The 61,274-nt window shown below is 45.2% G+C and overlaps 1 protein-coding gene across 1 annotated transcript; it reads left to right on the plus strand.

Moving 5' to 3' along the window:
- The first annotated feature begins 44,242 nt into the window (after positions 1-44,242).
- LOC146202292 (uncharacterized) lies at positions 44,243-59,341 on the plus strand. The gene is made up of 7 exons (XM_084600746.1): positions 44,243-44,355; positions 47,044-47,168; positions 47,844-47,945; positions 48,585-48,797; positions 50,200-50,412; positions 57,642-57,732; positions 59,053-59,341. The coding sequence occupies exons 1-7, from the start codon at positions 44,243-44,245 to the stop codon at positions 59,117-59,119; spliced, it is 924 nt and encodes a 307-aa protein (XP_084456872.1). The 3' UTR covers positions 59,120-59,341.
- The last annotated feature ends 1,933 nt before the right edge of the window (positions 59,342-61,274 follow it).

Consider the following 61,274-nt stretch of genomic DNA (forward strand, 5'->3'; position numbering starts at 1 on the left):
CTGCATTAGACGTGTCCATTACTGACTGCACATTTCGTAAATGCGGAAGTAAATTAGGCAATCCTCAATTACAGTGATGGCTGAAAACATTTGATTGTCAACTGCAAAAAAAAAAAAAAAACATGGAATGGAATGGAATGGAAATCACTACGTAATTTTTCGGGAAAGAGACAGAGAATATAACGAATTGAATTACTGATGATTTGTGGTAAATTATTCACTTTAGGTATTCTTTTCGGCATATTGGTTCCATATAATATTAACCTGAGATTGCCATTAAAGACACGGCTATATGGAAGGGCCAGCTACATTGGGAACTGAGTGTTTTTCTTGTTATAAGTAGGAGACTGGCAGCTCTGAAGGGTAAACGTCTAGAAAGCAGAGGCATGTAGAGACGTGGACGCGTGAGGGTGATATTGGTAGGTTGAGCCTTATGGGAGCCGGCAAGCTGAGCTTTCTGGCCCTTACAGAAGCGGGGTAACACAGTCTTTTGGATCGTAACTGCTGCAGAGCTGTGCGTATAACACGTGGCTGTATTGAAATCTGCGTCGTAAGAAAACTATAAAGTTGCAAACGTGAAGTTTAAATGGCCTCAGACGCTTTACAAAGAACGAGAACGACAGACGTGATCTCCCTTATTTAGGGATGGCGCCACGTTATGTCCTCGAGCCTTCTAAAGAATCCACTTTCCTACTCGATGCGCACATACAAACATTATGTAGAAGCGCGTTAGCTACCGGCGTAGATTATATATATATATTCATTTCTCGGCATACGCACTGAAACAAATTTTACGCTCGCGCTCTTCAGCCTTCTTCTTCCTACTCCGCTCTCTTCGTATCCACAAAATCACCATATCTCGGGAGTTCAGCATTAACAGATGTCGGTAGAATTTTTCTTCATGTGGCCTGTGATTTCTAGCTGTCTGCCGGCAAGCAAACATACTGGCGACACGGTACCCACTTTAACCATCTTTCAATTTCGTGCAAGCGAAGTGGTATGCTCAAAAGGGAACTGTCACAAAAGAACGTCTGGCCTCACGTGAGGGAAAGATATGAGCAGTCTCAAACGGGAAGAAGCATCGGCAAATTCATCTTGAGACGTCAGTGCCTTACCTTTTCAGGCTTCCACTTTTGATTCCGCGATGGCGCAGATAAGGCTTAAACGTTGCGCCGGGCAGGTCCACCAGGTCGCGAACCGACGAGGACTGAAAGCAGCACGACGGCATGCTGGTCGTCGTGCGGGGATGCCCACGTAGAGGCAAAGTCCTCAGGGACATCCAGGCCGGCAAGGAAGGTGTCCGGCGCAGCAGACACCTGGAACTCGGTGGCGAAATCACGGCGTCGAAATTGAAGCAAAATTCGAACCGGTAGCGCGTGCTTAGAACCAAATTTCCATTACTTCGTTTTCCACTTCCGTGAGCACTCGGTGGCCGCTCATCTTGGCAATCGCCGGGTAAATGCAAATTGAAAAGGAAGCAAGGGTTAACCATGTATGAGAGAAAATATTGCTTATAATTGAATTTGGTTGGAAAGGTTGTACGACTAAAATTCGTAATAACGCTTTTGGCTGTATATCGATATATTACATAATGAGCTAACCTTCAGTTTTTACATACGGAACTGCCACATCTCTCCAATGGGAGAATAGGAGTCAGGCGCCGGATGTTCAGATGGACGAACCGCTAATCCTTTCCTCTCGCGCCTAATATCACCTCAGGACACTAGCAAAGGCCCGGTTTGCCGACCTGACTGAAAAGATTCGGGGACACTTGTTTGATGCGTCAGCGTTAATAGGTTATCTTGCAGATACACTTTCGACCACATTAACTTTGTTTCTCGCTTAATTGCGAGCACTTTTTTTTGCGTTTGTTGTACCTCACATGTGGTACGACCGTATGCACAGGACCACCCGACGTAGATTAAAGCTCATATTTAAACACGCTGTAAGAATGTGGTTGCATGGCCTAAGGTTAACGTGTCTCATTCGGGATCCAATGGTCTCCGAGTGCGGTGGAACATCGAACTCAGCTACGATCGTATTTTCTTGTCTACTGGTTAATTCGTATGTCTTGATTCCTTCGAGTACCTTAAGACGTAAAGAAAGCTGCCCGCTGGAACATAAAGACAAAAAATTACTAGGAACTTTAGCGACTACATTAGTGAAAGGCACAAGCCTGAGAAGTCTCATCTTGTCTAGCGTTCCTGCCATCTGCAATCCCACTAGAACGCGCGCCAAGGAACGCCACGCGACAGCCGCCGCAAAAGCGTGACACATTTTATCCACGACAGTATGAGCCATTAAAGTCTTCTGTCTTAAAAATTCGGAAGGGTGAAATGGGCTAAGCGAGCATATGACCCAAGTGTTTGTTGCAGTTATAGGACGCCTGGGTGGCCTAGAAAGGTGAATTGATGACTAGTGTACGACGACATAGGCAACTGTAATTCTGCAGTGGGCATCCGCTAAACCAAATGATTGCATATAGACCAACACCGATCTGTGACGTAAGCACGATGCGGTGGCGCTTCTATCGCCAGCGTGGTCCGACTGGGGGTGAAAAATAGGCTTAGCGCCCATAGGAATACATGGAAGCGAAATATTCCAAAGCAGTTTTCTAATTTCACGGGTCATCTGTGATGTCGTTATTCGGTACAGAGCAACCATGAACATCCTAGAACAGATCACGAAAGTATCAAAACTCATTAACGAGGCGAAGTATTTTTAAAACACCGCGAAACGTATGCGGGTGCGAATTGGGAGGGCGACCCATAGAAACACATGTAAACACAACTTACCGCAACATTTTGCTCGGTTCAGCAGCGTTGAACCCTTCTCATTTTTTAGTGAACGTCTTTTACGACACCCCGACGTCATGTTGCATGACACACTACATTCTCTTGCAAGTACTGCAAGTCTGACGACTTGCGGACCGCTCACAGCACGATAAACTGACCGCGCACAGTTGCAGACGGCAATGCGCCACCGGCGCTGTCGCTAGCAGACGCTCCGGAGCTGGACGCGGCAGCGGTGGGTATCGCCAGATACGCTGTCGTCTGCTGCAATGCACGAATCTCGTTCGGTTCATATTGTCGTATGGCTTTTGACAACTGCTTTTTAAATGTAATTCTGTCTAGCACGTATCACTGGAGCGACAGTATTATCAAGCTTATTCACCCTAAGCGGCAGCATATCAGACTGTAAGCAAAACTGCGCGATTTGCTACACCCAGCTTGCCTTTTGGCGGTGTCTGGATTCATAACACAGGTTATTCGGGGAGTTTTAAAAGTGGACTGCCTCCGTAATGACGCACCCTACTTTATCACACACTTCTTCAAAGCGCTGGTCAACGTTTAACGACCGGCCACCCCTTCCGATGCTCTGTGAAATGAGAAAAATGTTCCGGTAAGTTGTGTTTACATGTATTTCTACGGGTCGCCCTCCAAACTTGAACCCCCATACGTTTCGCGGTATTTTAAAAATACTTCGCCTTGGTAATGAGGTTTGATACTTTTGTGATCTGTTCTAGGATGTCCATAGTTGCTTTGTAGTGAATAACGACATCACAGGTGCCCTGTGAAATGAGAAAACTGCTTAGAAATATTTCGGTTCCATGTATTCCTATGGGCGCTAACCCTATTTTTGACCCCCAGTCGGCTGCGACGCTACGAGCGCCCCCTTTGTTTGTAAACACGGTGTTGGTCTATACTGTGCGACACCGCGGAACAAGAGTAGCTGCGAGTAGCTGTGTCCAGAGAAAAATTGATCTGGGTGAGTGATTGGATGCTGAGCATTCGGTCATTCGAAACCCCTCAGTGAAGACGACACACAACTTTGGCTACCGTTTCCCGTAGCCAGAACCACCGTGCTGATCCGACCGCTTTAATACAGCAATAGCCTAGCCCTTTACTTCATCTTTCGTTTTCCGATCTCTTTATAACAGCCATGACTTCTCCTCTTAAACTTTTCTTTTTTGTTCATGCGGCGAGCGTTAACCTTGCGTGGCTAATTACCGTCGGGTATGCCATATTTGATTATAATTATGGCGTATAGCTGATAGGGTTCTTTCAATATTCCTGTTCCGTCACTATGTTCGGCAGCATGGCGGGCGGCTCTCCCGTGGGAAAGCAGCATACTTATCTATTGTGGCTTCCTGTTCGAAACCAAATGACTAAGCTAATAAAATGTCGACGGAAGCAGCATCCAAATTCTTCCGGTTTCGGATGTCATGCATTTAATGCGTCCTGATTAGGTCTAAGGCCGCCTTTAAAAGCTGCGCCTATCATTTGTCTGTAATATACAAGGCTTGTGTGACTGCATTTATTACCGAGTGAAATTCTCAAAACTATGCCTTCATGCAAACTTTTGAAGGAGCCTGTGCCGGACGCCATTGTTGCGCGCAGTGTTTGCCGTCCCCTTTCACGTGAAGGCGGCAAGAACTTTCTGACGTCATAGATTTCACGGTTCGTTTCTCCGTTTTAGAGTGACACACTTTAGGAGCCTTTCTAAATACTTGGCGAATGGCTTTTCGAAACATATGCTCATCAGCCATTGATGCCGATTAAGGCTTCTGAGTCAGCCTTCACGATCTATAACAAAAGGCGTTTTATGTATAGATGTTTTATAAACGAGGACGCAGTTTCTATCTTTTCCTGAAATGTAGGTAGAGGTAAAATGCTTGGGTCTAGAAAATGTTACAGTCGAACAGATATGGCAGTAATTGAATTATACTAATTAAATTATTTTGATTTATTTACCTTTCGCAGTAATTTGTAATGTACTGAATTACTTTGCGGTAGTAATTTCGTAGCAAAATAATTAATTCCTTTCGAAATTATCTTTACTAAAATACAACACTACTCTTTAAATATATAACATGGTAGAGTTGTTCAAAAGCAGAAATGACGTGCGAGAAGACCGGTAAGAGGAGAGATTATTGAGTAAGAACGCTTCGTCTCAGACCTCCGGTGTCCTGCGCAGCTGCGTCATTTTCTGCGGCTATCTTGTAGATAGTTGCAAGTTGCACCCATTCCTCAAGCAGCAGTATGTAAGACGTCAAGGGGCCGCCGAAGGGACACATCAGACAAGGCCGCCAGAGTTCGAAACTGTTGGTGACGAGCAGTGGAACTCTTGTTTTTCGGCTAGGGCTCAGTATTGGATGGTTGCACACGTAATCACGGGTCCAGGCAGGAGTAGGGTTGGGGTAGACAGGCATTTTACCTTTTATTTATCCCCTCAGAATATAACAAAAAAAAATGTAAAGAACGACAGAGGGAGCCCGGACCAGCAAAGCTTTGCCAGGCTTAATTCAATTTGAGATATAAAAAAGGAGCTAAACGCCCAAAATAAAAAATAGTAATATAGATGAAAAATAAAGCATAGATGTAAAATTTATATATATATATATATATATATATATATATATATATATATATATATATATATATATATATATATATATATATATATATATATATATATATATATATATATATATATATATATATATATATATATATATATATATATATATATATATATATATATATATATATATATATATATATACAATACCTTCAAGAAACAAAAGTAAACAAAAAACACAACTACCTATTTGCAACAATTAGATCTATGAAATGGAAAAAAGAAAAAGAAACAAACAAAAACGAGACAAGAAAAACACAAAAAGATAAAGAGGTCCAGGAAAGAATGACGCACTGAAGAAATCGTCCGTGAGTATAGCCAGAAACTGCAAAAGAAGAGAGAATAGAAACACCAAAATTGTGCATTAAGGATTAGTCAATACACAAAAAATATAACTTTAAATCGAATATGCTAAGCACACTACAGCCTTGAACAAAAAATCTATAAAGCGGTTTCCAGATTCTGCAATGAAATGAAAAAAAAAAATAGCATTAAAAATGTCACGCATACAAAATAAATGGAGATACAAATACACACAGAACTTCACGCATGAAATCCTTGGCAGCTTGAGAAGACGTCCATTACTATGATATTATAGAATAACAATATTCCGTCCGAATCGACTGGGAGAAAGCTGTACATTACGTACACACAAAAAAAAGTGACTGAAATGGGAAAATATAAAATACCCGTCGACGGAAAATAATTACGGTAACATGAAAAGGGAAAATGCGGATAAATGTATACATAAAAAATGGCCACAAAAGAGGTGAACAGAGAAGGGTAATATAGTAATAACACTGGTAAATACCAAATGACAGATTTAAAAAGAAAAGAAAACAGAAAGGCTCAGGGTGTGAGCATTACTGAGCGCAATCTGCCGAGGTATATTTTTAGGACCACGGAAGCAATAAATAACGTAACTTTTTCGGGGCTTCTAGGCGCCACCAGTTGTTAAATGTCAGAAGCCGGTGCCACTTAGACCATCGTGTGCGAGACGACTTGAACAAAAAAGTTACTTTATACACTCGCTCGACTCATTTGATAGATCAATGAAAATCCCACGCTGTCCCCATTCGCCACCTAATTTCCATAACCCATTTCTTTTTCCATTTTCCCATTCCCTTTTTCCCATCCCAGTCCGTTACTTCCCAGAGGAGACTAGGGGAGTCTCCCCGGGCCCGCTCTCTCGGCCGTGGGTCGCTGTTAGTATTCCCCCTTTTATTTTATTAATTTTCGTTGGAAAAATATCTTTTCCAGATGGACACTTTCATTTATGCCACCAATCAGCCATCTTTCTCTACCCGCGATACATTAGTGGTCTTGGGGGAGTCTGAATTTGGACTCCAATCTAGTCTATGTCCATGGCCCACATGCAAGTACAGAGGCACAGGCAGACATTTTACGAGAACATTTTTCTGCAATTTAAAGTTCATTGCATTGCATCAAATATTCTTCGTGTAATATAAAGACAAAATGTGAAGAACAAGATGTGTAGGACAAAGTTCCGCCAGTCATCGTCACTCGTCAGGCTGAACAACCAAGGCTTTTTAGAGTTATGACTATGAGAAAAAAAAAAAAAAACGCTCTTCTGGGAGAAAATACCTTTATGCAGATGAAAACCTGACGCGAAATAGAAAAAAGAAAAGATCTTGCGCAATCTAGAAGCCTTGCAGGCCTCAAGGGGTGCACATTTTTCACGAGGCGGATTGCTATAATTTTAAAGGTTCAGTGTGCTTGTGTGAGTGAAGTTAAGACTCAAAATTTCTTACCGAAGGAGACTTAAAGGCAACTTTTTATTCATGTGCTGAATGCAAAAATAAAAACGCGCAGAATACAGACGCTGAAGATGGACTGAGTCAGGACATTTATATACGGCACACAAGCATACGAAACAGAAGAAATAACTATGATCAATTATGTGTTCATTTTCAGGTAGGGTGGTTACCGCTGTCATTTTAGCGCAACCAAAAATGTTTACTTTGGCATGGACGCTCATCAAAAGTCAGTGTTATGTCAAGAAAAATGAAGACGATGAGGAATGTTCGTTTTTTTTTTTTTTAAGGCATGCGGGTATCTTCTAGGATTAGTGCAAAGTTTGATCAAGCGTACTATTCTTCGCTTACTGTTAATGAAGAGAAGTCATGTACATTATATGTGACATTTACAGACCGCCAGGCAAGAAACTTAGCACATTTTAACGCCAGAGCGTTAGCATCCCCATACCTAAACAAATTATCCCTCGGCGTCGTCGGCTACGTCGACGGTCTCAACTTTCACAGCCTCAGAGAATTTCGATCATGCCTCTGAGATGTGGCATGGAAGAGCCCACTTCTCCATCCGCAAGACTATGATGACCATATTCGGTTCCAAATTTTCCCCCGAAAGAAATGCTGACGACTAGAGGCGCCCAACGTGACGTATGCCACCTAAGAGAAAAGAACGGCTACCAAACAATAAATGTTTCAAAAGCGAACATAATGTGCCTGTCAATTCGTTACATAGACGATAACATAATCGTCTAGCATGTTGTAGACATTAAGTAATGCTCTCATGTGAACACTGCACGAATTTCAATGATCGTCAGTGGAAGTTTAGTACAAATTGATTCGTTAGTTTAGCGGCATATGGATGAAAAGCATCTTGTACAGGTTGGTGAATTGAATATGGACACTCTTCAAGAACCGAGAGAAGCAGTAGATGTTTATTGCGATTAGCGGAGCCCGTAGTAATTACAGCCTTCATCAAGTGTAAGGGACCTGCGGGTCCAGCGGATCGCGGGAAGTCGGGGAAATATGCGGCTATGAGCCCAGCGCCTCTTGGCAGTTGTAGCTTGAATGGACGCTGGCGGCGCGTAGACAGAAAGGCACCACGAGGCGCCGGGCAGAGCACGCAAAGCCATTTAGGGTGACCAGCGTTACTAGCCGAATGACAGTCACTCAGCCCCGAAGAGGGAGACATAGACGGCATTGTGCACACCGGCTTCTGCGCGCCCTTCGACTGCGCAGTCGCAGGTGAGACGCCCATTCACGCAAGCGCCTGATGGAGTCTGGTGGCGAGCACCTAACAAAAGCGGTGCACTCGGGGCGACAGGCGAGCCGTGGCAGGACCGCTCTTTTCTTTTAGAGCGCAGCTCTTAGGCGCCCGTTCCTGCGTTTCGCGTCATCGTCCGCGTCATCGTCGGCGTCGTCGTCGTCGTCGTCGTCGGCGTCGGACTCGTAACCAGCTCCGCTCCCCTTTCAGCCCCCTTTCTGCCTCCTTAGCGGCGACCGCGCGTGTTATCTGACTGCTGCGCGCGCTCCTGCACCCCCGTTTGCCCCGTTTGCTAAAACCCCAGTACGTTAGGCGATAATTACACGTGACGTATTCAAACACCTATGGGTTACTTGTTTTAATTTTCGTGCTTCACACAATACCTCGCGGGAAAGATGCTTGAAAGCATGCCGTGAACACGTTATCGGGACGAGTGCGAGTTTATCGACACTTTATTTCAGTCCTTGCGTTGGAACAACTCTATATGCGGTGTGAAAAAAAAAAAAAAAAGAGGGGTTATATGCCTCACTTCGTGTTCCAGCCAACACCAAGCCCGTTTCACAGCAAGCCTTGATGTTATTTATCCAGCTAGGAACCTTCTAACAGCTCTTACAAGTTGTCTTCCAGCTCAGGGACAGCCAACTCGGGAGGAATCTCGAGGAAGTCTGGTGTACTGCGCTGTGGCCCAGATGTTTCCAGTTCTGGCCATGATGGCACCCCATCTGGCTCGTCCTCCAAGGCAGGTGCGAGTTGGCGGAGGAGTATGTCCTCTTCTGGCGTGTCATCAGCAACGACCAGGCTCTCATCTTGGAACAGGTCACACTCATCATCTGAGCGGTCGAAGTTAGGATGAATGACTTCAATGGAGATGTTACCGGGTCCTTCACTGCTTTCTGCGACCCCGTCGGGCGGGGCGTCAGCTGGTGCAAGGTCCCATGGCTGCGGCAGGCTGGTTACGATGCTCATTTCTGCACCGAGAAGCTCGGTGTCGACACCAGAGTTGTTCACCCTGGCAGATTCCCCGTAGTCAACGTTGATGTCACAGCGCACGCCGGCAGAAATGGCATTCGTGATGTTGGATAGTGGCTTCCGTCTAGATTCGCCGAGGTCTGACTCGACATCATTGCCTGATGTCGACGTCCTCTCTGCTTGAGTGATACTATGGTTGCTCGGTTCTGGTGAGCTCACTGTGACGGCACCCTTGGAAGAATCATCGTCCATGATGACCGATAGGACTCGCCCGAAAGTGCTCTGACAGGAAGAAGATGCGCGCGAATTCAAAGCGCGAGATCAAGTACTCGGCCGGGGCTACTTTAAATGATTGATTTTAGGATTTTAGTACCTCGCGGTGATTTTCGTGGTGTATTTAGAGCGCGTGATAGGTTTTTAAAAACAAAAATTCATACGTTATAGCCCATCTTCATGATGCAGATTTCAAAATAATTTCTAATCAACATTTCTCAAAGTTACGCATAGACCTAAAGCAATTGTCAAGTCTTGGTGTCAGCTCTGCGTGACGATGAAGAAGAAAGCACGCATTCCTTGGTTAGGTGGCATCTATTCCACCGAAGGAGAAATTAACGCGCTATGAATACATACAAAAGAAACCTACACTGCGCGAAGTTGTTCAGCGCACGCCGTGCTGTGCTGGTTTTTCCTTGTATACAGAGGATAAGATCTGGACGCATCGCGCGAACGACCACAGCCCGACGCTGCTATGCCGGAAGACGAAAGAGATGAGAAAGCATGCAAAAGCAAGGGCTTCGTCAGCTAGGCTGTTCTGGTTAGAGCGAAGCAACCGTTGACCACCATCGACTTTTATGTGTCAGAGCCTCAAGAAGATGCGACCAATAGTTTTTTACCTCCTGCATAAAGATAGTGATATCCGAAAAGAGAACACATTTACGATAAGCAGTCAGGCTGAAAAACGAGTTGATGTCAGTTACTACAACAACACCAAAATAAATAGCGATGTCCCTTAATACCGTCGCATATATTTATTAAAGAGGAAAAATGATATCGGGACTCTGCACACGACCTAACGTCGCACTTGGAAACACGCGTTTACACCAATCTAAAACCACCCAACACACGCCTTATAGAGCGCTAAACCAACGCCGTCAGACCTCTGCTATATAACTATTTTCGCGAGGGTTGCTCGGCACGAAACATTACAGGCAAGCGGACGATGCTCGTCACATAAGCATGATGGGTACGCATGCTCGTTACCTCTCCGGATTTCTGCTCTGCTCCGCAACGGCAGTTGGAGGCAACTCGTTCTGCTCCTTGTGACGTAAACGAGCCCCCCCCCCCCCTTCTTTTTCCCTCTCCTTCAGCCCTTTTTAACCATGCTTTCAGCATCGTCTTTCGTTTCTTCGAGAATAACGCGCAGCCCGCAACGCGTTTCAGAGCTCCGAACTTAAAGACCATCTGCCACAGGCGCTCTATCAAGACAAATAGGCTTTTTTCCTCTTACACATGCACTGTACCCGCATAATCACTGTACATATGCTACCCCCTCCCCCCCCCCCCCCCCCCCCCGCTCTCGTCCGCAGCGGCGTGCAACGGCGGTGAGCTGGTTGAAATAGTTAAATGTCCAGCGTTCCCCCTTTCCTCCCATCATCATTTGTAATCGCATTCACTCCGGGCAGTCGAAGGTCGCACGATACTTTATAAAATGTGCCGGCTGTATGTGATACTACAGCTCGGTTCTTCTCAAGTGTACGAAGTCGGTCGATTATTGAATATGAATGAACCTTAGCAGTTTCACTTTAATGGAATATTTCATTAGTATTTTGTCACTTGGAAAGAGAAAGAAATTTACACTGCATATAAGTTAAAACTAAGAGCTATAGGTATTCGTATGCCAGAGGGCAGAGGGTGGCTTACACCACATCAGCCGTTGAGGAAAGAGAGGTGACAGAAATGATGCGAGGAAAAGAAATATCACCAAGATTGATATTGTACCTGCAGAACACAAAGCGATAGAAAAGTAAAGTAATTACATTCTATTATTTCAAGAGTGTTGCCAGTAGCACATATTTAAAGTCTTGTTTACTGCACGTTATAGGTTACAAGTTACAAAACAGGAATGGAAGCCAAATATACATAAATTTTGAACTAATTCTCGGAAAGAGCTTTCGAATATATATATATTTTTCGCATCTAGTACAGCTTCACCATAACAACCAATATATCCACAGGGCGTACTTCGGCACACTTAGTTCTTTGTTATTTTTTTTTTTTTTTGTTCTAAAACATTTCGGTCTTCTATAGCATTCTTGACTACTCGTTGTAAGCGAGGATAAATTTTCTAAGAAAAATGTTGCAACACATCGTAAGCTAAGCACCGTTACATGAATATGTTCATAAACGCGCCGGGCAATAAACCACAGTTGATCCACAATTATTTCAAAATCTTGGAGGTCACTTTATCTGCACCTTAAGAATGAAAAGCGATAGCGCCTTTGTCTTTTTCTCATTTTTTTCTTTTTTGACGTCAGCCAATTGCCAAATAGAAATCACCACCCCGGGTATACTGCACGGCGTACACACCCATTTACTTACATGAATTACCCTGCACAACATAATACGCCACTGCAGTACCCACACATGAATTACGCTACAAGACATGCTACGCAGATGCTGGGCCACTGCATTACTCACACACAAATTACACTACATGACATAGTGCAACACTACAGTAATGATACGCGTATTGCACTACACGATATACTGCGCCACTACAGCGCTCATACATGAATTATACTACAAGGCGTACTACGCAACTACTCTAGTTATGTACACATACCGCTACACAGCACACACCAGAACGCATTCCCTATCCCTACCCTTTAACAATCTTGCATCAGCAGCCAGTGACTGGATATACCGCCACGGGCGTCTGCTTTTGTGACCACATTCGTTCGAGATTCACTGCCAGATTCGAAGGAAAACGTGCGGAAGCTTCCGGTGGGAAGCGCTGGATCATGATTTCAAACATCATCGCTGTCAAGGAATTTAAGAATAAAGAGAAGCAGGAATATTAACTGAATTCTGATTCTCGCAAAGCTTTTAGTTGGGAACTCTCCAAAAAAGGGAATTAAATGAATTGCCCCTGTACGTTGGCGAACGAGTACTCTCCGTGAGGTCTTACAGGGGGTCGAGGAAAAGCCAAGACGAGTTCCGAGGAGCAAAAAAAAAAAGTTGTAATATTTAAGTGCTCCGCAATGAATTACAACTGGGGCATTCTGGGCCTCGGTCGGCAGCAGAGAGTTGAGTACGAGGCCCAATCATCTATGCTAAGGAGCCTCTGCGCCTTTGAGTGGAGCAAGCGGCATGCAACACCACCAACCAGGTCAGCCACGCATGGAGCGCGCGTCGCCAACGGGCGCGGAGAGGTTGCAGAAGCTTTATTCTGTTATTACGCCGACGTTTTGACGCGACAGGGTTAAAGTACCCGTTCACCTGGCAATCCGGCGTCGGCGCCGTGAGCGAAATATCACGTACAGCCTTTATCAAAAGTTTACAGCCCAGGAGGTCCACTTCTGAGCGATACTATGTGGCTCGTAATGCGTTTTCAGGTTTCCATGCTTGCTAAAGGCAAGAAGATGTTTCCTCCTACCCTCTCCAATGGCTCGGAATTCTACGACTATTACAGAAGTCATATTATACGGCTTAAAAGCAAACCCTCTGGGCTGTAAACTTTTGATACAGGCTGTACATGACCCTCCCAGGTGGTGGAGTGGCAAGCAACATTGCCGGGAGCAGACTGGTCGTAAGGTTGTGCGACTTCACACGACCACATGACATGGCTGAGTTGGCAGAAGACCCGAATTTGTGCTTCTAAATTCAGATGGGAGGTGAAGAAGAATCCAACCCTGCCTGCCGAATCGAACATGCTATATCATTGGCCACTAAGAAACTTTCTTACGGTGTCGGCTTGGCTATACGGGGCTTCAATATACCTTTGTCGTGAAGTGGTCCACAAAACCTGGTAGCTTACGACGGTATGCAAAGGAGTATTGGAGAGGTAATAAGGGCAAGAATTTGAGAATCAGGAATATACGAGCAGCAAACGCCCATATAGGAGAACGTGAATGCGTAAGAGGAGCCGACAAAAGGAGCCGCTGTACCATCATACCCTTAACAGTGGAGCTATAGATTCAGCCCCCCCCCCCCCCCTTTAATTTTGTAGCGCAAGCTGCGCTATGCTAGTCAGCGGCGCATTTCGGATGAGCTTCGCTAGTCGCTAATGCGCATGCGCCGTAACCATGGCAACTAATTATACTGAGCGACAGAGGAAAAAAAAGAACGGAAGAGAGAAGAAGGGCGAAAAGAAAAAGAAACCGGCAAAAGGATGCGAGAATTCGGAAGACGCCAAGAAGACAGAAGAGAACTAGAATGAAGACGAAAAGAGGGTGAAGAGTGAGGAGGAGACAAAGAAGCCGGTCAAATAGAGAAAGCAGAATCGGAAGACTCCAAGAAGAAGACAGAAGAAAGAAAGAAGAATGAATACGGAAAGAGGGAGAAGAGGGAGAAGAAGAAGCCAGTCAAATAGAGCAATTGGATGCGAAGACGCCAAGAAGGCAGAAAAAAGGAAGAAGAATAAGGACGGAAAGAGGGAGGAAAAGCAGAAGCTGGTCAGAAAGAACAAGCAGATATGGAAGACGCCAAGAAGAAGACAGATGGAGGGATGAAGAATAGGGATGGAAAGAGGCAGAAGAAGAAGAGGGAGAAGAAGACGAAGAAGCCGGTCAACTAAAGAAATCAAATTCGGAAGGCGCCAAGAAGAAGACAGAAGAATGGAAGAAGAATGAAGACGAAAGAGGGAGAAGTGCGAGGAGGGGAAAAAGCCGATCAAATAGAGCAAGCAGATTGGGAAGACGCCAAGATGATGAATACAGAAGAAGGAAAGAAGAATAAAGACGGAAAGAAGGAGGAAAGGAAGAAGAAGCCGGTCAAATATAGTAAGCAAAGTCGGTAGACTCCAAGAAGAGGAAGAAAGAAAAAGGGGAGAAGAACGAAGACGGAAAGAGGGAGAAGGAGAAGAAGCCAGTCAAATATAACAAGATACGGAAGACGCCAAGAAGACAGATGGAGGGATGAAGAATGGAGATGGAAAGAGGCAGAAGAGGAAGAAGAGGGAGGAGAAGACGAAGTCGGTCAACTAGAGAAATCAGATTCGGAAGACGCCAAGAAGAAGGCAGAAGAAGGAATGAAAAATGAAGACGGAAAGAGGGAGAAGAGCGAGGAGGAGAAGAAGCCGGTCAAATAGAGCAAGCAGATTAGGAAGACGCCAAGATTATGAATACAGAAGGGAAGAAGATGACGACAGAAAGATGGAAAATAGGGAGGAAAAGAAGGCGGTCAAATAGAGAAAACCGATTCCAATGACGCCAAGAAGACAGAAGGAGGAAAAAAGAACAAAGACAGGAAAATGGAGGAGAGGAAGGTAAAGAAAAAGCCGGTCAAATAGAGGAAGAAGACTCGGAAGACGCCAATAAGAGGCCCCGAAGCGTGATTCCGTTCTATCAACGGTAGGGTCCGGTCAGTAGCGTCACCTGACGACAAATAACTGAGCGATTGTCAAAACGAATAAGAGCGCATTTAAAGCGCGGCATCCCGGTCGCTTATGTATGAAAAGCTGTATGATGGACAGGCATGCCGTGCCACCAAGATCGTCCACATCTGTGTTTCGGGAGCAGTGTGCTTTGGTGAGGAGTGTATATGCTGCACGCGAAGAACCTCCAAACAGGATGCCGTATCTAGATGCACGTATTTGCCTCCCAGAATTTTGACGTTTTGATGATTGTGATGGTGACGATGATGGCGGGCTCGCATTAAGCAGCCTGGTAACTTTAGACATGGACAAGTTAAAGTATGTGGTGTTTTTCCTTTTTTTCTTACAGAAGTTTTCCTATGCAATAAAAAAAAATTATATGGCACAATGGATTAATGCCACTTATCTCACACCTCGAAACATCTGTTCGAATCCCCTGAGTGGAATTCTTTTTCGGGTACTTTTTTTACAATTAACAACATTCAAATAACTTATTAACGTCGTTCTTGGGGTGTGTTTCCCTTTAGCATTCCATGATATCTTTTATTCCTTATAGCTGCAAAACCAGCCGTGAACAGAGCCAGGAGTTGACGGTGTGGCAGCGGTTACACTATAGAATTACCTTCACCCTAACCATATTCTGCGTTTACTGAGTGTGTGGTCCCTTAAGGTTGCATTCAGAGGCAACTCTCAGCAACAATCCCCGTTTAACTCGCTGAGACAACTAGTCAGGAGAAAGAATTTGCGGGACGCTGCTGTTGGGAGACGTAATTACGCCTCGCCGAATCGCCGATCATACAAGTGGCATGCTGCCAGCTCCATCGGCGACGAGAACGTTCAGGTGGGACTATGTGAACATTCCGTTTTCTAGCTTTCGCTATGCATATCCAGGGTCTACCGAGTTGAGCCGCCATCATTTGTTTTATTTTTTTTTTTTCAAATCACGACATAAACAAGACAATACCAGCATAAATTGCCGACTATCCCTGGAAAGTTATTCCAGGTATTCTAGACGTAAGTATTGCCCCGATCAACCTGACAGATTGTCGACGCTCGATGAATAAACAGAAAAAAAGAGAAACAGTCGCTCAATAAAAACGCTTGCAGAAAAAAAGAAACAGCCCACACGGCTTCATTTTAGAACATTGTCACGCTGTTAGCGACAAATTCAGTGCCATCATGGCGGCAGTATTCATTCTGCCGAATTCACCGGAACAAACTTTCTTTCGTATTCAAAACGTCGGACGCCAGCTTCATGCTCGACGTTGCTGACTTCCGACCGACCAAGCAGCTGTCGAATCCCTGCACGCAACCTTGAGGTGGCCCTCAGTACTATGGGGGGTCTACAAGAACTGCGGTTTCAAAGTCCGCACTATCAACACAAATCTTCATAGAATGAGGACCATCATACAACCGGACCTCAGGAAAACGTTCTATCAGATCGACCAAAGGTATCTTTTCGACCTCCACCGTCATTGGTAACGGCCTGGTAATGGCCTGGTAACGGCCTGGTAATGGCAATGGGCTGATCCAGTGGGATTGTGAATTAAAAACTCGGGCATACTTACCAGTCATTCTGTGTTAGTGGAAACTATTCTCTATTCAATTTTTTGTATAGAGCGCCTTGCCGTTTCATAAAGCTAGCTATAGATGGATTAGTCTGTATATTTAAAGAAGCGCTTCGTCACACACAGAATGACATCTCGTCTACCACTTCTACATTATCAAATATCCCTCACTCAAATATCCTGTACTGTATTCCGCTCTGTCTGTAGCGGATTCCTTCCTTTCCGTTTCTATATACGGCACGTTTAGAAAAAAAAAACTGTGTCCAAGCTGCCGATTTTCACAACAAATACAATTATGTCATAGTTGTCTGTAGATGTTTTTCTAGACGGTTTGGTTTCTCTTACAGGGTTTAACGTTAGAAAATGACGCAGGCTATGAAGGATTCCGTATCAAAGGGCTCCTGATTAATTTCGACCACCCGAGGCTCTTTAACGTGCCCAGATATCGCTCACTAGACAAGCGCGTCATGTTTCGCTTCCATCTAAATGCGGTCGCCGCGGAAGGGATTGAACCCAGGTTTCCTCTGGCTCAGAATAATCATGCCTGCCCTATCCACTGAGCAACCGCGGCGGGCAGGATGCTTGGTTACGATGTCTGCGGCACAACATCGCTAACAATGACAAGAGTAGATATTTGGGCAACTCTGTAAAGATCCACGACGTAAGAGGGAGCGCGAAACTAGGCCGACAGGCAATGGATGTAACACACAAACCAAAAGCGCCAGTGGCATATTTTCTATCCTTTGTACGCCGTCCTGGTTTTGCGCTCTCTCTTATGTCACAACTACATTATTTTAAACGAGCAGGGGAGGGGAGCGGAGGGGGCGTAAAGGCCCAACGAAACATCGATCGGGCAGGAAGATGGAGTTCGACTGCCACTCGGCTGCATTTCCGTTCTATATGCCATGTGGGCGATTATGAATAACAGGCTCGACTTTGAAAAGTACGGTCTAGCAGAAGTGTTCAAACTGAGAATACCATGTGTAAACCACTTTGCACCCTTAAGGATATATTAGTCATTACAACACCCTTATAACACCCATGTTTTTTTGTAAAATGGGTGTTCTTATTTTTTCGCACCCATTTTACCCCCACTCGGAATTTCTGGAGTGTTGAAAAGGTTCATTTAGTAAAATGCACCCCGCCTATCTCCAAAGGTGTCAAAGTGTTTTTGATTTTTTTTTCATTTTTCATCAATAACGAAAACTTCAGGATAAGGGGAGGGATCAGCATGGATTTTGTTTGGAAAATGACGAAGTCTGTTCAAGGAATTGTGAAAGCAGTACAAATGCTCTCACGGAGCTGATATCATGTGCTCTTTACTACACATTCAGGCGCTCATTTTTTTGCAAACGGTTGCAAGAATGAAAAAAAAAATACGGTATGCGGGGTTCAGTGTCCATAATTAGGCTGTATACAACAGCAACACCTAGGGAGCGTCGTGCTAGTGCAGCAATCCGAGATTAACTTGCAATGCACTATATATTGGCGTTATAAACATTACATGTTTTTAATATCCATTCTCGGCAAACTTACGAAATCTGGACACTGCACGACGCCGGTCAGAGTCCATGCATCAGATATAACCTGAAGCCAACATTTTCATTCACCCCGTTACCAGTGTATCGCCGCACGATATGCAGGCTCAGAGTGAGGGTGCCAAACGGAGCGTGCAATGCCGTTGCGGAATTAAAATTTGTCTAGCGCTTCTTTTGCATCCTGACGATAGAGGAGAAAGGTGCATATTACTGCAGGCGCATTGTTAACTATGCGCAGCTCGTAAACATTACTGCATGTTGCTATTTTATTTGGCCACAGATTTAACGCCTCGCCGCCGCCGCCCTCCTGCTGCTGCTGCTGCTGCTGCTGCTGCTGCTGCTGCCGCCGCCGCCGCCGCCGCCGCCGCCGCCCGCCGCCGCCGCCGCCGCCGCCGCCGCCGCCGCCGCCGCCGCCGCCGCCGCCGCCGCCGCCGCCGCCGCCGCCGCCGCCGCCGCCGCCGCCGCCGCCGCCGCCGCCGCCGCCGCCGCCGCCGCCGCCGCCGCCGCCGCCGCCGCCGCCGCTGCCGCTGCCGCTGCCGCTGCCGCTGCCGCTGCCGCTGCCGCTGCTGCTGCTGCTGCTGCTGCTGCTGCTGCTGCTGCTGCTGCTGCTGCTGCTGCTGCTGCTGCTGCTGCTGCTGCTGCTGCTGCTGCTGCTGCTGCTGCTGCTGCTGCTGCTGCTGCTGCTGCTGCTGCTGCTGCTGCTGCTGCTGCTGCTGCTGCTGCTGCTGCTGCTGCTGCTGCTGCTGCTGCTGCTGCTGCTGCTGCTGCTGCTGCTGCTGCTGCTGCTGCTGCTGCTGCTGCTGCTGCTGCTGCTGCTGCTGCTGCTGCTGCTGCTGCTGCTGCTGCTGCTGCTGCTGCTGCTGCTGCTGCTGCTGCTGCTGCTGCTGCTGCTGCTGCTGCTGCTGCTGCTGCTGCTGCTGCTGCTGCTGCTGCTGCTGCTGCTGCTGCTGCTGCTGCTGCTGCTGCTGCTGCTGCTGCTGCTGCTGCTGCTGCTGCTGCTGCTGCTGCTGCTGCTGCTGCTGCTGCTGCTGCTGCTGCTGCTGCTGCTGCTGCTGCTGCTGCTGCTGCTGCTGCTGCTGCTGCTGCTGCTGCTGCTGCTGCTGCTGCTGCTGCTGCTGCTGCTGCTGCTGCTGCTGCTGCTGCTGCTGCTGCTGCTGCTGCTGCTGCTGCTGCTGCTGCTGCTGCTGCTGCTGCTGCTGCTGCTGCTGCTGCTGCTGCTGCTGCTGCTGCTGCTGCTGCTGCTGCTGCTGCTGCTGCTGCTGCTGCTGCTGCTGCTGCTGCTGCTGCTGCTGCTGCTGCTGCTGCTGCTGCTGCTGCTGCTGCTGCTGCTGCTGCTGCTGCTGCTGCTGCTGCTGCTGCTGCTGCTGCTGCTGCTGCTGCTGCTGCTGCTGCTGCTGCTGCTGCTGCTGCTGCTGCTGCTGCTGCTGCTGCTGCTGCTGCTGCTGCTGCTGCTGCTGCTGCTGCTGCTGCTGCTGCTGCTGCTGCTGCTGCTGCTGCTGCTGCTGCTGCTGCTGCTGCTGCTGCTGCTGCTGCTGCTGCTGCTGCTGCTGCTGCTGCTGCTGCTGCTGCTGCTGCTGCTGCTGCTGCTGCTGCTGCTGCTGCTGCTGCTGCTGCTGCTGCTGCTGCTGCTGCTGCTGCTGCTGCTGCTGCTGCTGCTGCTGCTGCTGCTGCTGCTGCTGCTGCTGCTGCTGCTGCTGCTGCTGCTGCTGCTGCTGCTGCTGCTGCTGCTGCTGCTGCTGCTGCTGCTGCTGCTGCTGCTGCTGCTGCTGCTGCTGCTGCTGCTGCTGCTGCTGCTGCTGCTGCTGCTGCTGCTGCTGCTGCTGCTGCTGCTGCTGCTGCTGCTGCTGCTGCTGCTGCTGCTGCTGCTGCTGCTGCTGCTGCTGCTGCTGCTGCTGCTGCTGCTGCTGCTGCTGCTGCTGCTGCTGCTGCTGCTGCTGCTGCTGCTGCTGCTGCTGCTGCTGCTGCTGCTGCTGCTGCTGCTGCTGCTGCTGCTGCTGCTGCTGCTGCTGCTGCTGCTGCTGCTGCTGCTGCTGCTGCTGCTGCTGCTGCTGCTGCTGCTGCTGCTGCTGCTGCTGCTGCTGCTGCTGCTGCTGCTGCTGCTGCTGCTGCTGCTGCTGCTGCTGCTGCTGCTGCTGCTGCTGCTGCTGCTGCTGCTGCTGCTGCTGCTGCTGCTGCTGCTGCTGCTGCTGCTGCTGCTGCTGCTGCTGCTGCTGCTGCTGCTGCTGCTGCTGCTGCTGCTGCTGCTGCTGCTGCTGCTGCTGCTGCTGCTCACATGGAGCGCTGCATGGAACTAGGGCCACTTAAATGCGGTTAAAATTGGGTAGTGTCCGATTGTAGATCTCTGGAAGATTTCCACGTGTCCTATTACGAGCATAACACAAGGCATGCTCTTAAGAGGACACGTGTAAATCTTCCAGAAATCTACAATCGGACGCTATGCAATTTTAACCATATTTAAGCCGCTGTCGTTTCATGCAGCGCTTCATGTTATCAAGGGACCCGTACCAGCCCCGAAATGTAATTTTTCTTTCTTTTTTTTTCAGAAGATTGGGGCGAGTGTATGTTTGTTTCTGCAATGATTAGTCGGCACCTAAAGCAGTTTTAGTGCAGACACACCTTTCTTGAAAAGCAACATGCATTCCAAAAGGTCCTGCTAACTGATATCTGCAGGGGAACAATTCTCAAAAACTTTACCCAAAGGGGGAGAAGGAAAAAGAAACAGAATCTCCCCAGATGGGCGAGAAGGACATAAAAAAAAAGAATATTAACAGGACAGTGAACCACAGTGGCAGGGGTGGTTCACTTTCCTGTTAATATTCTTTTTTTTTATGTCCTTCTCGCCCATCTGGGGAATGCTTTTGAGATTTTTTGTGTGTGTGTGTGTGTGCACGTGTGGCCGAGTGGTTAAGGCGATGGACTAGATAGCCATGCAGGGTGTTTTGCTGGGCTAGCTGATAGTTGTCAACATTATGGTATCGCAAAGCTGGCTGGCAGATGAGAACAAAATCAAAAGCGTGTTTAAACCCTTGCCAGTGATGCCCGCTCTGCCCAGACGAAGACAAGTCCACTTGTTGAAATGTTGGCTCAACCTGCGAACTGAGGCTTCACCCCTCTACTCTTTTCCAGTGCTCTTTCATACAGTGTAGCAATCTTCTTCCTCTCATTCTACATGGACAACTATGGACAATTTGTAGTGGAACTTGTATTCGTTCATCATTGGCACTTCGTTATTTCATAGCAATATGTATAACTATGTATTAAATACCTTATTCATTCTTGGTAGTTGGATTTCAGCCGAGACTTGTTGCAGACCACTTTGAATATTATGTTGATCATCAGTGTTCCTTAAAACCTTGCATTAATTGAATGAAAGGCAAAATGTGTGGAGAAGTTATCATTGCTGTAAATGTGAGCAGACAGAAATGGAGCTTCTCATCGCTTCTTTATTCATGTGTCATTAAATTGGGAATTCTTTAGCACTCTCATAATAAACTTTTACTAATGGATGGCTACGGCTGTTGCAAAAGTTGATTGGCATTGAAATCGTTCTAAAACAAAATGCTAACGCACTATATGCTTACTTTGAGGCCTGTATTTGAAACCAAATATATTGTGAGATATGCAAGGGCCTCAATATGACCAAATTAATTCAGGTTCAATCGTTTACATAAGTCATTCAAAAAGGCCAAATGCTGAGGCAAATATAAAGTCCTAATTTATCAGAAGTGAGAGTTGGAAGAAAAAAAAAACCCTTATTGCAGCTATAGATGATGCCACAGCTCGACTCAATTGCTATATGAAGCTACTATAACATCCCTAGCGAGCTAATTGTGTGGCACTAAGAGCCTGCATGCAAATGTGGCCTGAATATCAGTATTCTATCATTAAAATAGATCAGTACAAAATGAAGGCAATGGGCTACATAAAGTCAAAGGAGACCGAACAAATATTGAGGGGGAGCCGCAGTGTACCAGTGGGTGGTTTGACAAGTGAACTTGCCAATGTCGGGGCAATGGTGCAGTTTATGTTTGTTTTTGCTTCCCAACGAGTAAGGCGAGTAGGGAAGGAACAAAAAGATGCTGTCCTGGAGATTGCCTTATATTAACTGGGAACTTGTGATCCCTTAACCTGAACAAAATAAAAATGTTCAGCAGCACTTAAAGAGCAGTGCATTGTACATAATAAATAGGCACAAGAAGCAGGTCGGATGTTTGCATATGTTTGTAGGAGAAAATTGATGATTTTAAAGCAACCTGGGGAAAAATATGGTTGCAGCAGAATTTTTAAGGAGAGCACTCTAGAAATAGTTAAATAAAAAAATATCCTGGCAAACAATGCTAATGCAAAAAGAAAGGATAAAGAATAGAAGATAAGCTGGTGACTTGGTTAAAATACGTATGTTGTGTATAAAGGAGAGTGGGTACCCAATGGTGAATTGCCATGCCAACTTAGCTGCGAATAGCTGTAGGTACTGTGAGAAACAGATCGCAAAGAAGGCAGGGAAGAAAAAGACAGAGGGGTGATGTGAGGAAAGGAATAACATGGAAAGGAGATACTTGAACAGAACAAATTATGTTACGCCGCACAAGCAAAGGATGAAATGCCAAAAGAAAAGAGACAAATGCAATACAAGGTGAAAAGCACCAAAAATACTTTCAAAAAGCAATACAGCTCATACTGTAGAGGGGGGAAACAATTATTTTGAAAAAGCAGTGCAATTCATGCTCCATGTGGTTGCCATCCAGAATAGTATTGGGAAGGTCGAGTATATTTCAGAAATGTAATTCAACTCTCAAGGTCATTTCTCCTGATGGTTGCATTGTTTTCAGTTTATAGGTCTAAATCTTTTCTGCTACTATCATTAGGCTGGTGTATCACCTCTTCCTTGCCGCTGTGAAAAAAAAATGAATTTCAATTTATCAAAGCTGTGTCCATCTCTCTCTGTTTTTATTCATCTATTCAGGCTTTGTTGTTGCTTTTATAATGCAGGCCATAGCAGGTGTCTGCTGTCCCTTCATTTTTAACATTTTTGAACATCATACATAGTGTACAGTGAATGAAAACAAACCAAACCAGTTTGCTGTTTCTTTTATTTGTCCTTTATCTTTCTAAATTGCCCTTTGGGCTTGTAGGACGACTAACCAAAACCTCATTTCTTATTCACTTATTGATCTTTTAAAGTAAAAGTTTCATCTATTGAAACTGCACTTAAGCTTTCTTCATCCCTTGATATTATGCTCCATAGATGAATAGAAGATCGTTTGAAGCACAGGTCATTCTTTAACGCGTTAAAAAATTACATATTGACATATTAACATAGTCTACAGGGAAACTTGGTAGACTTAGTAGTTTCTGAGCAAACTTCCCCTCTGGATACCTTCACCACAACTGCAAGGTATAAAAGGACAAATATATGTATTGTGTGGCTTGGTAATACACCTTTCCTCTCATGCACATACATACTGGGTTTCCTGAAGAATGTATTGAATTAATCTTAGTTGCCAATTTCCTTGCGATATTTGGCAATAGCAGTATCCACAGCAGTGTTAAGACTGCCATTCAATGGAAAACATGAAGTATTCTGAGGAAATTTGGATTGCTCAAAATGTGTGGCAGCTGCTTAACAGCAAATGCAAAAGGGCAAGGCGCCCATATGCTTGCAATGTCAGTGCATGTTAAAGAACTATAAGTGGTCAGAATTTCGAGAACCCTCCAGTATAGTGTATCTCATAGCCTGAGTCACTTTGAGATATTAAATGCCCTACACCATAAAGAAAAAATGTTTGACATCAGTGTGCAGTGGCTGAACTTAAAATCATTATACCATTCATAAACTCTTACAAGTTCACTTCTTGCCTGGAACATCAATACGACATGTAAGTGTATATAATTAATGCAAAGTGATGATCATAAGGCTATAAACATTGGTTGCAGTTTGGGAGAAATGGCAGTCTAGACCATGCCATGCACTGATGCAGTGAGGTTTCATTGACACTGCACTATCATGCTTTACTCATGAAGTGCTCCCTTGGCAAGAGTTTACTTAACAATTTAATATTTTTCAGAGAAATATAGGAGCAGATGCCTACTACGGTCCTAGTTTCTAATATATGGCTGTGATTTGGAGCACTTCGCGAGTGCATATTGGAACCATGCAAGTCTGTTCCTGCATGCAATAACTGTTGCAAGTGAACATCTCTCCTTTGTTTTGCCTTTTTTCGTATACTGGTCTCTTTGCAGTTCCTGTATGACTTCAACCTGATTAAGAATGATAGACTTATGGCAGTGCAACAGGGACATGAAAGTGGTTCTCCAGGCTGATGCATGGGTATTGCCCCAAGGCACAAGAAATGTGAGTAGTTGCAAGATTGAGTCATGCACTTTACATTGTTCATAGAACTGCAACAGTAGTGGACCGAGCAAGACTGGGCTCTTAGGTAGCAAGTAGGAGTGAAAGGTGCTTTATAAGAATGACGAGTGTGAATAAAAGCTTATATTGCCCATAATTGTTTCAGGCATTGGTTTTATGATAACTGAGCTTCTATTGGATATGTCACCTAATCGAGCATATCCATTTGGGGATGGTGAACGTCCAGAATTTGTCACCCTGAACCCCCAAATTTCACTTCATCAGATACAACCAAAGTCGATTTTGATATTTAGCTTTAACCGAATATGACAACCTTTGTGTATAAATGATAAGTGATACCGTCAGTGATATCACTACTGGGTGCATAGTAGAAGTTGGTGGTAGCATAGGGAAGATACCGGCAAGCTATCTAATTAGACAAAATATTTAACTAAGAAATTCCAAGGTATAAAAGCTTCCAACCCAATAGACAATAAAACTGGCAGAGCTATCAAAGGTAATCAACAGGTACAAAATGTCCGATGTAAGGAAGTATTACGCGAATAAAATTGAGCGTGTTCTAAACAGCGAGGCAGCCTTAAAGCAGTGAATATATGTATCATCTGAAGTAGTCAGGACAGCAAGATTGGCTGTAGGGAAAAGCAATCAGACGTTCCACCAGGGACAAAGGACAAGATTGAGAAAGCTTTAGAAACTGAAAACGGGGAAAGCTGCTGGGGAGGATCAGGTACCTACAAATTTGTTGTAGGATGGGGGGATACCATGCTAGGAAAACTAGCCACCCTTTAAGTGTATTGCCCGGTGTCATCAACGGTACCACAATCATGGAAGATTGTCAACACTATCTTAATTCATAAAAAGGGGAAGCCAATCACTTGACTTGGAAACTACAGACAAATCAGCTTACTATCTGTTACATATAAGGTTTTACTAAGGCAATTGCTAACAGAATTAGGTCAACCTTAGACGTCTGTCAAGCAAAAAATCAAGCAGGTTTTCGGAAAGGGTACTATCGATCATATCCATACCATAGTAAAACATACATTTCAGTTCGTCAATACATCTTCAAAAGCTTTACCAGTGTTGCGGCAGCGGACAGAGAGCAGGAAGGACAAATGCTACTAACAACTGAAGATTTAAAAATACACAGTTATTATACTGACAAGAAACAACCAGAAGTGCATGTGCTACCCCCCCCCCCCCACCCCTAAAAACTTATTAGTTAGAAATCCAGATATGAACTTTAAGTCGTGTATATTTTCTTAAAGGGTGATTATGTATGTATTGCTGTTCTTGTACACATAACAGGCTTCATGCAATTTTCTTGTCAATTGATCTTGACGACTGAATAACTTTTGCCCTGTTAAAAAAAGTGCATGCTCTTTTTTTGACACATTAAGTACACTTGGTTTGTTCCGGTGAGTCTCAGTAATGTAGGGTTAAATTTGATGAAGGAGCACTGTTTAAAGGCATTTTGTATTGGCGTAAGTGTGTGTTCATGAATTTCCCTGTTAGGCCTATATTTCCACTTTTTTTTGCCAAATTTAAAAGGTATGTCATTGACCACTTTCTCTTCATACGGCCCAAAATGCAACTCCACTTGGCAGGCATTTTCCCTTTTGCTTTTTGTTTTCTTTCTTTGACTTCAGTCAACAGCAGCACAAATTCTTGCTAGCTTATTAGGAGCTGAAAACAGCCCTTTAATGCCAACTTGTTTACGCCTATGGGATAGCTGATGGATGTATAATATCACTGCATACTTCTTTTTCTCTCTGCTGGAAGGCCCTTGTGGATCATGTTTATCAAACGACCATCTTTTTCAGGATTTTATTGCAAGCAAGTGTTTCAAATGATTCGAAAAGCTGGCTAACCTGAGCCTCTGGACCTGCTGCTTGAAACTTCTGTCTAGCATGGACGCATGATTTAGTAATCGCTGATCCTAAATATGGCACTGCTATGCTGCACTTAACTATATTCAAATGCACTGAATAATAAATAAGTAAGAGCTTTTCCGACCACTGTAGAAAAGAACAACAAATGTGATCTTCGTTCTCTTCCATTGAAACATCCAGGAATTGGGGCTGACTTCTTTCCGGTATTTTGATTTTTTTTTCCAAATTTCGATATTTTCTTTCAAAATACGAAATGAAATCAGCTCCAAACTTGGCTGTTGGAAAAGAAGGAAGATCACATTTGTTGGTTCTTTCTACATGGGTCAGAAAAGCCTTTACTTAGTTACCATTCAGAGCATTCAAAGATAGTTAAGTGTGGCATAACAGTGCCACGCTGCATCCACAATATAGACAGAACTTTCAAGCAGCAGGTCCAGAGACTAAGGTTAACCGGCTTCCTGAATGACGTGATAACACTTGCTTGCAATAAAATCCTGAAAAAGATTGTCGTTTGGTAAACATGATCCTCAGGGGCCTTCCAGTAAAGATAAAAAGAGGTATGCACTAATACCATACATCCATCATTTAACCCATAAGCTTAAACAAGTTGGCACTAGATATGCGGTTGAGGTATTATTTTTGGTTCCTAATAAGGTAGGAAAATTTTGTGCTTTTTTTGACAGAGCAGCCAAAGAATGAAAAAAAAACAAGAAAAACCTGTCAAGTGGAACTTGAGTTGCATTTTGTGCCATGTGGACAGGGTGTGGTCTGACATACCTTTCAAATGCAACAAGAACTATAATATGGAACAGACCAAGAAATTCATTAAAATGCAAAATGTCTGAATGGTGCTCCTTTATCAAATTTCGCCCTGAACAAACCAAGTGTGCCTAATGTGTCAAAAAAAGCATGTGCTCCTCTTTTTAACTGGGCAAAAGTTATGTTCAGACATCAAGATCAATTGACAACGGAATTGTATGAAGCCTAATGACAGGAACAGCAATATGTGCATAAGCACCCCTTCAATAAATGCACATGAATGAAAGTTCGTATCCGGATACCTAACTAATGTCCATTCTATTTTTTTTTTTTTAGATAAGGAGTAAGCGTGGTTGTCTTTCGTGAGTATATTACTTGTGTATTTTCCAAATAAACTGCGGTTGTTAGTAGCGCTTCTCCTTCCTTCTCATCTTTGCCCCCTGTCGCAGCACGGGTATTAGAATAGAATAGCTGATAGAAAAATGCTCGGTATATAACCAGACCTTACACATAGCATTCTTTGATTGAGAAAAAGCGTTTGACCCAGTAAAAACCTCGGCAATCCTGCAGGCATTGCTCACTGCAGAATTGGGGTGTAGAGAAGCCGCATGTGAAAGTACTGGAAGTTATCTGTAGTGGCTGTATAGCAACCATTATTCTGCATGAAAGAAGTAGCAAAATTGCAATACAAAAGAGGTGTTAGGGAGGAGACACAATTTCATCAGTGCTATTCACAGCTTGCTTCGAGGAAGTATTTAGACTTGTAATGGTAGCAGTTAGGGATAACAGTTGACGGAGAATACGGAAATAATCTACCATTCGCTGATGACGTTGCCTTGTTAAGTAATTCAGGAGATGAACTACAAAAGATGTTTGGTGACCTAGGCAGGGAAAGCAGAAAGAAAGGTAGGCCTGAAAATCAATATGCAGAAGACTAATGTTCAGCGGCCTCGAGAAGAAACAGCAGTTTACAATAGGCAATGAAGCACTGGAAATGGTAGGCGAATATGTCTACAGGCATTGATCAGATCAAATTACTGTGATGCAAACAGTTTTCTGCAGTTCTTTCAAGCCCATTTGATAATGTGAGCTTTCGGTTAATTAGTTTAGAGACTTATTTTGGTGACTTGAACGCCAACATAATGCGAGTTTAGTGTAATCAGCAGCGATGTGAAAGCTTCACTTGGTTAAACTACATATGAATACTTGTACATGCACACCTGGTCACGTTCACTGCGCACTATAAAGCATTTGCAAAGATCGGCACTAACTATAAAACAAGCCAGCATAATATGCAGCATGCATATGAAGCTTTTGACATTGCATGCACCCTGTCACACCACCTACTACATAAATAATAAGTAATTTATGCCCTCAACAGATGGCTTCCAACATCAGCCAGAGATAGTCGTAAAAGGAGTCAGCAGTCAAACCAGGAAAAATGCCAAGCTACCAAATGCCCACCATCAAACTGCAGGAAAGTTAACATCTCTCATACTTAGGATAGGTAATAACTGCAGATCTGGACCACGAAAGGTAATTAACTAGGTGAATAACGTTTTAATGGAGTGTATTTGGCAAGTACTCGCAGATTTCACTATCAACTTACCGGTGGGTCAGAAAAATAACTAAAATTAATGGCATTCTAGTAGAAATCAAGAAGAAGAAATGGACATGTGCCGGGCTTGTATTGCGAAAATACAATAACTGATTATTGCTCAGGGTAACAAATTAATTTTCAAGGGCTGGAAAGCATAGCAGGGGGTGGCAGAAAGTTAGGTGGGTGGATGAGGTTTAGTTTGTGGGGGTCAAATGAATGCAGCTGGTACAGGAAAGGGCTAATTGGAAAAATATGCAGATATGCCTTTGCACTGCAGTGGGTATAGTCTGGCTAATGGTGCTGTCTAATGTAATTTGAGTATAACAAATTTAGGTGACCACATGGTAATTGGCAATCTCCACAATTTGGTCCCCTTGACCTTCAAAATTTGAGGAAAATCAATGTCTGACCTAATTTGAGTATGCCGAATTCGGTGCATACCTCCAAACAAAGCCAGGTCCCCTCTAAAATTTAACTTCTTGTTATTTTGTCGAAAATTGGTGCCTAATCTTATTTGAGTGTGACCAATTCAGCGATGACTCAAATTTAGGTGGGCCATGTCGAAAACTTGGCCAACCTCTGGATCCCTGAAATTTGACTTTATCCAAATCCGTCGAGATTTTATGTCTTACTTAATTTGAGTATAGCTGACTCAGTTTTGATTACCAAATTCAGTAGGCCACTACCGGAATTTGGTTTCTTGATTCCTATAATTTCAACGATAGAAAGGGCAACTAAGTAATGGTTCTAGGCTACGAAACACAGAACTCATAATGGAACGAGACACAGAACTTGAATGCTTCTGAATTTCTGCACATGATCAGGCAGAAATGCACTGCTGTAATTTTTTTATTCTAGTGCTGTGGCTGAAGCACCATTAGAGGGAAACTCCCTAGTGGTGGAATGGCTCCTCTGATATCGTGACATGAATATGTGGCATCTACTATGGCAATGCATACATTTTAGTCACAGTTTGTGAGCTTCAAAATCGTATCACCTTCAGAAAATTTTATTCCTGCTCTCAGTATTTTCACTGATGCACCTCTGGTTTTTGGTGGACAGTAAGCAGTATGATGTTACGAGGATCTTACTGTCAGCTTTCATAGTGCCTTGTTCTTTCTAAACCAAGACTGGACAAAAACCTCGAATTTTGTTTATTTTTGCGTCTTTATGTTACAGACATCCAAGTTGCATGCATCTTTTGCTTGCTGTGCAAACATCTAGATCAACCAAGAGCAAAGGGAGCAACCTCTGGTGAGTTAAGTGAGTTTTGCTAGCATTATGCGTTGGTGAGTTATGCGTTGGTGAGCACTGGCGCATTATAGTGGTGAGTTAAGCTAGCATTATGCTGTACACAGTGTGTGCTAACTGGAATACTGTTTTGGTATTTAGGCCCTCGTATACTGAAAGAAATCATAGTCTCATGTTATTTGTAATATCTGTAATTATTATGTGGAGCCTGAAAATGCATTTTAGATTTGGACTCATGGTATTTTGTATTTTTGCGCATATTATTCGAGCACAGCTACGCAAAAATGTTTGATGATAGTAATCACATCCCTCTGTGCATGAGAATGAAGCATCGGTTTTGATGGTACAGTCCTCTTCAGGACTAAGTTGCAATGATAATGTGCATAAGTAGAACTCTTTAATTATATATGCGACCAGGGCCCATACTAGATCTGGCTATTGGTGCAACAGATTTTATTCAGCATGATTTTTGCCCTCAATAAAAAAATGCCTTCTATATATAGGTGCCTGAACAGGGACAAAAACCAAGGTACTTGAAGCAGTGCTACAATGTTCCACACATGTGTCTCATCTGGCTGTTCGAAAAACTGCACTGAATATGATAGCCAGGAAAAATTGATTAAAAGGGCTTATAGATTGGTATTGAAAAAGAAAACCCAGAGGCTCTAACAGTTTTTTGATAGAATTTTTGAAGATGGACTGCTTTGTTGTGCCTTGCAGGTTCTAAAGTGTGAAATATTTTATCAAACTGCAGTAACAGCTTTAGCTGACATAAATTTGTAATCCAGTAGATGGCAACAATGCTGTCAATAATAGAAATAGGAAAAATTTTAACTTCTGTTCTTCCTTTTTGTTTCTTATTCAGGACAAAGAGAAGCTGTATACACCATCCATCGGATTCACCAGCATCATCCTCGCAGAGGCACAAGAGATCTCATTTGGTAATTCTGTACTCAGAGTTCCAGACATCATTGAAGGTGCTATAGCATGTATGGCAGCACACTGGCTTTTTGTATATTTGATCAGTTATTTTTAGGTGTTTATGTAGCAAAGGCCTGATGCGCATCATTCAGCGCTTCATAGCAGCACATCAAATTGCTTTTGCCTAAAGACCAGGCCATAGTCAAGCACATTCTTTCTTGCCATTGAGAATCTGCTCTTCTAGCCTTGAAGCCAAATCATATTTTTGATAGCATGTAACTGTCCGTCATGTCCCCTGAATGGTTTCAATAAATGATTTTCCAACAGTATTGTTTCATGCGTGTTCATTCTTGTTGAATATTTGGCATGTTTTAAACATTCTGAAATCGAGAGAAAGCAGCTGTGTTGTCTGCAGCCCATACTGGATATTTTGGGAAGTGCAAGGCCTTGATCATTTCACTGAGCATTGCTTGGCCATGCAGTACGTAGTAAAGAAATTTCCAAACCGAAAGGGATGGTATAAAAGTGCAAAATTAAAAAAGGGTGCAAAGGTAAAAAAAATGTTCTTTACACCCATTGTGGAAGGGTGTAACTGGCATTAAATACCTTTCCCAGTTTCTGCTGCAAAGGGGAGAAATGAAAAATTACCCTTCATAAGGGTAAATTTCAACCTAAAATTATCCTTTTTGAATGGTGTAAGGGTGTTATAGGCATTGATATCCACCCTTAAGGGTGTATTTTGGTTTACAGTGCACAGACTCGTAGGCGAGCTTCACCAGTGGTGCGCACGCCTCTGGAAAAAGAATATTTAGCAGCGGTTTAGCTAGACTAAGCATGAATATACATGCAGAGGTATGGCTGAAATTGATTCCTTAATTTGTAGATTTATTCTCTCACATATAGTGATAAGCACACAGGGGTGAGCTACGCTATACTCGACGAACATGAATACGACGACATGCGAAGCGTCGCATGCAATAATGGCAGCTTAGCACATCAAAAAACAGGCTACTGAAACCTGCGTGGTGGTTCTTTGTCACGAAAGCTGTGTGGGCAGAAATAGCGACCGACCTGCACGGGGAGCTGGTCAATAGGTGCAGACCAGTCCTCGCGTTAAAGACTGGGGAGCCATTGAGCCTAGCGCCGCGTCCTTCGTATGGTTTGTTTCACACCTGCCCAACAGAGGGAAACATTCATAAATTCGATGTTGTCGTTAAGACGCCGCCATAGGTGAGCGCTGGTGCGTGCCACTGAGGCTATTTTCGCGCGGTCGTTTTGCACCATTTGAGCTCCGGGCTTCAACGCCTGGCCCACAAATCTCGTATGACGCAATACGACTGCAGAAGCACTGCATAAATGTCCACGTTGTATTTAAGGCCCCAAAGAGCACGGGCGAATGCGTGTCTATGAACGCAGTGCCTCCTGTCGAAAGGTGTCAGATACTGTACTGACGAACACAAGAGGTGGACTGTTTGGTCTTACAGCAGTTTATTGTTACTTCACAGTGATCAATGACACCCGTATTCTAAGTCCTCGGTTTGCCCTCCAATGAACTTGTTTGTCTGTGCCTCGTTTAATCTCGTTGGTATGATTCTCAATCAAAATTTTAAAAATATATAACTCTTGTAAAAGTGGTGGAGTACGTTTTCGCAAATGAAGTTACTTTGGTTACAAAAGTGAAACGAGATAGAGAAGTGGTCTAACGCTGTGGCCAGCGACATTCATCTCTGCCTCGGCGTGTGTGCGCAACCCACTGGCGGCGTGAATGTTTTTTTTTTTTTTTTTCAAATGCGGTTGCTCGAAGCATGCTTCAAATTCACCCCAGTAAATTACAAAAGTTCGGGTAGTAATGCGTCTACATTGAAAAGCCAATATCTGGCGTCGATTGCAATTTAATTTCCCAGGAGAATTCGCGCGTCGGCTACCATGGGACTTTCAAGAGTGGAAATGGCGTTAATGTGCATTACTCGCCGGTGTTGTGCCTGGCCAAAGCCGCCCAGAAATTCAGCCGGACGCCAAACTTCTTCGGCTAGCGCCTCCTTCACAAAATACGGATACTTTTCTGCAAAGCACAAGTGCACTGCGGGCGAGCCATGCCAAAGGGAGAGAAGCGACGTGTTTCAACATGAGCTGAGCGTCCAGACAGCATGGCCTGACGGTGAACCCCTTCTCGCCCCGCGGCATATTTGAAGCGAGAGCGCAGCAAGCTCTCCCATTGGCCCTGCGAAAGTGCTGCCGTCGGATTGGACCATTTTGAGCGTCAACGATTCTCGGTGACGGAGTCTCAAGTGCTTCCGTTCGAGACTTCGAGACTCGAGAGTGAGTTCGTCACTAGCGTCCATCGGGAGCAGTTCGCCCCCTGACAGTGCGGACGCGGCGGAATCTTCCCGGCCGTCGCTGCGCGAGAACAGTCGCGTACGGCAATGTTAGCTTTCGGCCCCAGAGCCGAACTCGTTGTTTAAATGCCTGTAAATAGTGTATAAAGCCTTTTCTTCATCTCACCAGCGTCGACTCGGATTCATCGCTACCGGCCAGGGAGCTGACAGCCCTCGTTCACGAAACGGGTGACGAGCGCTGCGTTACCAATTCCTTGGCACAACCCTGTTGACGGTGGGCTACTGTGTGATAATCCCACCGGCACAACATTGGATGGCAGCTGCGGGATTGACCGGCGACAGGCACCTCGGCGCGGTGAGTACCTGAAGTTTCCCTCAAACGCTAGACTTCTCTAACACACAGGGTAGCTTAGAGAAAGGCTGAGCGTAGCATTGTGTTAACCTTGCGTGTTTCAAGCCTACAGGAAGTGTTTTGAAAACCAAGGGATGCTAAGAGGGGAATCAGTGTGAGAAAGGCTTGCGCATCTCTTGCTAGGAGCGAGATAGCGAACGTATAGTACACTATTCTAAAAAGGCAAACAACTAGAGGCCGGTGTAAAAGATGGAGAGTTACAAGGTCAGAGAACTTCTCCAAATTTGTGATGAGTTGGGAATCGATTTGGGCTCAACAAAAAGAAAAGAAGGAAATTCTTGAGATCATGCGGGCAGAGGAAGTAACGGTTGAGGAAGCCGCAGAGGCCTGCATATTCAAGAGAGAAAAGGGAAGGAGGAAGCCAAAAGCGCGAGGAGCGTGAAAAGCTAGAACGCCAAGAGTGCTATGAGCGTGAGAAGCTTGAACGCCAAGAGCGCTATGAGCGTGAAAGGTTACAACGCCAAAAGCGGTTTTCCCGCTTAAAGAAGCTTATGCAGCTCGAGCTTTCGGCATATGAAAAAAAAAGTTGAAAGGCATGACGCTTTAATTGCCATTCAAGGTAACAGTTCGAAGCCGCGAGAGTGTCTGCAACCGTTCCTCATCGCCGAGGATATGGCAGAGTACTTGGCAGATTTCGAGCGTGTCTGCAAAAGTAAGCGCTTCGAGCGAGATACTTGGGTACAACAATTGGTAGCTCTTCTCTCCGCTGAGGCGTCGAAAGAAATCAAGCGCGTGTTAGACGGTGACTTGAAAAACTACGATTACCTGAAAGAGTCTTTACTGAAAAGACATCGGCTGTCACCAATGGAGCTTGGGGACAGGTATCGGCGTGAGAAAAACTGTACCAAAACGTTTTTGGATTTGGCGTATCAATTGAAAGCCGATGTAACCGAATGGCTAGAAAGTCAGGAAGTCTCGGAGCAAATTGTACTTGCACCAGAGAATGAGACACAACTTGGGGAAGCGGCCGAGCAAAGCGACCGCAGCAGCGAGCTGATCGAGTCTCGAACAGAAGTGTCTAGGGTTACCTTGGTCGAGCCACTGGCAGCTGAGACGGCTGGAGCCGACTCCATCGGCGAGAAATCCACAGTGACACCGTCCTGCACGCCGCCTCACAAAGCTGTAAGCAATCCGATTCCACCAATCGAGAGTGGGGAACTTGCAGTAAATGAACCGCCTGACAACTCAGAAGCAGCAGTTGTACAGCGTGGCGGAGATGTAGTCAGGCTAGGAGACGACAAATTGGCAATTTCCGAAGTCAGAGTCGACGTAGATCATAACACACAGAAAAAAATTACCGACGATTACGTTACTTCCTAATGCGAAATTTGAGCGCAGCAAATAAGCTGTTTCACCTTTTCGATAGATTGAGGCAAAGAAATCGAGCAACACACGTATGCGCTATCACAGATTTTTTTTTTTTATTTTTCACACGTATTCCTTTAACAAAGAACGGCAGCGGCAATTTCGGCTCGGGCGGTGCACATATACAGATCCGCCGCCACCGATCTGGCTCTCTGATTGCCACCGCACAGGGTTGCATTGGAGGAGGAGCGAAGAAAGGAATTAAGTTCTAGCCGGCGCTTTGACAACGGGAGACTCGCAGGAAGAGGGGGGAGGGGGGGGGGGGGGCTTGCACACCCAGCGGCAAACGATGGGGGCAGAAGCGCGCGCAGCAAGCGGACAACGCGATAAAGGGAGGAGGGAAGAGATAGCAGCGACTGACTGATGCTGCTGACGCCGATAGTGAGTCAACCCCAGCTGCGGAGTTGGTTTCAGGGACAACGCCGCCGATGCCGACGCAAACAATATGATACCCTCGCTTCCGCAGCGCCAAGAACCAGGTCTAGCCGTGGGAAGGTGGTCACGTATTCGTCGACGTGCCGGGGCCTACGTGAAATAACCGGCGCGTCGGCAACTGAAGAGCACCCTATCCGCCACGCAGGAACAGGGGGGGGGGGGGGGGGGGGGGGACCCTCCCCTCCTCTTTCTGCATGGCGGCGACGGTGTTCTATGCAGTCACGTTATCTTGACTCTCTAGCGGCGTCATCGGTATCAGTCGGTCGCCGCTAGCGCTTGGGGGATGAAAGGGGGGCGGAGCTGGTTACGAGGCCGACGACGACGCCGACGCGAAACCCAGGAACGGACGCCAAAGAGCTGCGCTCTAAAACGAAGTTGCGCTCATGGAAATTGCGCAGCTCACAAGAGTTGAACAGCTAAGGCAGGCCCATGACGCGGACGCTGTCGAGAATCACACTTGTGAAGTCCACAGAGAGCATGACAGGAGCCATAAATTTTCGTGTCTTGACGCACTCAGTTGTATTGGCGCAAACAACCCTAGTGCGAACATGGACCTCACGCGATCCGAAGCGCCGCAGCTGTCAGACGACCTTGATCGTGTGCCGGTTAGCGCTGAGCGATGCGGCACACCGGCGGATCAGTGTAACTTGAGTGGCGAGCCTGCAGAGGATATGCCTAGCTCGGGGGCTGGCGTGAGCGAGCCTTGTCCTTGTTCGGACGCGACTGGCAGAGTCATGCGCTGCTGGCCGCGATAGCCGCGATGCAGGCACGGCGCCGCACTCCGACGATGTCGGCGCCATACTAGCTCCGGTTACCGGCAGCTTGAAAGAGCTGGCACCAAAAGAAAGAAAGCAAACATTCAAGTGCAGCCGCCGAAACGAGCGGAAAGGCAGGTGCATGAAAGAATGCTGTCATCGAAAGGTGCGAAAACGCAAACGATCGCGAAAGGAAAAGAAACGGCGATCTCAGCGGCACAAATGCACCCGTGCTGAGAAAATGCGCGATTGGTGCGCAAAGCGTAAGGAACGAGGCAGACCGTTCAACAAAGCGAGTAACTTGTGCTCGTCTGTTCTTTCACACACAAAGTGGAAAGAAAGGCCTTTTAGAGAAATGGACAGCCGAAGCTGTAGCGGAGGGAGGAGAGCCAAACCGCCCGAATACTGCTACGCATTCTGCCACTTGCGGAAAAGAGCAGCACAATGCGAACACGGATGCTTTGAGCCGTGCATTCGAGACGTAGCTACTTTCAACGAGCGTTTCGTCGCTAACGGTAACTTTGTAGGCAGATCGGGGCAAAATTGAATGACCTCCTTGCTTCCTCAGTTATGGTCCACGGTTCAAGTGATTTCAAGGAGACTCTTTTCCATTACTGATCATTAATTTTCCATCCTATTTAATGTATACCATTAATGTGCAAAATTGTTGTTTGAACCTTGTGTACTGCATCCTATACACTTGTCTCTTGTTGTAGTGGGAGCAAAATTGGGACAACAATTTAGCTAACTGAACTTGAAATTTTGCCTCTGTCTGGTGTTTGACGGGTGACCGAGGGTACTTGCTTGTGTTGGGTGTTGCCTGTTGTCGGTCGGTTTTGCAAGCCGCAGAAAAGTTTACCGTTACCAGTGGCAAGTGGCGAGGGCATCGGAGCGACCCGAGCGAAGTTCGTCGGCGTGCCCCGGCAACAAGGCTGTCGGCAGAGATCCTGACCTGGCGAGTGGAACCCGAGGCACGTGAGGCTACCTGGCGCCCGGACACCGGACGTGAGCTTGGAGGAACCTGGCGAACGAGCGCGCCCAGCATCCGAGCCACATGCGAGCAGCTCGTCTTCCTGGCGCATTGTCTGACGGCGGGGGTGCTGTTGTGCCTGGCCAAAGCCGCCCAGAAATTCAGCCGGACGCCAAACTTCTTCGGCTAGCGCCTCCTTCACAAAATACGGATACTTTTCTGCAAAGCACAAGTGCACTGGAGGCGAGCCGTGCCAAAGGGAGAGAAGCGACGTGTTTCAACATGAGCTGAGCGTCCAGACAGCATGGCGCCGTGGCCCTGACGGTGAACCCCTTCTCGCCCCGCGGCATATTTGAAGCGAGAGCGCAGCAAGCTCTCCCATTGGCCCTGCTAAAGTGCTGCCGTCGGATTGGACCATTTTGAGCGTCAACGGTTCTCGGTGACGGAGTCTCAAGTGCTTCCGTGCGAGACTCCGAGAGTGAGTTCATCACTAGCGTCCATCGGGAGCAGTTCGCCCCCTGACAGTGCGGACGCGGCGGAATCTCCCCGGCCGTCGCTGCGCGAGAACAGTCGCGTACGGCTATGTTAGCTTTCGGCCCCAGAGCCGAACTCGTTGTTTAAATGCCTGTAAATAGTGTATAAAACTTTTCTTCATCTCACCAGCGCCGACTCGGATTCATCGCTACCGGCCAGGGAGCTGACAGCCCTCGTTCACGAAACGGGTGACGAGCGCTGCGTTACCAATTCCTTGGCACAACCCTGTTGACGGTGGGCTACTGTGTGACAATCCCACCGGCACAACACCGGTTTAAATCGTAGCGATTCCGTTCATTTCGAGGTTTTGTTCCTACCATGGCTGCCTCTTAGTCTCGAAATGTTTAACACGGATTGATAATCAATGCTTGATACCTTTAATTCAAATTTGAAGCCGATGGCGATTGCAGATATAGGCGAAAACACCTATGCCAAAACGCGTTTCCAATTTTATAGAAACTGGGAGAGAATAGAAGACCGAAGCAGAACGCGGGGTTACGCTGCGGGTTCAGGGAAAATGTCGTGTTCTTTCATTCAACTGAAAATAAAATTTTACAGAAAAAGAAATTCATTTTTAGAAAAAAGATGTCATTATCATTTTTTTTTTTTTTACTGCTAAAAGCGCCAGCGCGATATTTCTGCATAGAACATGCAACCCTTAGACATCTCATGTGCGATAATTGCTAAGCAAACATGGCCAAACTGATGCGGCACTTCGTACCTGGCACAGCCTTATGGAGCTGCTCATATGAAGCTCTTATAGAGGCGGACAATTAAACTTTTTTTTTGTACATCTCCTCGGCGTTTGATAAGGGCAGCATAAGAATATTCAGAGTCGCACTGACAGTTCATAGGTTACCGCTCAGCTCTTAATAAATCGACATCTTTTAGGTTTACTGCGTCCTCCACATCCCCGCCATAGTGGATCTATTGGGGCACTCCCTCTAGGCTTAGTGTAGAAACAAAATCGCCATTCTCATTTCCTCCATTTTCACTCGACAGTTCAGTATGCGATCCGCTGTTCTGGAAAAGTGACAATGTGCATCTGTTCCCCCCCCCCCCCCCCCCTCTCCCCTCGAAAAAAAGAAGTAGACTGAGACAGCTGGGTGGATCAGGGGAAGGATGTTTTTCGTTTTAGTGGCGGAAAGTGCTTCTATTTTTTCTTCGGGTCACTTGACTGCTGAATTAGCTTTATTGAGCACTAGATGTCCATTCTATATATTTATCTTAATAAAAGAAACACATGTGATGTGTCGTATGAAGTCTATGTTAACAACATGAGTCGCACTTATCCCTGCGCTGTCGCAGCGGCAAAAGAAAAGCGGTTATTAGAGTAGGACGGCGCTTCGTAGTATTAGACGGTTTTATAACAGCGGCCTCATTTCACCGTATATGATCTAAATACGCTAAGCAAGCTTAATTACGAGTTTGGTTCAGAAGGGCAGAGCCTGCGTTATTGAACATCTTCGAATTTCGTTCGAACTTACAAGGCTCGTTCTGTTCAGTTTCCTTTTCATTTCTACCGAATTTCGCCGCGGCCTGACGTTTAGTTTCGGCAGAAACGAATTTTGAAAATTTTCATTTCGTGGCTTGAAACCGGGAGATTTCTAAGGGGCAACATTACATGTGTGACGTCAGTGGAGGCATGACCATCTATAATAGCTTCGCATTTAGTGCAGGAAAAAAATTAAATTTGCCCTCGACCATTTCAGACAAAGACGCCAGCTCTCACTTTGTCAACCAACTCGCGCAAGGTGTGTATTGTCGTCGCATTCATGGGCATAGGTTTGGTATGTCGTGGTGTCATACACGTTGGTCAAGGCTACTGTCAGTTTTGGTTTCCAGGTTCTGATTCATTTAAAGTACTTCTACTTCCCTTTTTTCTTGTTTTTCTTTTTTCAGAAATGGTGTTTTCGTACCGCAGAGGGAGGACTGTAAGGAATAGGATGTAATAGACCGATCCCACCAGCCAGTTTCACGACGCCGCCGCTCCCGCGGTGCATGCTGGTAGATGTAGTCATTCGGCCGCTCCGCCCGCCTGGAGTGCCCGCGCGCCACGTTTTCGAAAGGTTTTTAGCTCGTGTGTATGCCCGAGTGCATTGGGAAAATTCACCTGTTACGTTCTTCGATTTCATAGCAACAGCACAAGAGAAAAGCGACTCCGGTTTTAAGTGTAGCTTGCTCAGCTTTCCGACGAAAAGCCGTCGGCGCCGGCGTCGTCGTAATAGTAGTATAGATTGATTGAAACCATGTTTATTCCACCGTATTAGCAGTAATAGTAGTCGACGGCGCGCATTGGAAATATTCGGGGGCTGCGCGAAAAATTGTATAATGGTGATTTTTCGTTATAGTGTTTGATCATTGATTGGTGTGTGATAGGCGATGATGAGTTAATAAAATCATCGTAATTAATTGACTAAATGGGGATAGAAAAAATTGGAAAAAGGTTGGCAGGTATCAGTATGTTCAGGATGAAAGGCCAATGCTTGCTGATGCTAACTAAAAATATTTACAAAGTATAACTTATCAATTAGTTAACTGAAATAAAAGAACAAATTAAAAATATAAAAAGGTGATTTGTAGGTGTAAAAATGCTCGATATAAAAAGCCAATGCTTGCTGACGCTAATTAACAAATTTTGGAGCCTGTAATTTATCGATTATTAACTTTATTATTGTGACAACTAGTTAATTGAAATAAAAGAAAAAATTCAAAATACGAAAAAGGGTCTTCGTAGGTGTAAAAATGCTCGGAATAAAATGCCAATGCTTGATGACGCCAATTAAGAAAATTTGGAGCGTAAAATTGATCAATTAATTAACTTTATTATCGTGATGATACATCAGGAGCTTAATTTTTTATCGACATAATGTACTCCACGGGGCACTTTGCAATAACTTACCCAGGACTCTCTCGCCTAAAATCAGGCAAACTTTCACAAATCCTCGGAGTCAGCGGTATTTCTGAAATCTCCCTGTTTTCGGGAGAACACAAATAAAACACATCATCCAATCGATTAGAAGTCAGTTGATATCACTTTTGCCAAGGTCTGTCATGAAATATCGGCTTTGTGCCAAATCCAGATGAAATTAAGACACGAAGGACCGACGCCAAATTTAAAAATTTTTGCCACCCTCCATTGCATCCCAACGGCATCCAGAATTAGGCTAAAATAATATAACACGCACTCCCCCGCCGGGGTGGCGCAGTGGTCACGGCGCTCGACTACTGTTCCCAAGTACGCGGGATCGAATCCCGGCCTCGGCGGCCGCTTTTCGATGGCGACGAAAAGCAAGGCACCCGTGTGCTTTGCGATTTCAGTGCACGTTAAAGAACCCCAAGTGGTCGAAATTTCCGGAGATACGGCGTCTCTCATAGCCTGAGTTGCTTTGGGACGTTAAACACCACAAAACAAACCAAACCTATAACACGCACTGAAATTCCGTGCGTGTTAAAATGCAATCGTTCTGCATCCAAGTATTCATACATGGCTCAAATATAGGACATCACCGAATAATCACTCGATAACAACAAAAACAAAGTTAAGGGATCACTTCAGCTCCGCCGCTATACGGTTATGACTCGATAGCGTTTCGCACACACGGATGTTTTTCGCTTATTTTTTATTTTGTTATTTTATTTGTTTTTTATTTCTTTTTATGCATAATACTTAGCATCAGCAAACAGTGGTTTTCCATTCTGAGCGGTTTGATACTTTTGAAAGTATTTTTCAGTTTTTTCAAATATTGGAAAGAATAAATTGATAACACGCACTCTGAATTTTTTTCCTTAGCCTCATGACGTATTGACTTTTCATTCGCAGTATTTTGAGACCTTTAAACCCTCTTTTCACTTTTCATTTTTTTCAATTCGTTTAATTCATTAATTCATCAATTACGCGTAGTGACTTCCCTTAATTAGCATAATCAAGCATTGCCTTTTGATTCTGAGCATTCTGACACATTTGGGCCCTCATTTTTCATTTTTATTTTTATTTTTTCAATTAAGATTCATCAATTACACACTCCAAAATTTTTTAATTAGCATCAACGAGCACTGACTTTCGTTCCGAGCAATCTGAAATCTTGAAGCCCCGTTTTTTGGGGGGATTTTTTTATTTTTCCAAATATTTCAGTTAATTGATCAATTACGCACTCTAAATTTCCTTTATTAGCATCATGAAGCATTGGCTTTCATTCTCAGCATTTCAAAGCCTTCGAAGCCCTTTCTTCAATTTCTCTGTTTTTTTTTTTTTTTTCAAGTCTTTCATTGCCCACTCTGTATTTTTCTAATTAGAATGATCAAGCATCTCTTTTTCATTCTGAGCACATCACCCTCCCTTATCTCTCAATGAAGCTTTTCCCTCAGCCAGTCACCATTCTGAGCATTTTGATACCTCTGAACCCCCTTTTTCATTTTTTTTTTCATTTTTCAATTACATGAAATACTTCATCAGTTACATACTCTGAATTTTCCTAATGAGCTTCACAAAAAATTGGCTTTTCATTCTGATAATTTTGACACCTGTGAAGCCCCTTTTCTCAATTTTTTTTTGTCCGTTTCTCATTTCCTTAATATATCAATAATTCAGTTAATTGCATTTATTTCGTTACTCTTCATCGCCTATTACAAATCAATCAGTTATCAATCACTAGAACCACAAATTGCCTTGATATATTTTTCACTCAGGTCCCGATTATTTCGGACCTGCGGTGCCGACGGCTTTTCGACCAAACGAATAGTATATGACATCGCTTAAAAGAACAAAGGGACGGTTAGAACGCTTTCCTTGCATGTAACAGTGAGCCCAATTTTCCAAAATAATGACTTGACGATTTTGGCTCGACGGTGAAATCTGAGAAGTGTGTGATGAGTATGTGTGGAGCGGTGATTTCAGGAACGCAGTGGCATTTGCGCGCGCTGTCCAGCAAACTACAACTAACATAGCGACGGAGAACTTCCGGAAAACCGGCGTATGCGCAGATCAATCGGTGGGATCGGTCTATTGAAATTCCTAAGCGCCTCCGGGCATGCGTTGTGATGGTTCCCTTTCCTTTGTTGGTGTTTTATTATTCATCGCCATGGCTTTTTGCTGTATTTACAATTTTACTAGTTTTAATTGTTTCTTCACCCGTAAGCATGTTACTTCTCATAATGTTAAACTTTTTAAAGATTTTTAAGATTTTACCCCCTTTGGGCGCTGACAATTGCTTCTGCCATTCGGTTTCAGTTTGTTTTAGTGTGTTTTATTCTCACTAAGGCCCTCTACACCTTGAGTTTTACCTTTTACGTTTCATATCTCCAATTATTGTTAATCCATTGTTTATCTCCTGTTCCATCGACGGCTGTGTTCCCCACAAGTGCGAAGAGAGTGCCCGCTGGAGATGTCACGGTAATGGTCATGTGTCCGTTAACAGGGCCAGCAGCGTCTAGGACAACTTCACTGAAAGTAATATTTCTCACAGATGTTCTCCGTAGTCGGCCTGAGCAGCCTCAGCAGATGCATGTGGTCGACGGATTGTTAAACATGAAAAAGTTTTAATATATCGTTTTAGCCAAAGGTAGGCTAGCGATGTTTACGCCGTGTATGTACTTTGTCCACCGGCAATAAAGAAAAAATATATATTGTGGCCGAATGGATTAGTGCTACATTTTTTGAACGCTGAAGACAATGATTCGAATCCTCTTTGTGATATTTTTTTTTTACTTTTTTGTTGGCATTTCACAGCGAGCATCTAAACCACATTTCCTGGGGTTGTTTCCTTATAGGTTGTATGGAATGTTCTTGAGTCTAAGCAGCCGTAAAACCAGGAATGAAGACAGCCAGGAGGCAACATCGTATCTTATGGTGCGGCAACAACGACGCAATGCAATTAACTACACCGAAATCATATCACTGTCCATAGATGTGTGTTACATTTTAAGTAGCGCTCAGAAAACATTGTGAGCCGAAATCACCCTGTAACTAGCTGACACACGACCAAGGAAGAGAAAGAAGTTATTGGACCCTACATTGAGAGATCGGAATTACGCCCCCGAAAGCCACGGAATCGAAGCCATCTATAGCCTACATAGGTCTTAGTACTGACAATAGATGTTTCCTCATTCAAAAAATGACTCCTATTCTTCTAATCGCCAATTCGGCATATTATAACTGAAAGTCACTTCATTTTGGATTACATTGATAAACAGCAAAAGCTCTCTTTCATCGTTTTCTTCGCAACACGCCTTAGCCAAATATATAGTGATCACTGATCAGCAATATTTCTTCATTAGTGAGCAGCTGCTTCCTTTTCAATATCTGTCTACTTGGCGGTTCTCAAGACGAGAGGCCATTGAGGGCTCACAGAAGAGGTGAACGAAGTGACTGGACTTAGCCTCGTTCGATTATTGCCCCTCATCTGACGCAATGAGTTGGGCTGCAAATTCCAATTATCTTCTGCGCCGGGCGCCTTCCCTGCCGGCCTTGCTGTCCCCGAGGACTTCTCCTCTTCACTGGCAGCTCCGCGGGGCGACTAGTATGCCGTCGTGCCACCTCCAGTACTCGTCACTTTGCGACCAGGTGGACTTGCCCAGCACAACATTTACGTCTTCTCTCAGCCATTGCGGAAGCGAAACTGGAAGTTCGAAGAGGTAAAACACTGACGTCACAAGATGAATTTGCTGGGGCTTTTGCACGTTTCGGACCGCTCATCTCTGTTTCTCGACGTGATGCAAAACCTTCTCTTGCGCCAATTCCGTTTTGTGCTACTTCGCCTCCACTAGAATTAAAAGGGGCATAAACTGGGTACCGCTTCGCGTTGTATAGGCTTACTGGCCAACCGCTAAAAAACACGGAGCGCAAGAAAAGAGTTTCAACCAACACCTGCCTATGCCTAATTCCCGATATTATGATTTTGTGGAAAGGAGGCGACTGGAGTAAGAAGAGAATGATTCAAGAGGGCGAGCGTAAAACTTGCTGCGGGTGTGTACCTTAATATGGTATAGGTGCGCCACGGGAGTAGCGCGCTTCTACATATAGCTTGTAGGCATGCCTCAAGAGCGAACGTGGATTCGGTACACGGCTCGAAGACAGAACGTGACGCCATCTCTCGGCAGCATTCTCGTGACGATAGAAAGGGGATCAAGTGCATCGCTCTCCTCCTAATACGTCTCGGATCACTTAGTTTTCGGGTTTATAGCTTAGTGGTCTTGTCACGCTGCACATTTCAAGCACACTCACGTGTTTACGCACTGCTCATCAGCACTTACCATACAAAGGACTGCGTTTCCTACTCTCTTCTAAAAAGGCCAAATTGATCAGTTATCAGGGTTATACAGTGTTAAAAGCACCAATATCATCAACCTAATGCGTTCACGTCAGCACTTCTCTCTTCTAGACTGTCATCCCTCCAGAACGACCAGTTACCTTCCGATTACAAGATATGAACACTGAGTTCCCAGTGTGCACAACGTGTGTCTTGTCCGTTCATAGAACCGTCTCTTATATGAGCATGTCAGGCGAATATTATGCGCAACCAATCAGCCCAGCAGAATAGTTTCAGCAATTTCTTTTCCACAAAACAGGAATAATCTAGTTAATACCTCTTCAAATTCGCACGCTTGAAGTTCAGACGTTTGGCGGTCAATATCTTCGAGAAATTGAGCAATATTTTTTTTTTCACTTCATGGTTTCGTTAACAGGAGAATGTTTTGCCTAGACGATGTAATTAGTGCACCGGCTAATCTAACTGTGCGTTTACCAGATCTGTCACTAATGGCCACATCTAATGCAGGGAGCCTGATATACCATCAAATTCGACTACCCAGCAGGACAGTGGCTGGTACGGTGACCAGTGGTCGTGCGATACCCAGACAGAGGGGGAGACTGAGAGCTACGTTCGCACTAAAAGCTTTCACAGCTCCACCACCGATGAGCTCCTGTTCGAATATGAGTACGTTGTGCATGCTTCTTTTCCTTCTCAAAAGTTTTTTAGACTTCGGAACATAAAGTTCTCTAAAGTGGAACATAGCGCGTGCATACACCGACACAGCACTTATAATGTGGACGGCGCCGCCCACATTAAAAGTGCTGTGTCGGTGTCAGGGCGCACGCCCTGAAAACTCCCGACATCTAGCCGCGTTTCGCAGGCGCAGGTGTGCTGCCAATTTGACGTGAAATGGAATTCGTCGGGTTTGGGCAGTTGATCTAACTTTATGCACCCTATTCCCTGGAAATGCAGAGTCAGGATAGGACCCAGGAACTGCCTCTCAGTTTTGTCTTGTAGAAAAATATTGTGTCGGCTAAGCATGCGCCGCACACTTTTTATTAAGAGCAGAAAAAAATCGACTTGTATGGCGATGTCGCACAAGTATATGGGGATACCAAACGCGCTGCAGAGCACGATGTACAAAACCTGACGAAGGCAGCGGAGCGCCCTGCACCGAGGAAACATGAGCGAGACCATACGAGACCAGTTTAAAGGAGGCGCCATCCATGGGGGGTCCAAGAATATGCTACGCCAGTTCTGCAATGCACTTTATGCTTGCACTTGTATTCAACGGTGACGGTGTACAGTTCTTTTCTTCCCATGCCGTTGCCAAGTATGCCGGCTGTACTTCGCTGGTTCCTTATAATTCTGCTCATAAAAAAAAGGGGGGGAGGGGGGGGGGGGGGGCTTCCGGAAGTAAGCTCCCGTTGACATTTTCCTATGCGACAGACAAAGTCACGGCGCGATAATTACGACGTTGCTTTTGACATCACTAAGAGGTCTGTTATGTATACCTGAAAGTCATTACCACAATTCCGAGACCCAAACTTTTTTCCGCCTTTATAGGAGCGGGAATATGTAGGGGACATAAGTCTCACTACGCGAATGAAAGGAAGTGCTTAAATGCTCTAATAACGTCAACCATTCCAAAATCTCTCCCTTGACGTACGCATTATGTTACGCACATGGGGTCAAAGCACTTGGCTTACGTCACTGAAATTTAGGTCAAAGAATACGCCATCTGAAAATTATATATAGTGCAGGCCGGCTGAAGAATCTTATCTGTCCTTTAAGCTATAGCTAAGCTAGGTGGAAAGTGAGAACTATGCTCATAACGTGCTCTTTGTACACGTATCCCATACCCTCAATTCACCTCGAAAGCAATAACAAAAAAAAAAAAGGAACGTCTGCCGGAGCAACGTTTCTTGCCCATTATGAGGCTTGGCTTCACTACCAGAAATATTTCTCTGCTCGCTTAAATTGTTGACGACCGCTATAGAGATCACTCAATAGAAGCACATTTTACTTCCATGCTGAATCAAAGTTGCGGCCCCTCGTTTTCCTCCAGCAGAGACTCGGAGTCCTACTTCGGGCGGTGCCTGAACATCCGCTGGAACAGGTCCTTCCTGGCGTCTCTTGGAGTGCTTTCTACCATCGTATTCTCCGTGGCCGTAGTGGCAACTCTCTCGGCAACGTGTAAGCACTCTCATGGTGGCAACTATTGATAGGAAGCAACTTCGGTGAAATAAGTGTGAACTGACTGACCTCGTCGGCTAACACACGTCCTATTGATGTTTTCACAGCTCTTCGCAAACTTGAGGATGATAGACGCACCACTTTTACATTAGAGTTGCTGTTGCATGAATAATTGACAGAGGAAATAATGCTATTGCGAAGTCATTGTTCTCGAGCGTAATGAAATAGAAACATGAAGCCAATGGGCATTCATGGCATACTAACAACACTACGCATGCTTTGTCAAAAATATGCATTTCGCTTTTCACATGCCGATGATGACCTTTTTTTTTTTTATGTAAAAATCGTGTTACCATGAAAGAAGGCAAGCTTCATGAAAGCTGTTTCTAGCGTTTCTCAGAGAAACGAGATAAGCTTCTTTGTGGTGCAGGCGAGAGACTTTGGCACAAAGTGAGGACATTTTGGCACAACTCAGCATGGAGAAGGCTTTCGCGCGAATTATTTCTTATGCACCGCTTATTTATTTAGGCTCAAAAATTTTATGTACATAAGTTTCTAGCTCTTGCATATAGCCACCCTTCTCATCAGATTCTCGTTGCAGTTGCGATGAAGGAATATAAATGTTACCAGCCATTTGCCAGAGGTGACAACACCCAACATCTTTTTCGACCGCAGCCAACGTGAACAAGCTCGACAGCCTGGAACTGGCACCTTACACTTTTGAGAGGGAATCAGACTCGGTGGAACGTGGCGTTGTATCCGCAGAGGCCATAACAGGTACGCAGTACAGGTTGTGTACCACGCCCTCTGCGAATATGGCAACTGGGGTCATTGGTGACAGCGGCACCTACTTAACACTAAAATAATCTAAATGAAAGCTGCTTTAATAAAGTGCTTGTAGCCATCTACGCTTAGAAATTCAGAGCTTATAGTGTAACTTAACGTGTACATTGTACTGAAGTCGTTCAAGACCGTGAATGTATTGAGGTGTATTTGAGCAAAGCTGTGCGCGAGGACAGGGTGGTTTAACTTTTGAATTCAGTCGTAACATTCGACTGACAAGTGACGACAGCAAAGTGGTGGGTACACATTCACCGAGCCGATATTGCACAAAAATAACCGAATAATGTTCCAGTCTCCAGAGTGGGCCAGTCCTGAATCATGATAGAGAATGAGACGGTAGCCAAGTGCCATCAGTAAAGAATTCGTCTTAGTTGCGCTGCATGATTGTCCTCCATAGTCTCGACCTTGAGCGCACCTTATCAAGAATCACATTCCTGTCACGGTTCTCAAAGCAGTTCCTACAAAAGCGAGTAGATCTGAAAAAGCCTTGATGTACTGTGTCAAGTGGTGTAATACCGGGTGATGTAAAGAAAGAGGTTAACGCAATATAACTTCACTGCTGTCGCTACGCAGCTCACCAGACGGTCACTGCGTTCCGATCGAGCGATGCCACTCACGGATGCACGCACCTGAGAGTGGATCGTGAGACGCGCAGTAAGAACAGGACTCCACGCCAGAACCTAAAGACGAAGGCAAGGGATCACAGTGCGCTTCCTTCTCCGGGAGCCAGCTCACACCCGAACAGTGGGGGACAGTGGCCGGCACCGTCCACCGTCCGGCGGCAGAGTATGTACCACTCGCGTCCTTCACTAGGACATTACTCTTAAAACAGTATTGTTAACGCTGTCCTAAAACAACGGGCAAATAAAATGTCAACAAAAATCACTATCTCTAAACTAAACAATGCGCAAAGGATTGCAAGTGCAGTGGTAATTTCATGTTTCGCAGCAGCCAAAGCATGCGACTATGAATTGAAGGATCAGTATTGTACCGTCTTCCGCAACAAGCACAACGTACCACTGAATGCCTCGCTGTGCATATAGGCGGCTAGGAAATTCAAGTTTTGACTATAAGATGAGCCTACCAACTGCAACTCCATGCGATGCCCTGTATTGACGGACACGCCCAATACACCTTAGATTGATGTAAGCGGCATTTTTAAAGCAATCATCGAGCCTGCTGATGCTGGGCATATTGTCCGGTGCACTGGGACCTGCCAAGTGTGTGAAGAAGTACGGGAGAGAGTTGCTGCCTGGGTTTCGAGAAGAAATCGCTGCCATTTAACAGCGATGGAAGAAGCCCCCTCTCGCCCGCTGCAACTGCCGTGGGAAGCAGAGTTGCGTTCTGACAAAAATTCCTTTCTCGATCTGCCCGAGTTAGCTCTTTCATGCTGATTCCTGCTCTGACAAAATGCAGTGGTCGTAAGCATGTTCAGTCGCCTATACATTAGCAGTTGCAAGCAGGAACTTATTGTGAATTCTGAGATGAGTTGTAAGCAGGAACTTACTGTGAATTCTGAGATGACGGATTCTATCTTAATTATGGCAGCCAGACTCCGGAAGCAGTGTAAATTCTGTTCAAACTGCGAACTTCTCGCCAAAGTGATCCAAACAATCGGCACGATATCGATACGAGTCGGTTTACTAACTCTGTGTGTAAACGTATACTTTTGCAGCAGTGCTGTAATCCATCCTCCAACTAGTGGTATGAGCTGACAATTGCCTGAAGACTGCTCGACAAGCCGAGAGAAGGCAGTCGACGTCTTTTTGCGAGTGAAAATGAATGCAGGATGGATCTTGTAGTCAGGACAGAAAGACGTACTTTTGCAGTTTTAATTTAAACCCACAGAAGGCTGGCGGGACTTTCCCCAGGATAAAAATATTCGTGATGTGAAGTTTTCCATCAAATTAGAAACAGTACTTTTTAATATAATTAAATTAGTCACTATACTGTCTATAGGCCATATACCAAACAAAATGCATAAAAAGCACCTTTTTGATGAAAATGATAAATTTAGCGCTTTTTAGCGAGCTTTAGGGCTTGCCGTTGTGGGATTTCGATTTTTTAATAGGAAACACTGAACTGTTGCTCTGAAAAGCCTAGATCACAACGGTTTTCAATAGAGTATAGTACAGGAAGATCTAAAACATGAATCAGCCCAACATAACTTACTGCGTTCGCTACGCAGCTCACCAAACGATGACTGCGCTCCGAGGGAAGGATGCCACGCACGGACGCATCTACCGTGTAGCGGATCGTGAAGCGCACAGGAAGACCAGGGCTGCGCGGCGGCACCTTAAGACGAAGGCGAAGGATCACAGTGCGTTCCCTTCTCCGGAAGCTATCTCCCGCCCTAAAAGTGGGAGCCAGTGGCCGGCACTGTCTACTGTCCGGCGGCAGAGTATGTACTACTCGCGTCCTCATTAGGACATTACTCTCATGACGGTGTTGCTTACGCTGTCTTAAAACAGCCGGCTACATAACGGTGAACAAAAAAGACCACTCATGAGCTCTTGAACAATACGCAAAGCATTACAAGTACTGTAGTAATATAAAATTTCACAGAAGCCAAAGTATGCGGCTACGAACTCAAAGATGAGCCTTTTATTTTTCTCGGCACCTAACCCGACATACCACTAAATGCCTGGCTGTACCTATATAGGTGGTTAGGAAAATCGAGTTTTTCGAGTATAACATAAACTATCAGTTGTTGAAGGATGGCGGGGAGAGCGTAAAGAAGCACTGGCCACCCTTCATAAGCAATGCCTGATGTCACTGACGGTACCGGAATCACGGAAGAACGCTAAAATCATCTTAATTCATAAGGAAGGAAACGCTAAGGACTTCAAAAATTGCAGACCAATCATCCTACTATCTGTTACGTATAATGTATTCACTGACTTAATTCCTAATAGAATCAGAGCAACCTTAGACATCAATCAGCCAAAGGATAAAGGAGGTTTTCGGAAATGCCCTCTACCATGGATAATATGCATGCTATTAGCCATGCAATAGAAAAATGATGGAAATATAAACAGACCTTATACATATATAGCCTTCACTGATTACGAGAAAGCATTTGACACAGTCTAAGCCTCAGCAGTCATTCAGGAATTGAGAGGTCAGGATGCAGATGAGCCGTATGTAAAACTGCTGAAAGACAACCTCAGTGGGCGCACAACAACCCAATTGCATAAAAAAGTCGATAAAGAAAGGCGATAGTCAAGGAGACATATTCTCCCCAGTATTATTCACCGCTTGCTTAGAGGAAGCATTCAGAGACTTTTAATTAGAAATTATGGTGGATGGAGTATACCTAAATAAGCTGCGATTCGCCGATGAGATTGCCTTGCTAAGTTACTCAGTGGTTTCATTGCAAAAAAATGATTGATTACCTAGACAGGAAAAGCAGACAGGTAGGCCTAAAAATTAATATGCAGAAGGCTAAGGTAATGTTAAACAACATCGGGAAGGAACAGCAATTTACTATAGTTATCGAAGCACTGTGGGAAGTGGTAGGCCAACATGCCTACTTAGTAAAGGTAGTAACCACAAATCCGGACCACAAAAGGGTATTACTAGGAAAATAAAATTGGGACGGAGCGAATTTGTGAATTACTCGCAGATTACGACTAGCAGCTAGTTTACCAGTATCGCTCAAGAGTAAAGTATATAGTTGCATATTACCGGATACTCACTTATGGGCTTTCGTGGAGGCTAACGAAAAGGGTTCTACTAGTTGAGGACAACGTAGAGAGTCATGGAACGGAAAACTGTAGGTGTAGCATTAAGAAACAGGAAGCTTGCAGAGTAGGTCAAAGTAAATCGAGTAAACGACTTACATGAGTAAATGACAAACTCAAGTAAATGAAATTCTAATCGAAATCAAGAATGAACATGGGAGGGACATGTAATGCTAAGAGAGGATAACCGATGGTCCCTATGGGTAACAAATTTGATTCCAAAGGAAGAAAAGTGTAAGAGAATTATGTGCACAAAATTATCTGGGAGGATGAGGTAGAGAAGTTTGCAGGGGTGAAGAGGATGCAGGTAGCAGAGGACCGCGGGATAACTGGAGTAATATTCCTTCGCCCTGTAGTGGCTACAGTACGACTGATTATAATGATGACCAGCTGCAAATCCAAGTGGTGGTCTAATGCTTATATCTGCGTTGTCTGCGCATACAACGTAGCAGCCTACATGTACGTCTTGCATGGCCTTGCCCTGACATAGCGAATGAATGAAAGGAGGAGAGGAAAGCCCTTGCTGGGGACGCATTGGCTAAATGGGTAAACTAGACCTGCGAGTTCTGAAACGCGCTTTGGTTCAAGTACATGCGCACTGTTATTCGACACCATTATCGTTTTACCGCGCTTTAGACAGCCATAGCGCGCTCGCAATCACAGCATATTTTGGGCGAAAATTTGGTGTGGCGGAATTTGTTTTAAAAAAAAATCAGCTGAAGACGACAAATCCGTGCTTCCTTTACTCTGCTTCAGATAACATGAACATACCAGATGCACATCGATGCGGTGTGCGTGTGTCTATATTTACGACTTTCATGTATAAAACGTAAAAACCTAGCCACAAAACTTCAGCTAGCTGGGAAACTTAAGCGAAGATGGAACGACCGAAGCATGAGAACCAATTCTCACGAGCAACAAATATCGCAAAGAGATGTGCGCGCTAATATCAAGCTGGAGTAGTAGGCACAACCCACAAAAGAAAACGCCTTATACGTGAGGGTCCAACATACCAAAATATCATGCTCCCCCCATGCGCTCGCACTGCGAATGGATGCCATCAATAGGGAGCGGGGTGCTTGGGAAGATGCACAAAAGTGGGACACCAGAACCCCTTGTCGTGCTTGAAATCGAGCAGAGGACAACGCCATCCCGCGGAACGCTGGCCGCAAATGCTCTGCGTAATTGTTGGCCCTGTTGATTCAAGGATCCATACGTGCAAATGTCCACAGAAGTTTTCGGAATGAAAATCGCACAAGTTACGGAACTTAGGCATAATACTTCTTGTCGCGAAGACAAAAGAATGTCTCATCGCGAGTACTCTTTGAAGCGAAAGCGATTCACTACGCTATAGGTACAGCCGCGCTTCGCGTGTCTGATAACTTGACATTAAGTGACCTTGACAGATACTGCGTTTTTCCTTGCTTATAAACCAATTTACAATTGAAGCGAAAGCCTCTCTACTCTATATGTACAGCCGGTCTTCACGTAGCACTAAATTTGATCTTCAAGTGACCCTGACCTAATTAAGTATGGGTGTCGACGATTCCGTGGTCTCCACCCAAAAGTATACCGCGCCTTTCTTTCCCCAAAATCTAGCCTAAACGGAGAGGCAGCCCTGTGATGGTGCGATGTCAGCGCACGTTATTGTACCGCAGGTGGCCGAAATTACTCCGTAGCCCTCGACTACGGGAACTCTTTCACTATTTCCGCTTTCACTCCCACCTTCCTGTCTTCCGTCAATTCTGAGATACCCCGTCTTTCCTTTACTATAAACCAATTTACAAGAAAAATATGAAAACATGACCATGGCCTAGTTAGGTGTAGGTGTCCGCCATTCAGGGCTGGGCAAGATACTTCAAAAAAGTATCTTCGATACCAATACTCGATACCTTGAAAAATTGCATTTCCGATACCGATACCGATATCGAACCGAAATCGATTTCCGATACAGATACTCGGTACTTCGATACATCTCTGAAATGTCAATGTGATAAAGGCGGTAATATTATTAGCGAGCTGGAAAATTTTACCATGCTTTCCAGAACTTTCAGTGGTACCTATATCGCAGTTTCTGTTTCTCTGAAAGGGCTTAAACAAATCTGACAGCGCGGATTTATTGAAGCTTTGCTGTCTGAGCAGCTGATCTTGTCAGAACTTCACATTGAATTGAAGCCATGGTTACAAAGCTTCCACAAGCAGCCTAGCGAACAATTTCTTTAAGCTAGTGTTCTTCATATAAAGCACTCTGTGTGCACTTGGCTGCATACAACTCAATCTGGAACTTCTTTTGTGGCTTTCCATTACATATACTACACGTTAATTACCCGATGGCCCCCTCCGTTTTCTATTTGCTATAAGGCTCAGTGCTGTTTGCGCTTGGGGAACTGAGCAGGTATCTTGATATTAGTGCGATAGCAGACTTTTGAAGTTCGCATTCTGTATTAAAAGCTAGAGCATAACAAAAATAAAATTGCTGAATGTTTTTATTAGTTCCGAAATATCCCCGCCATGTGGGCGTTCTGTAAACAAGGCAAATAAGAAAAGCCTCTCTATAATTAGTCGACCACGCAGCGCTGTTACATTTGATGAAGGGGCCCTTTACCAGATGATAAGAGTGAAGCATAGCCGCGTCGACTCGAGGATATTGAAGGTAGTTAACAAAGTCAAGATTCACTAGCATCTCTTGATAACTCAGTCTGGTTCACATAAATGAAAGAATTGTACTTTTTAAAAGAGGGGCTAATATGACGTTAATTAATTCGCGCATTTCAAAAACATTTTATCAGTTTATTGCTTTATGAAACAAGGCTATCTTCACAAGTTTTATTCACGTTTCGCTGAAATGTTTTTGGCAAAACAATTCTTTGACCGTGTATTTGTTATTTAAATTTATGTGCTCGAAAAATTCAGTTCCATAGCTTTTACGTCGTGTATTTCTTAAGATTTTAGACGTAATAGTTTTTACGGAAAAAGCCTAGTAGAAGCCTCTTCCAGGTGCAGTTACAAAGAAAGGTGTTTGTTTCAAATCAAACGCTGTAAATTACAAGAACGGCGACTGCATCGTGCCCGACTGCAGCGTTAGATGCTCATGTTCTTGCCGTCAAGCAAAGCCGACATGCAAAGCTCAAGGGTCTGGAGAGTTAGGGTTGTGCATAAGTTACTGAGTTCGTCAGCACACTGAGCATGCTGCTTGACAAGAATCACATGCCTCACAGACGGACAAGGAGGTGGATTGCAAAGGGTGGGAGAGAAGCTAGGGATGAAGTGCAGATGCTCATGTTCTTGCCGTCAAGCAAAGCCGACATGCAAAGCTCAAGGGTCTGGAGAGTTAGGGTTGTGCATAAGTTACTGAGTTCGTCAGCACACTGAGCATGCTGCTTGACAAGAATCACATGCCTCACAGACGGACAAGGAGGTGGATTGCAAAGGGTGGGAGAGAAGCTAGGGATGAAGTGCGCGTGTTCCCTACTGCCTGTTTGTCTTAATTCTTTGATGTTTTTTTGTCGATTTTGTTCTTTGTTTTTCTGCGTGCCTATTAATGACTTAGCGACTTCGTGGTACGCACTCGGTGCTCACAAGTAAACAACCTCATGAGCACCTACTTGCAATTTTCTCCTTCAGTTTTAAAGAAATGGAATATGGATAGATGGACGCTAAGGAGACGGGGCGTTTGAGGAGACTTCGAGCAGGAGGGAAATCAGGATTCGCTGCAAGCAAAGATGCCTCCCGGCTTCTACTGGCGCCTGAGTAAGCGCAGTCAGATCAGTTGCTTTGGGACGTTAAACCCCACAAACCAAACCAAACCATACACAGTGGCTTCAATATTTTCCGGAGTATCGAGTATCGTTAAAATACACGATACACCAAAAATGTATTTTCGATACCGATACTTCGATATTTTCATTTTCAGCACTCGATACCGGATACCGATACACAAAATATATTTAAAGATAGTATCGAAGATACACAAAATGTATTTAAAGATAGTATCCAAGATACATGTACCTTCGATACTGCCCATGACTGCCGCCATCGCACGGTGTCCACCCAAAAGTACAAGACACCTTCCTTTCCCCAAAATCTAACTTTAAGTAAAATTATGAAAAAGCCGTGGATTTAAAAGGTGGTGTTACATATAGGGCTATCGCTGCAACGCTCACAGCTTTCGCTCTATCACTATATTCAAGCCATGGTTACCCCCTCCCCCCCCCCCACATTTTTTATTGTACTTCTTGAATTTTTATTATTCGTTTTCATTTTTTTCTCAGTTTTCCTTTCATTGATGCTCTTTTTCTTGCTTTTTTTCACTTTCACTGTCACAATTACTGACTGCATCGAGCATTCTATAAGGCCCCCTTTATTCAGCTTGGACAAACGAGCCTGAGGGGCCTGCAGGTAGCGTGCACGTCTCGCAGTCGGGAGGTCTGGATTTGATTCCCACCCTATGCAAACTAAACGAGCTTTCATTAGGATTTAGTTATTTTTCTTCGGTTACAGCAACCGTTTTAAGAAATTTGGAATCAATCCGAATATTTCTGATCTCTTCTTTACCTGGGATGTTACGCGGACCACGATGGCCTTTCGAATTTTGCACTGGTTGCTGACTGGTCTCCGGGATTATCAAATCACAGTCCTGCTTCACCAATCTGCGTTTTTGCAGGACCACATTTTCTGCGATGCTTCCGCCGACACCATTGCTGGCTTACGTTCTTAATCAGGGAATACGAGGCTTTCGTCTTACTGAAGCTGATTCTCTGCGCAGTCGAAGCATGCTGCAACGAACTCAGTTACTAACCTTCACTCTCCCGCGAGTCCTGCCCAACGTGCCACTCATTGTCTCGCTCAACCTATACGCGGCAAGAGTATTCATGAATTTGGTATTCCGAAACTTTTTGTGGGTATCTATATTGCGTGCGGCCTACATGTAGGCGAAACGACTCTGGAGCGAAAGTTTAGCAGTGCGCAACTCCGAAATTGGCGCTGAAAATAGCGTTACAAATGGAAAAGCGTCCTGTGAGTTTTTGTTGCTTTCTGCCACCTTTGTGTATTTTGCGCCGACGAAGGCATCCTCAAAAACGCGTTGCGAAAAATTGTCTGCCTACGTACAGCTCAGCATTTAGGGTGGCCTCTAAGCAAAGCACTTGAGGATTTCTCTTTTTGCAGTGAGTTAGGTCCAGCAATCACAAAGTTGTCATATTATGCGTTCACATCGTCTTCTGATCTGTTTCCAGTTGCAGGCAATGATTGCTCGCTCTTCTGACACTATAGGTACCGTCAGCATCCGTGTAAACTGATGAGGTCGGAACGATCACCATGACCCGCGCTAGCATGCTGTTTTCTGCTTGGAAGCGAGACCTGGGCAAGGAAAACATACCCCATTAAGGTCAAGAAAAGATATTGTTATAGGGTTTAACATACCAAGCCGATTCAGACTACAAGGAACGCCGTAGTGAACAAAGGGCTCCGGATAACTTCGCTATATTCAACGTGCCTTGACATCGCACACAACAGGGGTGCCTTGCGTCTAGCCCCCACTGGAACGCGGCCACGAAGGCCATGACAGAACCCAGGCCACCCAGCTCAGTAGTAGAGCGTCCTAATCACTAAGCCTTCGCGTAGATATGGCTAAGTAGTCGGTTAGAGCCTGGGTTACGGATCCACATTGACACAAAACTACGGCAACTGCTCTTATCATCGCAATAAGACTATTTCATAGCAGTAATAACTTCATTTATGGCCCCGTCCGTACAAGTCGTGTGCTTTTATGGCTTGTGAGTTAAGCCCCTGCTCCCATTGCCTAACGCTACATGAGCCATTCAGCAACAAGTGTAGGGTAATGAGTCACTGCCGACTAAAATGGGCGATTCTGTTCAACCTGTCGCAGCTGTGAAGGGTGTTGACAGCCAAGGTACCGCGTCACTCGGACTTCCACCGTTACAGGTGACCCGGAATGAGCCCGACACTGTCATCATCCGGTAAGACAGCACTTCGATTTTGCTTTTCCTGCCTTCACGAGTAAGCATTAGGGCTGTACTTACAAGGAGGGGCAAAAGGGTGCAGTGAAGGTGTGCAATAATAGCTAACACCCACAAGCCAGAAATTTCGCATAGGAAAGAGTGCTCAGCGCGCTTTTTCTACAAGCAAGGTTTAAGAAATACATGGTGTCAATGGTCTCTCCTAAGAGTGGCCAACAAATACAGTTTTGGTAAACACTACCCTTGTTCTCTGCAGGGACTGTGCGCCATGCTGCTTGCGGTGAACGACGTTCCTGATTCATTCTAATCGTCGCTTTTCTTGTCATGCTTATAATATTTGTGAAAGTGTACACCTTGCCTATTTAGATATGTTGTAGCCAAATGTATGTGGGCATCGCATTGCAGTAATTTGTTCGCTGTTACTTAGCTATGCTGTTCCGGTGAGTTATTTAAAAATATGTTTCGCTTCTGACACCGCTGTCCCTGGCCTCACTGTTCCCGTTGACCATGTTCAACGGCTCCCTCTGAAAATTCACATGCAGTCTTGGTCACCACCGTTGTCACTCACGCCGCGCTGACGGTAGAAATTAGAAAGTAAAGTTGGCCTCCGAACACAAACCTGAGCACAGTGAATAAATAGGGAAACAGTCAGACTGCCGAACAACGTCCCCTCAAGTGGGCGTGTCTTTTGTCAATTTCGGTCGCCTTGTCAGTAGCGTAGGCAAAGAGACAATGAGGGAAAGGGCAAGGTGATGAAGGTGTGGAAGATGGTGCGTAAGATCTCGAGGAGCCGCTATATGTTCAAGACGTTGTTCAATAAGCCAACTGCACTCATGACAGTGTAATGCACATTGAGCGCCTCCAGATGATGCGAAAATTTTCACGCGCAAGTATATTTTCCTCGAGTAAATCCGGGATAACAATGACATTTCATGAAACATGTACTCATAGTGAGGAACTGAACGAGCGGTTCTTATCAGCAGTCAATAAATGTACGGGGCGTTAATAATTAACACATTACACCATAAACACAGAAGAGCACTGGACAGCTTTCTCAAAACTTTCGATCACATCAGAATTCCTGTGAGCTGCAGAAAGCGAATACATTTTACAGCAGATTTGTTTGTAGACATTAAGCACGTCGCATGCAGACTGCGGCAAACATTCCCTTGTCAACCTTTAGGCTTTTGTCTATTCCACTGCAGTGATCCAAAGCAACAGTAGATTACGGCATATCATCGACGATATCAGAGCTGTTAGTGATGGAGCGCCAATTCAGTCCAACTGTGCTCTTCTGGCTTTTTTTCTTTCTTCCCGCAGTGACGACAATGTTACGGTCCCAGTGACGGCTCATAACGTCCTGGCTGACGGAGGACGCAAGAGATGAAGCATCACCCACGCCACCTGTTTGCAACCGCGGGGACGATGTCATGAAACCCGGATGTTTTGGTCCTGCTGCGCATGTGTTGCAGCCTAGTGTGGGAAGGCGTTCGTGTTGCGAATGCAGGACTAATTAAATGCTTCAGAATGCTTCCTTGTCTCCTAATGTGCCCTATTGCGAACCTCTCACACATTTACGATGTACCTCCCTCTTCACTGGACGGGCAGGTTTAATAGTGCTAGATGCTAGCGGTGGTCTCCTGGCCCGTGTTTGCAGTGGCACACCGTACCCCATATGCTGTCACTAGCAGAGGTCACGACGAGAAAGCACAACTATCGGTTCGCTAGCGGCCAGCGCATGAAAACGAGGAGATAGGCTGATGTCATAAACATTGACGGTGGCCCACAGCAAACTGAATGCGCTGTCCTACATGGCGTTAGCGATCGTTCTTATTGAGACTTATGATATGCATGTACGATTATCTTCGCGACAATTGCATACCTATATATATATGCTTTGTAATCTGTAGGAAACCCCCTTCTCTCTCCATCGCTACTCGGCCGATCATCGCGCGTCGGACACCGCCGGATGAGTGGTAGGGTAATTGGCTTCCTTATGGGGAAAACGGAAGTAGTGAAGGGAATGCCACCTAGACGTCTACGCTGATTCCTGCAGCGAGACGACAAGGCCCTTGGGTCAGGCTGGCGACGGAAACGGTAGTGACCACATACACCGTCTCCCGCCGCAGGCGTACGGGAAAGCTCTTTGCACACAGCCACCGAGTGTTCTGTTTCCGGGCAGCTAAGCGCCTCCTGAAACATAAGCGGGGGGGGGGGGGGGGGGGGGGGGGGGGGCTGAAGAACGCGGCGGGCACGGGAAAAAACATTACGCAATTATCGCACCTGTATACCCCAGCCGGTAAGTCGGAGGCCGTTCTACGTAGTTTTGCCCTCCTCCTGAGGTAATTACCTTGTGGAGGTTTTGTAGATAGCTGGCCCACAGTGCGAATTATTTGCCGGAGCAATAAACAACGTCACAGTGTAAACGTGTTCTCACTATCTCTTTGTACCCTCGAGACAGGACCCGTCTGCAGTCAACGTGCGAAGACGTCACGTCCGCAATCGCAATGTGCGCGGAAGATACCCCCCCCCCCCCTTTAGTATGCAAATAGCACAACTACCGTCTTAAGTGCGAAGTCTTCGAACTCCATGTAACTCCTCTGCAGTGCGTGCCTCAATGCGTGGTCCCTCGCGGAAAATGGTTCAAAGTAGGCTTTCCAGAGGCGTTCGTAGGTTTTATATGGACGTTTTAATGGCAAAATGGGCACATGTGTCCTTAGGCCTGATGGCTCGCATGCCCTTACATCCGGCCACTACCGCGAGGTCCCAATGAATAATCGTTCTACGGCTTGTGCCCGGCGCTTCATCGCCGTATCGCCCTGGTCGTGGCGTGAGGTACGCCTGTCCTGTGCGAACCGATCGCTATTGATTATTCTGCTGCTATCTCAAGTGATATCTCCACCCTGCATTTTCAACTCTCTGAGCCGCGCAGATTCCACCTTCGGCGGGTGTTATCTGTTTTCCTTGTGGGCCGCATTCAGGCACCGGACTTGCCACCTCTCTCCTATTCTTTGATTGCCGTGCGCAGTGCCGTTGCGGTGATTTAAAGGGACAGCTATAACGCTGTGCAACTCGTAATTCTTCCTTCATCTCCATCACCCTGAGTGCCGGAAATATGTGAATGCACTGCGTCACTGTACTGCGATACTGCAATGTTCATTGTAACTATACTGTACCACCAGGTGTACGGTAATAAACGTTTTGCATATTGTCACTGCGGCTCTTTTTAAAGGCATCCCAGACTGCAGCAATTAAATAAGAGCTTCAACAACAAAAAAAGGATCCAAAATTGTACCTGCGTGAGTAAATAAAGTAAACTAATTCCCCTGATTTCCTCATTAAATTATCGATAGTTGTAAAACTGATCCCCAGAGGGTATTGAGCGCGAGGACATACAGTGGCGCCACCACTTGGCAGCGCCGCGTTACGCAGTAAGTGGGATAACGCGCGTTGAACTGCTGCTGTGTGATGATTTCCTAGGCAGTTAAGTTGCGCTTTAATGCTAAATTTATTTATTCATTTCATATACACTTCGATCTAAG

The sequence above is a fragment of the Amblyomma maculatum genome, chromosome 1, assembly GCF_055883805.1.
Source record: "Amblyomma maculatum isolate TAMU_Amacu chromosome 1, ASM5588380v1, whole genome shotgun sequence".
Lineage (NCBI taxonomy): Eukaryota > Metazoa > Arthropoda > Arachnida > Ixodida > Ixodidae > Amblyomma > Amblyomma maculatum.

Coding starts and splice junctions, on each gene's coding strand:
- LOC146202292 (XM_084600746.1), top strand. CDS start 44,243: ATGCCGTCGTGCCACCTCCAGTACTCGTCACTTTGCGACCAGGTGGAC. Junction 44,356..47,043: donor GAAACTGGAAGTTCGAAGAG/GTAAAACACTGA, acceptor TTCCTCCAGCAG/AGACTCGGAGTCCTACTTCG. Junction 48,798..50,199: donor GTCCACCGTCCGGCGGCAGA/GTATGTACCACT, acceptor TTCGCTACGCAG/CTCACCAAACGATGACTGCG.